The following is a 72,089-nucleotide window of genomic DNA, read 5'->3' as shown; positions in this document are numbered from 1 at the left end:
GGGACTCATCGTCTGTTCAGAATGGCATGCCGACAAAGGTGGAGTTACTACATAAAGGTAAAGCTTGGGAATCGATAGAGTTGCTTAAGGGAAAGAAGACTTAAGGGTATAGATGGGTCTACAAAAAGAAATGGTCAACAGAGAAAGCTGTGTGGCCAAAAGGACTGGCATAGAAGCATGATAGTCTGTTTAAACCAGGTCCTATGCTCAAGTTCAAGTGGTGCTAGGACTTGAGTGTCATTTGTGGATTGTAACAGCCCTTAGGGGTTTGGGCGGATGCATTAGAAGGAGATTCGTTTTGTTGTGACTTGATGGGTTTCAAGTCATGGTGGAGATTGTTGATGGTGTGACTTTCACCCACCTAGTTTGGTGGGCCCTGCTATTTTCTCTTTTTCCTTTTTTAGTTTGGCCTTACGTGACCTACTTGGAGTAGGATAATAAATCTCTTTCTTTGACATGTAAGTAGGGCTGTTAAGTGAGCGAAGCGTCTCGCGAGCAAGCTCGGGCTCTGTTCGCATAAGCTCGGCTCGTGCTCGACTCGAATATTAAATGAAACACTTCATGAACACAAATCCTGGCTCGAATATTAAACGAAGCAAGCTCGGCTCGACTCGGCTAAGCTCGTGAACAGCTCGTATAAGCTCGAGTGTATATATATATATATATATATATATATATATATATATATATATATATATATATATATATATATATATATATATAAACTAAGTAATACATAATTAATTATAAATCTCATAATTATTAAAACCTTAAAATTGCATTTATATTTAAGCGTTAGAGAATGAACAATTCTAGACACTTCGTGATCAAAGAGAGAGAGAGCAATTATTAAAAAGATCTCGATTCAATTAGAGCAGACCCAAACGAAAGGAAGAAGAATCAAGCAGAAACTATTGAGGGAGATTGCGAAAGGCATAAACTATTGAAGAATCAAACAGACCCAAACACTATCACTACCTATCTGGTGAGCGAGAGTGAGAGTGTGGGAAATGAGAGTTCAGGTGGAAGATCTGTTGTGACTGGTGAGGGGGATTGAGAGAGAGATGTTAAAAAAATATTTTTTTGTAGGGAGCGTTGTCCCAATGCAGTCTGAATGCAACCTGTTAACTTGTCCCACATTGTTAAGAAAACATCAATCTCCAAGTTTGCTTATCTATAAAAGGATGCATATTCGCTCTCTTTGAAACCAAATGCCTTGCTGTATTGACTCATGCTCCATACTCGACTAGCCAGGCTAAGCAAATACTCATATGCAAACTAACTTCTTAAGCCGTTTAAGAATACTTGAAGTTAAAAAATAATAATTTAAAACAAAAACATTAAGGGGAGCTGGCTCGGCTCGACTTATTATTAGTTCGAGCTCGATTTTTTTGGCTCGCCCTTGAGCTCGAGCTCGAGCAAAATTTAAACGAGCCAAGCCTGAACAAGGGAAGCTCGCTCAAGCTCGGCTCGTTTACACCCCTACTTGTAAGAGGAGAAAGGAAGCAACCGACTTTGCTTCTTATAAATACATATTTTTAGGGTTCTTCTTATAGGTGCAAACAGAGCAACAAGCTACACAAAGTCTTAGGGAATTGGCAGTGTGCCGCACATCTCAAGGCTTGTAGTGTGGCTGTGCAATCACACCAAACAGAGCATAACAGAAGCAAGTAGAAAATGTGGGTTGTTGTGTATGATAGAAGAAGGCACCGACTGTTTTCTTTTTAGTTTTGGACATCCAAAACAAAGGAGAGAAATAAAGGATGCTACTGTGGGAGAGAAAAAAATAGAGACTAGCCACTAGTATTTTTTCGTTTTTTGCACAACAAACCACTAGTAAGCATTTCTAAAAATTAAGTAAATCTATTTCCATCAGTAGTAGTTAACTTTCTATTTACAATAATTTTTTAATATTTAATCTAGTCCACTTGCTTCAAATATAATATAAAATATTTTGTATTCAAGTTGATATAATCCATCTCTTAGTGTGTAAGGTGTGCAAATAACATAAAAATAATCAGAACAGACCCACCATTGTATAAGAATACTTTTAGAATTTTAATGATATTTTAGCATACAAATTTCCTTAAATTCAAACTATTATATTTAAATCAAATAATTGAGATTTTATCATATCTGTATTTATCATTTCTACTAACTCAACATTTATAACCTATATAATTATCATATTTCATGTATTTAAAAATAATAAAAATATTAATGTAGTACAATCTTGACCATTTAGGTTCCATTTCTTTCGATGTAAAATGGTTTCCAAAAAATTATTTTCATATTTAACGGTGCTTACTGCGACGTAAAATAATGGTCAACGGAAAGTACTTTCTTTCTGACCGAAAATTCTTCTTTAATTTTTGGAAACTGTAAACCATTTTTCAACTTTGAGCATCTCATTCTCAAATCGACGGACCCTGTCAAGACCCGCCCAACACCCTACTGGGACATGACCGAGACCCCGACAGGATCTGCCTGGGACTTGACCAGGACTCGCCCAAGACCTGCTTAGGACCTCGTCGGGACCTACTCGGGATCCGATCGGACCAGAACAGGACCCGACCGGACCTGAGTCGGACCTACCCGAGACCCCATCGGGACTCGACCTAGACCCACCCAGGACCCTGCCGGGACTTGACCGGTACCCGCCCGGACCTACCCAGGACTCGCCCGGCACCTGCTGGGACCCACCTAGGACTAGACCAGGACCCGCCCGGGACCTGACCGGACCTGCCCAAGACCTGCCCGGGACTTGCTCGAGACCCACCCAGGACTTGATTAGGACTCACCCAAGACTCATTAGAAAATATTTTCGTTGAAAAATATTTTCGACTGAAAACATTTTCCAGTATTTGGCATGTACGGAAAATCAAGCGGGTCCCAATCGAGTCCTCGATGTCGGAAAATGTTTTTAGCAAAAAACATTTTTAGTAGAAAACATTTTTCTGTAAAACATTTTCCGGTATTTGGTGTGTATGCAAAATCATGTTAAACACTAAATTACAAAAATGTCCCTATCGGGTCAAGGTAGTTCGAGTGTTATGAGATGTATATTAATATTTTTAATTTTTTATTAAAAAAATGGTAGCTTTTCCTAACAAATGTTAAGACAATCTAGATGGTACCAAAAAAATCCCCAATTCAAATACGCTTTTAGTGGGGCACTTCAGGAAGTCAAAAAGTCTGAACGGTTATACTAATTATAAAAAATAAAAAATAAAAAGGTTTGAACACTTAATGGGTTTGACTTAATTGCACGAATTTGGCTTAAGTGGAAGCTTAACTACTTGGTGGAATCCTGTATTTCATTAGTAGTAATGATACTCTTCGGTCTTCAAGTTCATATTACACGGATTAAAGTTGCGCATTTTCAGTAATTAATATTTCTTAAAAAAATACAAATAAAAAATTAATATATCGAGTTTGTTTGGGATTGCGTTTGCGAAATAGAGTTTTTAAGTCAAAAAAACGCTTTTAGGCAAACACTTCATTTTTAAGCTTTTGCTAAAAGTGCGTTTTGGACATTTTTAGGCTTTTTGGACCCTTTAAAGTACTTTTAATTTTTTTTACCAAACGAGTACAAATTTTCTTCAGACGAACTTTTTAAGTGTTAAACACACTTTTAAGCCCCTCAAACGCAATTTCAAACAGGCCAAAAGTGTTTTAAAACTCATAAGGGTATTTGATATTATTTATAAAAAATTGATATTTGATATGAGAAATGATACGGTTCCTCCTTATGTTCTCCTGATCCTAAATATATATTGTTTTTTAAAAAAGCAAAAAGAGAAAAATTTACCTACTTGAGATCAAAAGAATATCGAGAAAAACTATACCATTCCCCATTTGATAGGGCAACAAAGTTCTTTTTTAACGGAATGGAAATAGCTCTCTGTTATTTTATAACATACACACATAAAACTTTCACAAAAATTATTTCGACCAAGTATTTTTTGTTTCAAATTTCAAATGAATCTATAGAATTATTACTTTGAAAATTTGAGAAGTACGTGTATTTTAATAATATTATTAGAGTTGAAAACACAATTTTATAGACGAAATTCAAGAAGTTTTCTTGAAAAGTACTTCAATTCTTTGACAATAATATTAATGCTTTTGTGTTTTCTCCCTCTCAAGAAAGAATTCGTTAAACAACCATGAGGCCTTTGTATTCAAACAAAGATATGAAAAGTAAAGTCAAGAGTGGTTTCTAGATGTACCCCAACCAAACATGCATGTAGACATGTTGCTGTGTCACCAACCAATTACGATGCCCCCATGGCCACCAATTTCCTTTTTTTGGAAGAATAACCCCCCAACAATTTTCAAGCCATATACAAATAAAGCCTAAGACCATTCCTACAGAAACAAGGAGATCTTGTTTGCTCCATAAATATATATATCCAAAGAAAAAGATTAATAGTGATTATGGCCTCTTGCAATTTCTTCATTTTAGCTTTCCTCGTTGCTTTATCATCTTCAAACATGGAAGGAAGTCTTTCTGCACGTGGTGTAATATTGGACACAGCCCCAGCTGCATCCCCAGTTGCATCCCCAACTGCCCTTCCACCTCAGCCACCTCGGCCGCCTCGGCCACCTTTGGTCAATTCGGCACCAAATCCGAAAACGTCGCAAATCACCCAGCCATCTTTCTTACGAGGCACATTACCTCCACATTCAGGGAGTTTGGCCACCGCCAAATTCCCACCTTTTTCAACCACAACACCAACTTTCTCTTGGGCCACATTACCTTCCATTTCAGGGTTCCCCACCACGCCACCCCCACCAATTAACCACTAGGCCTTGATCGAACATGCATGTCTTGCATGGCATATGGGGAAGATTCTATTATTTCAAGTAAAGACCATGTACTTGTCGTTAGACTATATCTTCTCTATGATTAAGATTTGAGTAAAAATTTTTTTTTTTTTTTTTGTTAATTCTCAAACCTTTGAATCGCCATAATCATTTGTAAAGAACTCTTTCTTGATCAGTATTGCACCAATCTCTTTAATGAGTAGCCGGGGAATAAGGTTAATTGATTTCAGTAATTTTATTACATGTTATATGTATCACAGGAAAAATACTAAAAGGCAGAATCTTATTTCAATCATTTTGTTCTTTATTATTTCATTTATAGAAGGGGCACGAGTAATATTGATACATATTCATCACTTATCTCACTCATGTATCATTAGGATTAGCCATCAGCAATAGAATCATCAACCTTCATTAAAAAATGAAAAAATTCAAAGATTGATGGGAACGTAACCACTTTTCTATTCAAACAAACAGCAACCTCTATCGTGGCAACCTCTATCGGAGTGGCTTAAATCTAACAAATTGATAGTTTGATGAATCTAAGTATCACAACTGTTAGTTCATGGGTGACGCAACACTGTCAGTGAGACTTTATAAAAAATGATTATTAGTTAAGGGGGGCTAAAGCAATTTTATCCCTATATATATGAGATCCACGTTGATGCAGTGCACCTAGCTAGCACTACAAGCAATATGGTCTTTAGCGACCAAACAAATAGCAGCGACATAAAAGTCACCGCTAATAGTGGACGCTTAATACAAAAAAAAAAAATATATATATATATATATATATATATATATATATATATATATATATAGCAGCAACAACAATAGCGGCGACAAATAGTCGCCGCTATTAAATATCAGAAGTCACTGCTAATAAGATCCAATCAGCGGCGACCAAAAAGTCGTCGCTAATGAGGGTTAACAGCGGCGACTCTTGAGAATCGCCGCTGATGAGTGGTCATTAGCGGCGACTTTACTATCGCCACTATTGACATAAGAAAAAATTAAAAAAAAATAATAATAATTAAAAAACTCATTAGCGGCGACCGTCACCACTAATGAGGGTCAATAGCGGTGACATAAGGGTCACCGCTATTGACAGGATTAAAATAATTAAAAACTCATTAGCGGCTACCATAGAGTCGCCGCTAATGAGGGTCAACAATGGCGACTCTTGAGAGTTGCCGCTGAAGAGAGGTCATTAGCGGCGACTTTAGGGTCGCCGCTATTGACACGAGAAAAAATAATTAAAAATTCATTAAGTCACCGCTAATTAGGGTAAATAGTGGGAACTTGTATGGGTTGCTACTGATGATTGGTCAATAGCAGGGACTTTAGGGTCGCCGCTATTTACCCCTGAAAAAAATAATAATAATAATAATAATAAATATTGGGGCGATGCTATTGACCATACATATATAATAGAAAAAATTATTTACCAAAAATTCACCTCCGATAATATGTCATTATTTCTTTTATATTAATTATTGGTGAATTTTTTCTATATTTCTATTTTCTATTCTTATTTTATATAAAAAATCAATAGTTATTTTTTTCTTTTAAAGAAAACAAATTCTCCTATTAAATTAAAACACTTAGAAAAATTAATTTTGTTTCTATATTATTATTGAAGTTTTCTATTTCTTATTCTTATTTAAATGTTTGATCGAACAACTGATCGATCTTGGTGAATTAATTCGATTGATCGTGATAGGATCAAATGATCGATCAAACATCCGATCGATTCAGGTGAATTAGTTCGATTGATCATGATATGATCAAATGATCGATCAAACATCGATCCTAATGAATTAGTTCTATTGATCGTGATAGGATCAAATGTTCAATCAAACATCCGATCGATCCTGGTAAATTAGTTCGATTGATTGTGATAAGAACAAATGATTGATCGAACATCCGATCGATCCTAATGAATTAGTTCGATTGATCGTGATAGGATCAAATGTTCGATCAAACATCTGATCGATCCTAATGAATTAGTTCGATTCGTCGTGATAGGATCAAATGTTCGATCAAACATCTGATCGATCCTAATGAATTAGTTTGATTGATCGTGATAGAATCAAATGTCTGATCGATCCACTGAATTAATTCGATTGATCGTGATAGGATCAAATTATCGATCAAACATCCGATCGATCCTACTGAATTAATTCGATTGATCGTGATAAGATCAAATGATCGAGCAAACATTCGATCGCTCCTAATGAATTAGTTAGATTGATTGTGATAGGATCAAATGATCAGTCAAACACCCGAACGATCCAGGTGAATTAGTTGGATTGATCATGATAGGATCAAACGATCGATCAAACATCTGATCGATCCTAATGAATTGGTTCAATTGATCGTGATAGGATCAAATGATCGGTCATACATTTGATCGATCCTGGTGAATTAGTTCGATTGATCGTGATAGGATCAAATGATCGATTAAACATCTGATCGATCCTAATGAATTAGTTCGATTGATCGTGATTGGATTAAATGTTCGATCAAACATCCGAACGATCATAGTGAATTAGTTCGATTGATCGTGATATGATCAATTGATAGATCAAACTGGATACAATTGAAGGTTCAATCGAATATTCAGTTGAACTGTAAGCTTTTTATATTATCTTAGTGCCTTAGTTATATTGATCTTATATTATCTTTGGATTTTATATTATTTTATAATTAATTATAAGATAAATATCAACTTAATGATCTTTATCATAAAAATTTATTAAACGGAAATTTTTAGTTAATATTATAATAATAAAAACATATGCCAAGAGAAAAATTAATAAATAAATAAATAAAAATTAAAAAATTGTAAGTATAATCTTTTTTTTAAAAAAAAATACCCCTAACAGTGGCGACATATTGGGTCGCTGCTATTTGAGATCATTAGCAGCGACTGTAGTCACCGCTATTGATTGCGCAAAATAAATTAGCGCCATCTATTGGCGCGGTTTCTGAAATTTTCATACCATATTTTTTGACCAAAATCCCTAATCACCAAAATCCCACCTCCCTCATCACTCTCTCACTCTCACTCTCTCTCTCTCACTCACTCCGGGCAACGTTTCTCTCTCTGTGGCAGTTCTCTCTCCGGTGCACTCAACTCTCTCCGGTAGCTCTCTTTCCGGTGTACCTCTCTCTAGTATAAACCCTGATTTGGTTTCTTGTTAATATACTTTCTAGTAGCTAGTTAGTGTTTTTATTTTTCGAAATTTGATTGGAGAGTGTTGAATCCATAAAGCTACGCTCCCTTTGTTATTTGTGGAGATATTGAAAGAAAAGGAATAAAGTGGTGCATTTCTTGCATCGGTATGTTGATTTCTTTACGCTTGGGCTTTTGAGTATATGACGAGTTTTTAGAAAATTTACTTTGTCATGCTTTGTCTCTATTTTGTCATGAGAAAACAAGAAATGGTTTCTATTCAACTGTTGAATGGACTCAATGGGTGTAAGTTTTATTTTTCTTTTCTTTGCCACTGGTGTCTCCACGGCTAAGTGGGGGCATTAGGGTCCTGCCTTGATGGGGTTTCTGATTATCAAAAAAAAAAAAAAAAAAAAAGAAATTATGAGACATAAAAATGCAGAACAACTAGTGCTATGAGTTTCTAATTTGAAATAGATTGCGTACAACCTTTTATTTGTTTTCATTGCTCAACATTTTGAGTGGCCATCGGTTTATGTAGGATTTTATTTATATGAAATTAGGTGATGAATACTTGATGTTGAATATGGGAAACAGCATGTCAAATATGGGCATATGTGGATGGGACATGGAAAATGTAGTTTGGTTGTATAGATAAACAAGTTTTATTTTTATATTTAAATATGATGTGGATTCATGATTTTGTTCCTATTTTATGAAATATTGGGATTGGGGATACTCCAACTGTTTTACACAAGAAATTGTAGTAGACCGTAGACTTTATGATGGAATGTCATTGCATTATAAGAATTTTATTATACATTTTTGTGCTAGCTTCATATGATAATAATATCAGTATTATCTGTAGGTGCTCCCATTTTCAGAAATATTGGGATTGGGGATACTCCAACTGTTTTATGCAAGAAATTGTAGTAGACCGTAGACTTTATGATAGAATGTCATTGCATTATAAGAATTTTATTACACATTTTTGTGCGAGATTTATATGATTATAATATCAATATTATCTGTAGGTGCTCCCATTTTCAGAAAGTAATTTAACTCCACTAAGCTTGTCTTACTAAATTGTTGATGGAAAAATGCTTACACCACGAGTGTGGTTGCAGAAACTAATAAACATGGAGAATGGCAGTAATTGGAGTGGCGACATTTTTGTTGTCAGTAGCGGCGACAAAAATGTCACCGCTACTGACCAGCATCAGCGAGGACACACGGCCCCATTTCAACCTTTTTTGCGGCAACAAAAAAATATCATTTAGTCGCCACTAATGAGGGGTCATTAGCGGCGACCCCGAAGGTCACTGCTATTGAGCATCAGTGTCGGATTAGTACCGGCAACTGAGTAGCGGCCAAGGGTCGTGGCTATTGATAAATAGCGGCGACATTTTGTTCATTAGTGGCAACATGGGTCGCCGCTAATGAGTTAATTTCTTGTAGTATAGGCTCTAATATCAATTGATGCAACATAGCCTGGATCGTAGAATTAACAAACACACAACTAAATTCTTCCACAAAACAAAGGATTTCCAAAAAAATTTAGAAGAAAAATCATTCATAGAGTGTTTCTTATTGAAAAACTAAGAATATCATCATATAGTGATAGTCAAACCATCCTTATGATGCTCAAATAGAATTAGGGTTGTAGCCCTAAGAAAAAAAAAAAAAACAAACAAACAAAATTAACCTACCACAACTCGGCCGACCGAGTATTAAGCTCGGTCGATCAAGCCTTGACATCTTATGACAAAACCTTAGGGAAACATCCTTGGTCAACTGAAGCATCGATCGAGGCTCTCAAGAAGTAATACCAGAAGCAGCGCTATCCTACATCGACTGAACCTGCCAAGTTGTTGTTCATTCAAATCAAATGCTTTTTATTTATTTATTTTTTCTTTTTAGAGGCTTACTAGGGTGGTCAACCCGGTCCCGGTTCCCAATTTTTGGCCAAAACCGGGGACCGGAACCGGGGTACCCCGGTTCTTGGTTTTGGGCAACCGAAATCGGGAACCGAGTCCTAGTTAACTCTGGTCCCGGTTAATGGCCGGTTCCGATTTGTACCCGATCTGATAACTGGTTTTTTAAGAAAACTGTTTTTTTTTTTTTTTTTTTAACCGGTTTAATATATACATATACATATATATACACCCGGTGCCGGTTTCCCGGTTATAACCAGGTGCCAAAAACCGGGACCGGAAGCAGGGTCCCCGGTTTTTGGTTTTTTGCAACCGGAACCGGCTCCCCGGTTTCCTGGTTTAATTGTCATTTTAGTTATGATTGATTTTGACGGAACACTTGTATTACGCATTTCTAAAATCTTACCATCATTTTCTTTGTAGAACAATCCTGTTTTGGACTTCTTTTGGTAGTGCTGGCTTGCCAAATTGTATGTTGTATGCATTTGGCTTGCTTGGAGTATGCTTGAAGCCTTGCATGGCTAAGTTTTTGGCCTTTTGGAGAAGGCTTGTAATTGGAATATCTTTGTAGTTTGGATTGTTTGTTTTTGAATGAAATTCCTTATTCATCCAAAAAAAAAAAAAAAAAATCTTACCATCATGTTAATGATGTTGGCCAAGCTAAACTAAGAGTGATAGACTTGTGCCAATAATGTAAATTATCAAAATGGACCTTTGTGGTATAGGATAGCTGTTAGGAAACAATGACACACCCTACGACCGCTACAAAAATAGGCCCGTTGGGCGTGATATCGATGTTCATAAAAAACTTGAGTTTTTCTTCGTTAACACCAACTGGTTTTAGGTGGAATGGCAGTTCACGGTCCAACAAATGGTATGAGAGTTAGGAAGTCATGGGATCGAGTCGTGGGAGCATCATCGTGAGGGAAGGATTGTAGGGACTTGGGACATAATGGCTTTAGGTGGAATAACAGCTCACGATCTGACAATAGTGAATATTATTTAATGGGAAGAAAAAAAAAAAGACAACATGAGTTTTAATACATATACAATCACAAAAATTTCATTTAGAATTATGAGATTATAACTAGATTGAACTCCCTGAGAGGGCTCCTTCCCTCATAAAAGAATAGTTGGATTTCTTGCTCTTGGGATTTCACTTTTATTATGTACAATGTAGCTCTTTGGGCTCGTGGATATAACTTTCTTCTCCTTTAGTTGGTCAGCATTCTCTATATGTTATTTGTTTTCTTAGTTTGTTGGAATCTGCATGCCCTAGTGTATTTTGTAGTTGTATTTAGTTCTATCTTATTTGCTAAAAAGAAAAAATTTCACTAATTAGTTTTCATCAAATGTTTAAGAGAAATGCTACACACACTCCCACATTTTCACACCCCCAAATGCACACTTCCTAACATGGTACTAAAAATTACTATTAGATCTCATATTTAAAATATAGCATGATTCATGATTTTGTTGAAACCTATGGTTTGTGCACTATGTTGCTCTATCAACTTATTTAGTAATTTATTTTTAACTTTGATAGAAGCCTAAAAGTATGGGGTTTTACATATATGTATGTAAAACCCAACTCCAGTTCTAAGGATATCATAATATTATTCTTACTAATATGGTCTATGGACAATATTAAGATCACAATATCTATATTGTTTTGGTTATTAGATTCTTAAGAGGTTATTTTTTAATTTATCAAGTACAAAGAAAGTAAAAAGTTATGCAGAAAATTGTTACAAATACAGCAATGGCAATGAGCATTTTCTTGATCCCATCAGAATGTACGTGCGCTATTTGGATACTTTAAATAATTGAGAAGACAATAATGGTCTTTTGTATCAAATTTACTTGGTGCATGATTTTCGAAATAAATAAATTTCATACAAACTAGGTTGTATAAAAGTACTTCCACCTCACTTTTTAAAAGTAACATGTGTCCCTTAGTATATGAGAAGCACATGCTCGTAATTTTCTAATTTAAAACTATTTGTGTACCTAAAGAATACTTAATGAAAAGTAATGGTTTGAAATATTGTCATGTGTGTTAAGTTTTTCCTTATTTCTCTGATGTTCTAATTCTTGTTTAGGTGCGTGTGGTGTCTGAAGGTTACATGGAAGTCAACCTAAGTACGATAAGTGTAACGCCCTAGTGAAATTAATTAACTGGTAATTGACTTCATGGTTAGCTTCCCAGTCTTATTCCACAAGGAACAAAACTCAGGGATCTCATCCTCTCCAAAGAGAGTTTGCAATGGAATACCTTTCACTTATAAACAGAGATAGCTATAATTTAAACCCACAATTAACAAATAACCATAGTGAATCTAAAGCATCATAACATAGATAAGTTTCCAAATGTTGCAGTCAAAGACCAATTATTAAAATAGGCTTACTCGATTACAAACCAAATATAATTGTTCTGAAACATAACTGTTAGGTTTATTTTGGCCTTATTTAATGATGTTTGTAATTTGCCATTCTTCCCCAAGTGTCGAGGTAAATATTGGATATTTGTTAGAGGTCTCTACCATTTCCTCGTCAGAAGGCGCATCAGGACGGGCATGTAACGGGAGGCTACTGGTTCCTCATCGAAAGTCGCGTTAGGACGGGCGTGTAATGGGAGTGAAGCTGAAGCTACTAGTTTATCGTCAGAAGCCTCGATAGGACAGGCGTGTAGCGGAACCAAAGTTGGACTCCCTAGTTTCTCGTCAGATGGGGCATTAAGACGGGACACGTGATGGGGATGAGTCATTTGGCCTTCCGTCATGACGACACTCGTTTCTCGTTAAGACGTGAAGAAGGATTTCGACAAGAGGTAGAGTTTCCGTGGTATCTTGGTTTTCTTCCTTGATTTTCCTTCCCATTGCTCTTGGAAAAGCATTAGATGTGTTTACGGAAGTGTTCTACAATGCACCGGGACCTGGACATCTCTTGGGCATCACTTGGATGTGATTAGGTCATTTGGGAAAGAAATTCCCGTAACTTGGGTGTCATAACGGGATACGTGACGAGAAAACAGGGAGCTACTGCCTAATTCCCATCATAACAGAGCTGAATCCCGTTAGGACACGGCTGGTTTCTACAGAAAGTTCAGAGCCGTTTTGGACCTAGCAAATGTCCAAATTTGAAGATGCTCATTGGAAGTAAAGTTGTATAGCTGGGAAAGAGATTTCCAAAGCCGTTGAGTTGGCATCATTTGGAGCTCGGATGAAGAAGTTATGGCCAAAATACCCGGACAGGTTTTGGCTCTCCAAATGACTTTTCACCTTTATGACAGGTTTGCCATTTCTCTTTGTATATAGAGAAAAGTATGCTCATTTGGGAAGGTTAGACCTCCAAGCATGAAAATAAGAAGGGGAGTCTCTAGAGAAGGTGGATTACCTCTCTATGTTGATCCAAGAGGGATTGGGTTGGAAGCCATTGTTGCTTTCCCCCTCTTGATGGTTGTGAAGCTTTCTTTCATACTTCATCATTATTGCATCAAGTGGAGTTCCTAAAAGGCTTGAAGCCTTCCATCACTTGGGGTCGTTGACTGGCGTGCTGCCTTGGCGTGTTGCCTTGTTCGTTCATCCACACAAAGATCATTGATTTGTTTGCTTGAAGAAGGAAGTCTACCGAATGGTCGTTAAGGAGATGCACTTCTTGAAGATGGTCACGATGGAGACAAGCTGTGAAGCTTGTTGTTCTTACTAAGTCTAGAGGTCCTCCAGGGAATGAGTATCGTCTAGTCTGTAACTGTGAATCTTCATTTAGTGATTTCATGGGTTTGACTGTCCGTAGTGGTTTTTCCCTTTGATGTGTTCAAAGGGTTTTCCACTTAGTCAATAAATCTTTGTGTTGTGGTGGTGTGGATGTTCGTTCTTGTTGTGTTGGTTTATTATTAAGCATAGCTATTTATTTTCTTTATATAAATTGGGTATGCGTTTGATTTGGTTGTGATGTTGCTTTAATTTCGTTGTGCATGTTATATGTTTGATGAATAACTTAGTTCCATCTTTTGATTATTTGGCAATTTGGAGGTAGAACACGATCCTCGTTGTTCTATCAATTGGTATTAGAGTGGGTTCGCTCGGTCTTGACTCACATCTTGAGTGTGTTCAATGAACCCATTGTTTTGGGACAATCTACCTCAAATCCAGGGTTCTCCTTCGAAGATCATTGGAAGGTTCGATTTAAGAGTCATGTTTAAGAGGTTCATTTGTCCATTTTTGATTAGCATGGCTAGAGGTTTTGTTAATTCACACTTGTTAATTTCTTAGTTTTGTTATTTTCTACTATTTTATTTCTTTTTTGTGTTTTCTATGTTTTTGTAGGTCATGGAAGAAAATGAAGCATTTATGGAAGTCTCGAGCTTAAATGGGCAATTTGGAAAAAAGCTAGAAGTTTGTGGATCAAGCTCAAGAATCCAGGTGCAGTGTGATCGAGCGCACTACACCTAGGCTCGAGCGCATCAGCGCTTGAGCACCCAACACCAAAAATCTATCGCAGGTGTGCGATCGAGCGCACCACCCCTGTGATCGAGCACACTCTGGCACTGGAGAAAATTCAGATGCGGCCAAGACTCCCTTTCCTTCCCAAACTAGGTTTCTCAAAGTCCTAGTTGAACTAGGACTTTAAACCTACGAGTTTACTATGGTTTCTAAGACTTCTAGGGTTTTTCTAAACCTATAAATAGACTTCTAAGTCTCACAATTTTAGGGAAGCTTTGGGGAGAAGAATTGGAGGCTATTTCCATAGTTGTTTTCGGTTCTTTCTTTTCTCTTTATTTTAATTATGTGTAACTAACTCTTAGTTACGGGCTAGATTTATGCCCTAATTATGTCTTTTTAGGATTTCAATATTGGCGCCTTTGCTATAATCATATTTTGGTGTATTTAACTTGAATATTTCCTGCTTAATTGAATTCCTCATATGAATGTACATGATCAACATATGCATGTGATATAGATTAGTTATTTAAGTCAATTTGGATGACCGAGTCTTGGGCTTAATAGAATGACAAAATATATACTTGCGGGTTCTTGGGATAATCAACATGGGGAATCGGGAGTATACACCCATGTCCTAGCCTCACGTATTTGTCGATTTTCATAGATTTATGTTTTTTTAAAGAACAACTTAGTATGTATTCATGCTAAATCCTTTGAGAAAGAAAAGAGTTAGAGTATACACACATGCATAATTCGTTGCTTAGGAAGATCAATAGCTTAAAGAGTATACACTCATGCCCCTAGGTTGGCAAACATTAAATATACCGGTATGATTGGCGTATTGGCATATTGTTATCTTAATTAGTCTGATTAGTGGTGGATGTCGAATCCCTAACGCTTTCATTTATCTTTATCTTTTTATAATATCAATTTTGTGACAATTTTGATATTTTAATTTAGAAAATCAATTCTAAACAAAATCAACAATCTTCATGGGAATGATTTCGTATTTGCCACACTATACTATAGTTTGATCTTGTGCACTTGCGAGTTAAAACGTACCAAATATTCGCCCATTAATTTAGGTGTGTATTTAGCCGGGACTTGACCGAGACCTGCCCAGACCTGCCCAGTAGGGGTGGCAAAATGGGTACTTGACACGACCCGATTATGACCCGCAGGTACCCGTTACACGATTAGCCTATATCCAGACACGACTCGTTTAGCTAAACGGGTAATTGGGTTTGACACGATTATGACACGAAAATAACCGGGTAACCCGACACGACCCGTTTTACCCGTTTAAAATAACCGGGTTTAAACGGGTAGACACGACCCGACACGACCTGATTACCCTAAACTATAAAATTTTTTTTTAAAAAATTAAAATTCAAAATTGTAATAATAATACTAATACATCAATATAGTCAATGCAAAAAATTGAGTTCTAAGAGATTAAAGGCTTTAATAAAGGATAAGAAAAAAAAAAAAATTGGAAAGTGACCGTAAGTGACAAATTGTACTCCAAAATAAATTACTAAACTCATAATTTCACCTAAACTTAAAAGTTAAAAGTTAAAACAAGTAAGTTCATTTATTAAAATAGTGCACTTATAATTTAGTCTCACATGTAACAAAAGTGTTAAAAAATTAATTTGAACAAAGATACAAATTCTCAGACATTTTTTTTAGCATCCAACCCTGGGCCAAGACTCAATATTTTAGAATTCCATGAGAGCCATAGAAGACCAAGACCCTTATTTAATTGTGCAAATACATTTATCAAAATGTGTAATATAATAGAATAGTTATAATTTAAGTGATTTTCATTTTAGCAACGACAAGGTAAAGTACAGTAAAGTTTTTCTAAAGATCACAAATTTGCTATCCGAAACAAACAATGGCATCAATGCTTAGGGAGTTCTTCATTAGTAGACATTAGAATTTCATCTGTAGTGTTTTACATGCATGGGGAAGCCATGGAAGCAACATCATATACTGATTCAACAAGAAACACTGCCAAACATCCGTAAGGATGCAAATTACAAGAAACTCATCTAAGAGATCAAGCCTCAGTCCACAAGATGATACACAAAAACAATTTGAGAGTGTGGGAACTCCATAACCATATATTATATTAAAGATTCATAACACAAGATGAACAAACACATAAGGGTATGACCTCACACCATGAAGGTGGCATGGGGCTCAAGTGGATCGACACAGGATTCTAACTACAATTATAAATAATCATAAGAATAATTCATCAATGAAACAATACAAGACATAGGAAAATATTCTAAAACTACAAAAGAGGGGGCCAATTCGGAAGCTAACAAGTCGGAAGAAAATCTAATTTCTCACCATAGCACAGCAAATACCAGCAACATAACAAATACTTGCTACATGGTAACATGGGCACTCGACCTATTTCTTCTTCATTTTTTTGTTTTTTTTTTTTTGAATGAAAAAGGGCATTCAGTTTTAACCAACAAAAAAGTGAAAGACATAAAATTTAAACAAATTAGTTCAACCCAAAAGCAAGTATTAATGGGTTAAATTGTGTCCATAAACTAAAATGTGTCAACATTTCCATCATAGCAATAAAGAAAAAGATAATAATAATAATAATAAAAAAGCTAACAAAAACAAAATAATAAATACAAAAAGAAACAAAACTCAAAACTACATCAACATTAGATTCATAATTCCTTGCAAAATACAAATTAGGTTCCCATGGGCCAATGTCTATTATGCCACTCCACTTAAGGATCCATGAAGGCATCCATGATCCACCCATATAATCAAAGTCCAAAGATCTAAATTATAAAACACTACAAATATGATCAGTTTAAGAAATATTAATAAATTGTGCTCCAGATGAATCTGGAATGTCACAGGAAATTGTCAAACATCATCTTCTTTGCCATCCAAGTCCAACTTCATTTGTGTGAGTTCTATATCAAAAAATAAGAAGAATTAGTATTATTTTATTATAGTGTAATAAAAAAATAATACACGTAAACGAAGAAATTAAATATAGAAATAACTAATATTACCTTCATCTCCATATAACCAATCTTTAGTGCAAACTAATGCCTCAGCAATGTCAGGCTTGAGTGAGCTCCTATATTGATCAATCGCACGTCCACCAATGCTAAAAGTGGATTCCGAAGCAACAGTAGAAACAGGAATACTCAAAACATCACGAGCCATAGCAGCTACTTCAGGATAGCGAAATTGATTTCCTTTCCAAAATGAAAGGATGTGAAATGTATCATCCAAATCCACAGATCTAGGCTCCTCTAAATAAATATCCAATTGATTCTTTTGAAAATTAATATCATCTCCAGCAAATGCTAAATAGTCCTACATGAAACAAAGAGAATATAAACATAAATAATTGAGTATATATATATACTAAGTTACAAAAAAGATAAGAAATTAATGATATTATTCACCTTTTGCCAAGATAGTTTTGCTTTAGGTACTTGGGGGCGCCGAGCAGTTATGGAGCTTGAACTTGAAGTATTAGAAGAAGCACTATACTCCATAAAAAGGTTCTTAATTTTCTCGCGAACATTCTCAAATTGTATCGAATCCATAACTCCATAGATCTTCGTATAGTAATAATTTACAAGATGAAGCTTATAACGAGGATTTAATATAACTGCTATGGCCAAAACTGCACTGAATTCTAACCAATATTTCTCAAATTTAGAGATCATTTGAGTTGCCATTAATCTTTTATGCTCATCTTCACTCACAAGGTCTTCCTTCAAGGATAAATAAATCATGGCAACTACGGGAAAGTATAAGTTGGCAGTAGGATACTTAGTACCAGAAAAAACACATGTAGCTTCGTAAAAACAAGCTAAGAAACTACTGATATCACCCACCTTTTCCCACTCAAGTGCACTAGGACAATGCGGCTTATAGTTTGAATTAGTCATCGCCAAATAACTAAAAGCACTACGATAATGAATAGCACTCTCAAGCATAAGATAAGTAGAATTCCATCTGGTTGGCACATCTTGTTTTAACCCCTTATGACTGTCCAATGACATTTGATTTACCGCATGAAGAAATTTTTGTTTTCGCCCTTGTGATCCCTTAACATACTTTATGCTATCTCGAACCTTTTCGATAGCATCATCAATTTCTTTTAATCCATCTTGCACAATCAAGTTAAGAATCTGGACACAACAACGCATATGAAAGAACTCACCTTCACAAAGAAGGGCTTTCTTAATGTTCAGTGTTTGCTTTAAAAAGTCAACACAACGATCATTAGCAGAAGCATTGTCCAATGTTATAGTAAAAATCTTATTCTCAATCCCCCACTCTTGTAGCAAATCATATATCTTTTCTTTCAAACAAACAACATCATGTGGTGGGGGTATAAAAGAAAAGTTTAACACCCTTTTAGTTAATACTCAATCTTTGTTAATAAAATGTGCAGTAAGGCACATATATCCATCGGTTGTCAAAGACGTCCACATATCAGATGTTAAACAAATCCTCCCCGGACAAGCATGCAACATAGATTTAATCTTTTCTTTCTCCCTCATATGCATCTTAACCAAATCTGCCTTAGCAGTATTTCTAGATATAGAGGGTACATCACCACGCAAATACTGATGTAATTGTCTTAAACCATCATATTCAACAAATGAAAAGGGCAAATCATGCTTAATAATCAAAGCAACCAACAATTCTCTATATATTTTGGGATCAAATTTAGAGCCACTTACTGACAGAGATCCTGCTTTCCCAGCTAAGAGCATCTGCCCAACATCAAGAATGTTTGCCCCCCCCCCCCCCCCCCCCCACAAACTTGAATGTGCTTTCTCAAATTCCCAGTTCCATATGAACTTCGAGCCTTGTATTTATTACCACATGTCTTGCATTTTGCCCACACCTCCGGGTCATTTGGATCAGTATTTGGAACGACATCATAATATTGCCAAACAGTTGAGGTCCTCCTCCGCTTCTTTCCCTTTTTATTACTCCCAGTCCCCACAGAAACAGAGTCACCTTCTAGTGACGGTAATTCGACCACATCGTCATCAATGTCGAATGCATCTTCAACAACTTCTTCAATATTCATCTACACACATAAATTACATAATCATTAGTTAAACTATTAAAGTATATGACTAATGACTATATGCTATATAACTATAAATTGAATATTTAAGAATAAATTAAAAGCTATATAGCTAAGTGAAATAAAATAATCCAACCCAAATCTTGCAATAAGCAACTATGTGATATTATACCTTAATTACAAAATAGAGTCTAGAATATATATAAAAAATTCAAACAATCAAAATCAGAGTCTAGAATATATATCAAATGGAGGCTTTTTACTATTGCGTTTGTTTGCTACAGCCTACAGAGCACTCACACCGCGGGCATTATCCAACAACACCCATTCTATTTTGCTGTCATTTTACTGTCGGTTAATCTAAATATCTTTTTTATTTTCCTCTCTCTCTCTTTATGAAGTTCCATTCTACTTTTAATCCCCCAATTTTATTTTCAGTTTTAAGTTTTTAAAATTTTTATTTTTAATTAAAAAAAATCATTGCTTAGGCCATATTTGCCATAAATTGTTCAACAATTTAAATTCAATCAATGATTTAGCAAAATTATGTACACTAATATATAGTAAAAAAATGTAATTAAGCCATTAAGGTATAAACCCTAAACCGTATAATATCTGATATCACATATTTGCCTGAAATACAAATATATATATCAAAAATTCAAACAATCAAAGATTCAAAATCAGAGTCTAGAATATATATAAAAAATTCAAAAAATCAAAATCAGAGTCTAGACTTACAAAAAAAAAAAATCAGAGTCAGAGACTAGAGAGAGTAAGAGACATACCGCCATACGAAAGACAGAGAGCTGCGGCTGACGGCGACGGTGACTCGGTGAGGACGGCGAGTCGGCGACGGTGAGGTCCGTGAGGATGCCTTGGCGGCTTGGCTCTTGCTAACGCCTAAGTTCCTAACGGCGAGGAGCGGAGGAGGCCCACGAGGAGGAGGGAGAGTGGAGACCCAAGAGAGAGAGGGAGAATCGGGAGTCTGGAGAGTGGCCACTGGCCGAGTGGGAGACGGTGAGTCGGTGACAGAGGGAGAGTGAGAGACCGAGTGACGGAGTGAGAGGGAGTCAGGGAGAGGGTTAGCCGGTTAGGTTACAGAGAGTCAGAGACTGATTTTTTGTTCAAAAATCAAAATGGTAAAGAGTAAAGTAAGTTAAGGCTGTGAGTGTGAGCTGTGGTCTGACTCTCTTCACGCGAAAAAAAAAAAAAAAAAAAAAAAAAAAAAACAGGCCGGCGCCTACGCCTCGGTGGGTCCAGAATAAAATAAAATAAAAAACCGGGTCTTGCGGGTTGACCTGCCAGACACGAAATTTTCGGGTCTTAATTGGGTAGACCCGATTACGACCCGAACCCGATTAACCCAAACCCAATACCTGTTTTTTCGTGTTGTGTTCGTGTCGGGTTCGCGGGTCGTGTCAAAATTTCCCGCCCTACTGCCCAGGACCTGCCCGGGACTTGACCGGGACTTGCCGAGACCCACCTAGAACTAGACCGAGACTCACCCGGGACCTGACCGGGACCCACCTTGGACTTGCCCGGACCTACCCAAGACTCGCTCGTGACCCACCCAGGACTTGATTAAGACTTACTCAGGACTCGTCGGAAAATATTTTTGTTGAAAAATATTTTCGGCGGAAAACATTTTCCTTGAAAATGATTTCTTTGAAAACATTTTCCGGTATTTGGCATGTGTGGAAAATCCGGCAGGTCCCGATCGGGTCCCCGATGTCGGAAAATGTTTTCAGCAGAAAACATTTTCCGGTATTTGGTGTGTACGCATAATCATATTAAAGACTAAATTACAAAAATGTCAATGTCGGGTCTTGGGCGGGTCTAGCCAAGGTTTCAAGCTGATCCCGACAAGTTTCTAATAGGGTTTAGGCGAGGTCCGGGCAGGTCCAGGGTGAGTCTCAATGGGGTCCTTGCGGGACTCAATTTGAACACCTCTAAGACTTGATCGGGACATTTTCGTAATTTAGAGTTTAATATGATTTAATGAAAAAAATATATATAAAAAAATATTTTAAAAAAAATTTTGATTTTCCGTGTGCACGGTAAACACTGTAAAATGTTTTCGGCAGAAACCATTTTCAGGAAAAATGACTTCTCTGAAAATATTTTCCGGCGGAAACCATTTTACGTCAAAAGAAACGGAGCCTAATTTGACTACGTACAAGATTTTGATTTTGATAAAATAGCCTACAAATAAAAGATCTCCAGTTTATTAATGCTTTTTAAGGGGTTTTTTATTTTATTTTTTAACAAGTATTATGATCTAAAATAAAGGAAGTTCGAGTGTTATGAGATGTATATTAATATTTTTAATTTTTTATTAAAAAAAATGTTGCTTTTTCTAACAAATATAAGACAATCTAGATGGCTTCACTCAGTCTTGCCCTAAAAGAATAAATGTAAAAACACTCCCGTGGTACCTAAAAATCCCCAATTCAAATACGCTTTTAGTGGGGCACTTCAGGAAGTCAAAAAGTCTGAACGCTTACACTAATTATAAAAAATAAAAAATAAAAAGGTTTGAACACTTAATGGGTTTGGCTTAATTGCACAAATTTGGCTTAAGTGGGAGCTTAATTAATTGGTGGAATCCTGTATTTCATGAGTAGGAATGATACTTTTCGGTCTTCACACTATATTTTACGTCAAGTTCATGTTACACGGATTAAAGTGACGCATTTTAAGTAGTTAATATTAAATAAAATAAAATAAAATAAAAAACTGATATATCAAGTCTGTTTGGGATTGCGTTTGCAAAAGCTTTATTTTTAAGTTTTTGCTAAAAGTGCGTTTTGGCCATTTTTAAGCTTTTTAGGCTTTAAAAGTGCTTTTAATTTTTTTTACGAAAAGAGTACAAATTTTCTTCAGACGGATTTTTTGAATGTTAAACGCATTTTAACCCATCAAACGCAATTCCAAATAGGCCCAAAGTATTTTAAAACTCATAAGGGTATTTGATATTATTTATAAAAAATTGATATTTGATATGAGAAATGATACGATTCCTCCTTATGTTCTCCTGATCCTAAATGGATATTGTTTCTTAAAAAAACCAAAAAAAAAAAAGAAAAATTCACCTACATGAGATCAAAAGAATACCAAGAAAAACTGTAACATTCCCCATTTGATAGGGCAACAAAGTTTCTTTTTTAACGGAATGGAAATAGCTCTCTGTTATCTTATAACGTACACACATAAAACTTTCACAAAAATTATTTTGACCAAGTATTTTTTGTTTCAAATTTCAACTGAATCAATAGAATTATTACTTTGAAAATTTGAGAAGTACGTGTATTTTTAATAATATTATTAGAGTTGAAAAAACAATTTTATAGACGAAATTCAAGAAGTTTTATTAGAAAGTACTTCAATTCTTTGACAATAATATTAATGCTTTTGTGTTTTCTCCCTCTCAATAAAGAATTCGTTAAAAAACCATGAGGCCTTTGTATTCAAACAAAGATATGAAAAGTAAAGTCAAGAGTGGTTTCAAGATGTACCCCAACCAAACATGCATGTAGACATGTAGCTGAGTCACCAACCAATTACGATACCCCAATGGCCACCATTTCCTTTTTTTGGAAGAATAACCCCCCAACAATTTTCAAGCCATGTACAAATAAAGCCTAAGACCATGCCTACAGAAACAAATTAAAGAGATCTTGTTTGCTCCATACATATATATCCAAAGAGAAGGATTAATAGTGATTATGGCCTCTTGCAATTTCTTCATTTTAGCTTTCCTCGTTGCTTTATCATCTTCAAACATGGTAGGAAGTGTTTCTGCACGTGGTGTAATATTGGACACAGCCCCAGCTGCATCCCCAACCGCCCTTCCGCCTCGGCCGCCTTTGGCCAATTCAGCACCAAATCCGAAAACGTCTCAAACCACCCCACCATCTTTCTTACGAGGCACATTACCTCCACATTCAGGGAGTTTAGCCACCGCCAAATTCCCACCTTTTTCAACCACAACACCAACTTTCTCTTGGGCCACATTACCTTCCATTTCAGGGTTCCCCACCACGCCACCCCCACCAATTAACCACTAGGCCTTGATCGAACATGCATGTCTTGCGTGGCATATGGGGAAGATTCTATTATTTCAAGTAAAGATCATGTACTTGTCGTTAGACTATATCTCCTCTATGATTAAGATTTGAGTAAATTTTTTTTTTTTTTTCTCAAACCTTTGAATCGCCATAATCATTTGTAAAGAACTTTTTCTTGATCAGTATTGCACCAATCTCTTTAATGAGTAGCCGGGGAATAAGGTTAATTGATTTCAGTAATTTTACTACATGTTATATATATCAGAGGAAAAATACTAAAAGGCAGAATCTTATTTCAATCATTTTGTTCTTTATTATTTCATTTAGATAAGGGGCACAAGTAATATTGATACATATTCATCACTTATCTCACTCATGTATCATTAGGATCAGCCATCAGCAATTGGATCATCAACCTTTATTAAAAAATGAAAAAAGTCAAAGATTGATGGGAACGTAACCACTTTTCTATTCAAACAAACGGCAACCTCTATTGGAGTGGTTTAAATCTAACAAATTGGTAGTTTAATGAATCTAAGTATCACAGCGGTCAGTTCATGGATGACGCAGCACGATCAGTGGGACTTTATCAAAAATGATTATTAGTTAAGGTGGGCTAAAGCAAATTTAACCCTATATATATATAGATATGAGAGTCATGTTAATGCACTGCACCTAGCTAGGCTTTAATATCAATTGATGCAGCATAGCCTCGATCGTAGAATTAACAAACACACAACTAAATTCTTCCACAAAACAAAGGATTTCCAAAAAATATAGAAGAAAAATCATTCATAGAGTGTTTCTTATTGAAAAACTAAGAATATCATCATCTAATGACAGTCAAATCGTCCTTATGATGCTCAAATAGAATTAGGGTCGTAGCCCTAAAAAAAAAAAAAAAAAAACACAAACAAACAAAATTAACCTACCACAGCTCAGCCAACCGAGTATTAAGCTCAGTCGATCAAGCCTTGACATCGCACCACAAAACCTTAGGGAAACATCCTTGGTCAACCGAAGCATCGATCGAGGCTCTCGAAAAGTAATACCGGAAGTAGCGCTACACTACATCGACTAAACCCGCCAAATTGTTATTCATTCAAATCAAATGCTTTTTATTTTTATTTTTTATGTTTAGAGGCTTACTAGGGATGTCAACCTGGTCCTGGTTCTCGGTTTTTGGTCAAAACTGGGGACCGTAACCGGGATACCCCGGTTCTTGGTTTTGGGCAACCGGAACCGGGAACTAAGTCCCGGTTAACCGAGGTCCCGATTAATGGTCAGTTCCAGTTTGTACCCAGTCTGGTAACCAGTTTTTTAAGAATTTTTTTTTTTCAACCGGTTTGTTTAATATATACATATACTCCCGGTTCCAGTTTCTCGATTATAACCCGGTGCCGAAAAGGGAACCGAGGTCCCTAGTTTTTGGTTTTTTGCATTCAGAACCGGAACCGGCTCCCCGGTTTCCCTGTTTTCCGGTTTCAGTTCCGGTTTCCTAGTAATTTTTGACACCCCTAAGGCTTACGATGAAAGACAACTTAGAACAGAGCAAATGGTCAGCCTTTTTTTTTTTTTTTTTGATAATTTCTCTTTCTTGAAAATTTTAGGTATATAATCAAATTTTTACATTGATTTATTATTAAATAAAATGTCTATGAAAGCTTTTATATTTAGATTTCAAAATATGAAAACTCATCAATGACAATTGAATAAATTAATGTTAGACATGACAAAATAAATTGTAAGTTACATTTATATGTTTTAAACAATAACTAATTTTTTGTTGAATTGTTTATTTACTTCGTTAGTTTTTTAATATTTTTAATCAATTCTTGTTCAATTTTATTTTTAAATATTGTCCTCTCTAAACTAAAATCCTAATTCCACCACTGCTAAATAGCATAACTGGTCTTATCTTTAGGCCTGTCATTCTACCAACAATCTCACAACCTCCACACAAACTTTTTAGAACTTTTTCGGTATTTTTCTCAACTTGACTAGGAAATTTAAAAAAAAAAAAAAAAAAAAAAAAAAAGAAAAAAAGAAGCAAACCTTGGCGATGATTGATTTATTCTTTTTAAGCCAACTAGGAAAATATTACAACGATGGTCTTTTCTATTCTAATCTCGATGAAATAGAGAATGAAAGACCGATTGAAAATACTATTAAACATAAGGTTAAAAGCGACCCATTTAGGCACGATAATTTACTCTTCTAGGAACCTTACAAGCTTTCTAGTTACGCAAAGAGAGCAAAATAAAATTACTATCAGAAATAATAAAAGAAAAATTAGAGTCTTTGAAGAGATTTGGCTGTTGAATGGTAAGGATGATGTTAATGGGATCTCCTTCCGGTAAAAAAGAGTGAATTCCAAAGAAAGGAGCTGGTGTAAATCATTGAAGGCATAATCTACCAACCCAAAGACGCCACCTGTCCCTATCTTTAACTGCCACATTATACTATAACAACAAAAACTCAAGTGGTACCGTGAACTACAAGCCATCGGGAGAGGTTCTAAGAAAAAGCCGCCTGCCGTGGGAATGGTTGGCTTATAAATGCCATCATGAGATTGGTCCCTGTTTATAAAGTTCTTTTCTTTTTCTTTTTCTTTTTCTTTTTTTTTTTATTTTTTATTTTTTAAATGAAAATCTATCTTATCAAGGTATATGTGATAGCTAGTCCCACCGAAGGATGGGACCAGAAATTTTTATAAGGGCGACAAAATTATTTAAAAAAAAAAAAAAAGAACTTTTTGTTTGGAGGAAAATAATTAATTTGCTAAAATATTCATTGTCCGGCATTTCTCTCTGTTAGTTTGCCAAAATATTACGAACTTTTAAAGAAAAGATACTCTAAAAATCCATAATGCTTTTGCTGGACAGATTTTTTTTTTTTAAATAAACTCTTGGTCTTGGCGAGTGGATTAACCAACTATATTGTTTATCATTTCTTCAATAAATAAAGTTAAGGAAAGGGGAAAAAATAAATAAATAAATAAGATCAGGATAAGGTGGTAAGCATTACTTAAAGGCAGTGAGTATATGCTATTGCCTTTGATTTCATTCTTTTATAATGACAAACCCAGAACAACTGGTACTTTCACTACTTTGAGCAGTCACTCCTACTTTGAGTTCTGTGTGGGGTTGTGCCTTTTCCAATGCCACATCTATTAGCCTCTTTGTTAAGTTATTTTAGAATATGTTTTTATTTTTTAGTTTGAAAAATTATTTTAATGTGAAATAAATGTAAAAATTATTTTTGTGTTTTTTTATAAGTGTTTTCTATTTTAGTTGTTTTTTTTAAAAAAAATATTTTTTTAAGAAAAGTAAACAAAAGACAAAAAAACAAAATTTTAACAAATGGAGAATCCTTTTGTCCTAAATATTATTTAGGCTCCATTTGTTTCGACGTAAAATTATTTCTAAAAAATGTTTTCCGTATATTTTTGGTTTTGGTGCAACAGAAAATATTTTTGGTTTGGATGAAAAAACTCCTTTAATTTCCTTAAAATGGTTTCCATTTTTTGAATTTGAGCTTCTCATTCTCAAATTGATGGACCCAGCTAGGACGTCATTGGGACCTCGTCGGGACTTTACCAGGCCACCATTAGGACTCATTGGGATCCATTCGGGACTCGCCACAACACGGTCGGGACTCACTGACACTCGTCTTGACTCGGTTGAGACCCCACCGAGACTTGGTTGGGACCTTGCTAGGACCCAGTCAAAACTCGCTGTGACCCCATCGGGACTCACCAACACCCAATCGAGACCCTGTCAAGATATTATTGTAATTTAAACTTTAATATGGGTGAATGAAAATATATATAAACTAGGAAAAGTAGTAACAAACAAGGAATGGTGTGTGAACTTTGGTGCAATCAAGGTTGTGGTGATGGCAACTAGAAATTATGATCACAAACTAATATTTGTATCTTATAATAGAGGAATGGGGTTGGACCATTGAAGAATGATGTATTTCAAATTTGAAGCTAGTTAGACAACCTATGACTGATGACAAGAGGTGATAAGAGAGTTTGGAGGAAAGAGATGAACGGGGAAAATAAGTTGATTGTCATTCAAACAAAGTTAGAGGTGTTAACATGTGCTTACAAGATGGAGTAAGGTAACTATTGGGCGATTGGATTTGTTGATCAAGCAGAAGACTTAGCAGTTAGAGGCTATACAATTGGTTAAAGGTCGTAACTCCATGAAAAAGATAACCCAACTTAAAAGACTTAAAGAAAAATAAAACAGAAACATGTTTCACAAGCAATAAATAGTATGGTTGGGCCCGAGGGTGTGATAAGTACCAATTGATAGGGTTGGGATGTTGGATTGATGGATTGTGGATGATAATTGAAATGGAATGGGAAATATTATTGATAATTCTCCACTTGAGGTAGGAGACACCGATTACACATACGTGTTTGATAAAATACTTCAATGAATCTCTCTTCCCTACTACCTTCCAATAAATAGCCAACTCCTACTAATGATAACTACTATTTAAAATAACGATAACTAATTATATCTCCACAAGAGATATCTCCTAATAACTTAAATGATACTGACTAACAGATAAGATAACAAGATAAGATAATAAGATAACCTAGATAAGATAACAACTCCTAGATAAATGAGATAACTCTTATCCCTTATTCTTCCTCCGATAGGATTACCCTCGGTACTTTGAATTAGGATTCCTAGTGATCACACGGGTAGATCCCCTATCAATTTCCCCTCCTTGGACATGATCCTTGTCCTCAAGGTCGTGGTTCGGAAACTGCTGCCGGAGGCAATCAACATTTGCCCAAGTGGCATCTTCGAGTTCTTCTCCAGCCATTGACTAGGCCCTAAAAATGAGCAATTGTTTTGCAGCACATCGATGGCCTGGGGTGAATCGTTCATTGCAGTTGAAACATAGCCCTTGTTCTCGCTTTCATTGCATTTCCTCCCATGAGAGCTTCTTCACTTGGGTTGGAGAACCATTGGGTTGCAGGGTGGATTTCAGTGGATCGGTTGGCGGTGGAGTCGTTTTTGTGCGTTGCAGCTCATCCTCTCTCATACGCGCAAATTTCACGGCCTCTCTCAATGTCCGAGGTTTGAACTTCCTCACATCCATGGAAATGTCCGCCCTTAAACCTCCCAAAAAGGTGCCGATCAAGGCCTTCTGCGGCCATCCAACCACCCGGTTGGCGAGTCTCTCAAACTCCTCCAAATAATCCCTCAAGGTGCCCCGTTGTTGCACGCGTGAAAGGGATTCATCATAATCTTCAAATTCTGTTGGGCTAAACCGAGCCAACAACTCCTTCTCAAAGATGATCCAGGTAACAACTGCATTGTCGACGTGGTAACCCTTTTTCAACCATTGCCACCACTGATTTGCCTCCCCTTCCAGGTAAAAGGCAGCAAGCGTGACCTTCTTGTCGTCCTCCGTGTTTTGATACTCAAAGAATTGAGTAGCCCGATCAAGCCACACGATGGGATCGTCCCCCAAGAACCTAGGAAAATCCATCTTCATAGGTTTGGTATAATGACCATCCTCGCGATTGTCATGGTGGTGATTATGTCTGCCAGTATTGTTGGACTCCTTGGTTTCCTTCTCAGGTTGATGTAAAGAGTAAACATGGACTTGGACATGGACTCCAATGCCTCCTTCAACGACTGGCTGATGCTGTCCTTCATTGTACGTTCAAGGTTCTGCACGGAGGTCTTGATCTCCTGGACATTTACCTCCAGTTTCTCAATGCGTTCCTTCTGGGTCGTCATTGCTCTGATACCAACTCATAAGTTCAGGATGTTGGATTGATGAATTGTGGATGATAATTGAAATGAAATGGAAAATGTTATTGATAATTCTCCACTTGAGGTAGGAGACACTGATTACACATACGTGTTTGATAAAATACTTCAATGAATCTCTCTTCCCTACTACATTCCAATAAATAGCCAACTCCTACTAATGATAACTACTATTTAAAATAACGATAACTAATCTTATCTCCACAAGAGATATCTCCTAATAACTTAAATGATACTAACTAACAGATAAGATAACAAGATAAGATAATAAGATAACCTATATAAGATAACAACTCCTAGATAAATGAGATAACCCTTATCCCTTATTCTTCCTCCGATAGGATTACCCTCGGTACTTTGAATTAGGATTCCTAGTGATCACACAGGTAGATTCCCTATCAATTTCCCCTCCTTGTACACGATCCTTGTCCTCAAGGTCGTGGTTCGGAAACTGCTACCGGAGGCAATCAACATCTGCCCAAGTGGCATCTTCGAGTTCTTCTCCAGCCATTGACTCGGCCCCAAAAATGAGCAATTGTTTTGCAGCACATCGATGGCCCGGGGTGAATCGTTCATTGCAGTTGAAACATAGCCCTTGTTCTCGCCTTCATTGCATTTCCTCCCATAAGAGCTTCTTCACTTGGGTTGGGGAACCATTGGGTTGCAGGGTGGATTTCAGTGGATCAATTGGCGGTGGAGTCATTTTTGTGCGTTGCAGCTCATCCTCCCTTATGCGTGCAAATTCCACGGCCTCTCGCAATGTCCGAGGTTTGAACTTCCTCACATCCGTGGAAATGTTCGCCCTTAAACCTCCCAAAAAGGTGCCGATCAAGGCCTTCTGCGGCCATCCAACCACCCGATTCGCGAATCTCTCAAACTCCTCCAAATAATCCCTCAAGGTGACCCGTTGTTGCACGCGTGAAAGGGATTCATCATAATCTTCAAATTCTGTTGGGCCAAACCGAGCCAACAACTCCTTCTCAAAGATGATCCAGGTAACAACTACATTGTCGACGTGGTAACCCTTTTTCAACCATTGCCACCACTGATTTGCCTCCCATTCCAGGTAAAAGGCAGCAAGTGTGACCTTCTTGTCGTCCTCGGTGTTTTGATACTCAAAGAATTAAATAGCCCGATCAAGCCACACGATGGGATCGTCCCCCGAGAACCTAGGAAAATCCATCTTCATAGGTTTGGTATAATGACCATCCTCGCGATTGTCATGGTGGTGATTATGTCTGCCAGTATTGTTGGACTCCTTGGTTTCCTTCTCAGGTTGACGTAAATAGTCACCATGGGACTTGGACATGGACTCCAATGCCTCCTTCAACAACTGGCTGATGCTGTCCTTCATTGTACGTTCAAGGTTCTGCACGGAGGCCTTGATCTCCTGGACATTTACCTCTAGTTTCTCAATGCGTCCCTTCTGGGTCGTCATTGCTCTGATGCCAACTGATAGGTTCGGGATGTTGGATTGATGCATTGTGGATGATAATTGAAATGGAATGGGAAATGTTATTGATAATTCTTCACTTGAGGTAGGAGACACCGATTACACATACGTGTTTGATAAAATACCTCAATGACTCTCTCTTCCCTACTACATTCCAATAAATAGCCAACTCCTACTAATGATAACTACTATTTAAAATAACGATAACTAATCATATCTCCACAAGAGATATCTCCTAATAACTTAAATGATATTGACTAACAGATAAGATAACAAGATAAGATAATATGATAACCTAGATAAGATAAAAACTACTAGATAAATGAGATAACCCTTATCCCTTATTCTTCCTCCGACAGGATTACCCTCGGTACTTTGAAGTAGGATTCCTAGTGATCGCACGGGTAGATTCCCTATCAATTTCCCCTCCTTGGACACGATCCTTGTCCTCAAGGTCGTGGTTCGGAAACTGTTGCCGGAGGCAATCAACATCTGCCCGAGTGGCATCTTCGAGTTCTTCTACAGCCATTGACTCGACCCCAAAAATGAGCAATTGTTTTGCAGCACATCGATGGCCAGGGGTGAATCGTTCATTGCAGTTGAAACATAGCCCTTGTTCTCGCCTTCATTGCATTTCCTCCCATGAGAGCTTCTTCACTTGGGTTGGGGAACCATTGGGTTGCAGGGTGGATTTCGGTGGATTGGTTGCCGGTGGAGTCGTTTTTGTGCGTTGCAGCTCATCCTCCCTCATGCGCGCAAATTCCACGGCCTCTCGCAATGTCCGAGGTTTGAACTTCCTCACATCCGTGGAAATGTTCGCCCTTAAACCTCCCAAAAAGGTGCCGATCAAGGCCTTCTGCGGCCATCCAACCACCCGATTGGCGAGTCTCTCAAACTCCTCCAAATAATCCCTCAAGGTGCCTCGTTGTTGCACGCGTGAAAGGGATTCATCATAATCTTCAAATTCTGTTGGGCCAAACCGAGCCAACAACTCCTTCTCAAAGATGATCCAGGTAACAACTACATTGTCGACGTGGTAACCCTTTTTCAACCATTGCCACTACTGATTTGCCTCCCATTCCAGGTAAAAGGCAGCAAGCGTGACCTTCTTATCGTCCTCGGTGTTTTGATACTCAAAGAATTGAGTAGCCCGATCAAGCCACACGATGGGATCGTCCCCCAAGAACCTAGGAAAATCCATCTTCATAGGTTTGGTATAATGACCATCCTCGCGATTGTCATGGTGGTGATTATGTCTGCCAGTATTGTTGGACTCCTTGGTTTCCTTCTCAGGTTGATGTAAAGAGTAAACATGGACTTGGACATGGACTCCAATGCCTCCTTCAACGACTGGCTGATGTTGTCCTTCATTGTACGTTCAAGGTTCTGCACGGAGGTCTTGATCTCCTGGACATTTACCTCCAGTTTCTCAATGCGTTCCTTCTGGGTCGTCATTGCTCTGATACCAACTCATAAGTTCAGGATGTTGGATCGATGAATTGTGGATGATAATTGAAATGGAATGGAAAATGTTATTGATAATTCTCCACTTGAGGTAGGAGACACTGATTACACATACGTGTTTGATAAAATACTTCAATGAATCTCTCTTCCCTACTACATTCCAATAAATAACCAACTCCTACTAATGATAACTACTATTTAAAATAACGATAACTAATCTTATCTCCACAAGAGATATCTCCTAATAACTTAAATGATACTAACTAACAGATAAGATAACAAGATAAGATAATAAGATAACCTATATAAGATAACAACTCCTAGATAAATGAGATAACCCTTATCCCTTATTCTTCCTCCGATAGGATTACCCTCGGTACTTTGAATTAGGATTCCTAGTGATCACACAGGTAGATTCCCTATCAATTTCCCCTCCTTGTACACGATCCTTGTCCTCAAGGTCGTGGTTCGGAAACTGCTACCGGAGGCAATCAACATCTGCCCAAGTGGCATCTTCGAGTTCTTCTCCAGCCATTGACTCGGCCCCAAAAATGAGCAATTGTTTTGCAGCACATCGATGGCCCGGGGTGAATCGTTCATTGCAGTTGAAACATAGCCCTTGTTCTCGCCTTCATTGCATTTCCTCCCATGAGAGCTTCTTCACTTGGGTTGGGGAACCATTGGGTTGCAGGGTGGATTTCGGTGGATCGGTTGCCGGTGGAGTCGTTTTTGTGCGTTGCAGCTCATCCTCCCTCATGCGCGCAAATTCCACAGCCTCTCGCAATGTCCGAGGTTTGAACTTCCTCACATCCGTGGAAATGTTCGCCCTTAAACCTCCCAAAAAGGTGCCGATCAAGGCCTTCTGCGGCCATCCAACCACCCGATTGGCGAGTCTCTCAAACTCCTCCAAATAATCCCTCAAGGTGCCTCGTTGTTGCACGCGTGAAAGGGATTCATCATAATCTTCAAATTCTGTTGGGCCAAACCGAGCCAACAACTCCTTCTCAAAGATGATCCAGGTAACAACTACATTGTCGACGTGGTAACCCTTTTTCAACCATTGCCACTACTGATTTGCCTCCCATTCCAGGTAAAAGGCAGCAAGCGTGACCTTCTTATCGTCCTCGGTGTTTTGATACTCAAAGAATTGAGTAGCCCGATCAAGCCACACGATGGGATCGTCCCCCAAGAACCTAGGAAAATCCATCTTCATAGGTTTGGTATAATGACCATCCTCGCGATTGTCATGGTGGTGATTATGTCTGCCAGTATTGTTGGACTCCTTGGTTTCCTTCTCAGGTTGATGTAAAGAGTAAACATGGACTTGGACATGGACTCCAATGCCTCCTTCAACGACTGGCTGATGTTGTCCTTCATTGTACGTTCAAGGTTCTGCACGGAGGTCTTGATCTCCTGGACATTTACCTCCAGTTTCTCAATGCGTTCCTTCTGGGTCGTCATTGCTCTGATACCAACTCATAAGTTCAGGATGTTGGATCGATGAATTGTGGATGATAATTGAAATGGAATGGAAAATGTTATTGATAATTCTCCACTTGAGGTAGGAGACACTGATTACACATACGTGTTTGATAAAATACTTCAATGAATCTCTCTTCCCTACTACATTCCAATAAATAGCCAACTCCTACTAATGATAACTACTATTTAAAATAACGATAACTAATCTTATCTCCACAAGAGATATCTCCTAATAACTTAAATGATACTAACTAACAGATAAGATAACAAGATAAGATAATAAGATAACCTATATAAGATAACAACTCCTAGATAAATGAGATAACCCTTATCCCTTATTCTTCCTCCGATAGGATTACCCTCGGTACTTTGAATTAGGATTCCTAGTGATCACACAGGTAGATTCCCTATCAATTTCCCCTCCTTGTACACGATCCTTGTCCTCAAGGTCGTGGTTCGGAAACTGCTACCGGAGGCAATCAACATCTGCCCAAGTGGCATCTTCGAGTTCTTCTCCAGCCATTGACTCGGCCCCAAAAATGAGCAATTGTTTTGCAGCACATCGATGGCCCGGGGTGAATCGTTCATTGCAGTTGAAACATAGCCCTTGTTCTCGCCTTCATTGCATTTCCTCCCATGAGAGCTTCTTCACTTGGGTTGGGGAACCATTGGGTTGCAGGGTGGATTTCGGTGGATCGGTTGCCGGTGGAGTCGTTTTTGTGCGTTGCAGCTCATCCTCCCTCATGCGCGCAAATTCCACGGCCTCTCGCAATGTCCGAGGTTTGAACTTCCTTACATCTGTGGAAATGTCCGCCCTTAAACCTCCCAAAAAGGTGCCAATTATGGCCTTCTGCGGCCATCCAACCACCCGATTGGCGAGTCTCTCAAACTCCTCCAAATAATCCCTCAAGGTGCCTCGTTGTTGCACGCGTGAAAGGGATTCATCATAATCTTCAAATTCTGTTGGGCCAAACCGAGCCAACAACTCCTTCTCAAAGATGATCCAGGTAACAACTACATTGTCGACGTGATAACCCTTTTTCAACCATTGCCACCACTGATTTGCCTCCCATTCCAGGTAAAAGGCAGCAAGCGTGACCTTCTTGTCGTCCTCGGTGTTTTGACACTCAAAGAATTGAGTAGCCCGATGAAGCCACACGATGGGATCGTCCCCCGAGAACCTAGGAAAATCCATCTTCATTGGTTTGGTATAATGACCATCCTCGCGATTGTCATGGTGGTGATTATGTCTGCCAGTATTGTTGGACTCCTTGGTTTCCTTCTCAGGTTGATGTAAAGAGTAAACATGGACTTGGACATGGACTCCAATGCCTCCTTCAACGACTGGCTGATGCTGTCCTTCATTGTACGTTCAAGGTTCTGCACGGAGGTCTTGATCTCCTGGACATTTACCTCCAGTTTCTCAATGCGTTCCTTCTGGGTCGTCATTGCTCTGATACCAACTCATAAGTTCAGGATGTTGGATCGATGAATTGTGGATGATAATTGAAATGGAATGGAAAATGTTATTGATAATTCTCCACTTGAGGTAGGAGACACTGATTACACATACGTGTTTGATAAAATACTTCAATGAATCTCTCTTCCCTACTACATTCCAATAAATAGCCAACTCCTACTAATGATAACTACTATTTAAAATAACGATAACTAATCTTATCTCCACAAGAGATATCTCCTAATAACTTAAATGATACTAACTAACAGATAAGATAACAAGATAAGATAATAAGATAACCTATATAAGATAACAACTCCTAGATAAATGAGATAACCCTTATCCCTTATTCTTCCTCCGATAGGATTACCCTCGGTACTTTGAATTAGGATTCCTAGTGATCACACAGGTAGATTCCCTATCAATTTCTCCTCCTTGTACACGATCCTTGTCCTCAAGGTCGTGGTTCGGAAACTGCTACCGGAGGCAATCAACATCTGCCCAAGTGGCATCTTCGAGTTCTTCTCCAGCCATTGACTCGGCCCCAAAAATGAGCAATTGTTTTGCAGCACATCGATGGCCCGGGGTGAATCGTTTATTGCAGTTGAAACATAGCCCTTGTTCTCGCCTTCATTGCATTTCCTCCCATGAGAGCTTCTTCACTTGGGTTGGGGAACCATTGGGTTGCAGGGTGGATTTCGGTGGATCGGTTGCCGGTGGAGTCGTTTTTGTGCGTTGCAGCTCATCCTCCCTCATGCGCGCAAATTCCACGGCCTCTCGCAATGTCCGAGGTTTGAACTTCCTTACATCTGTGGAAATGTCCGCCCTTAAACCTCCCAAAAAGGTGCCAATTATGGCCTTCTGCGGCCATCCAACCACCCGATTGGCGAGTCTCTCAAACTCCTCCAAATAATCCCTCAAGGTGCCTCGTTGTTGCACGCGTGAAAGGGATTCATCATAATCTTCAAATTCTGTTGGGCCAAACCGAGCCAACAACTCCTTCTCAAAGATGATCCAGGTAACAACTACATTGTCGACGTGATAACCCTTTTTCAACCATTGCCACCACTGATTTGCCTCCCATTCCAGGTAAAAGACAGCAAGCGTGACCTTCTTGTCGTCCTCGGTGTTTTGACACTCAAAGAATTGAGTAGCCCGATGAAGCCACACGATGGGATCGTCCCCCGAGAACCTAGGAAAATCCATCTTCATTGGTTTGGTATAATGACCATCCTCGCGATTGTCATGGTGGTGATTATGTCTGCCAGTATTGTTGGACTCCTTGCTTTCCTTTTCAGGTTGACGTAAAGAGTCACCATGGGACTTGGACATGGACTCCAATGCCTCCTTCAACAACTGGCTGATGTTGTCCTTCATTGTACGTGCAAGGTTCTGCACGGAGGTCTTGATCTCCTGGACATTTACCTCTAGTTTCTCAATGCATTCCTTCTGGGTCGTCATTGCTCTGATACCAATTGATAGGTTCAGGATGTTGGATTGATGGATTGTGGATGATAATTGAAATAGAATGGGAAATGTTATTGATAATTCTCCACTTGAGGTAGGAGAAACCAATTATACATACTTGTTTTATAAAATACTTCAATGAATCTCTCTTCCCTACTACATTCCAATAAATAGCCAACTCCTACTAATGATAACTACTTTTTAAAATAACGATAACTAATTTTATCTCCACAAGAGATATCTCCTAATAACTTAAATGATACTGACTAACATATAAGATAACAAGATAAGATAATAAGATAACCTAGATCAGATAACAACTCCTAGATAAATGAGATAACCCTTATCCCTTATTCTTCCTCCGATAGGATTACCCTCGGTACTTTGAATTAGGATTCCTAGTGATCACACGGGTAGATTCCCTATCAGGGTGTCAGGTCAATTACAAGTCAAATTTAGGAAATTATGGGGCAAAACGCCTGACGGGAAGCTTGTAGAACACGGAGTTCTTAAACTGTATTCAAATGGGGAGATGTTTCATCTAGGCGAGGACAACATCGACTCAGATTAATTCATGTGCAGATTTAATGGATGAGATGGGCGTTTTAATACAACTTGTCAGAGGCTCATCTAAATGAATAGAGATCTTCGTCCAAACGAGCAAGTATTTCCATGTGTTGCAAAAGCGATGGAATGATGTGGTTGAGGAGATGGAAATTTAATGGATCTAACTCGAGCTCGTCGAAACATGTGAAATAACTTAAGTGGATGAGTGCGAACAGTACCCAAATATTTGTCTATTTGAAGGACTAGATCGTTGAAGTAAAACTCACATCTTCATTTCCTTTGTTCATCCAAAGGCTGAAAGACCGAGTTTTGTGAGTAGAAGCTTGGTTTTTAGAGTGGGAATAAGAGATTCTAGTGTGGGGAATGAGGAACTACAAAAGGTATGATCTCTAAATTTCGTCCCATCTCATTTTGGCTTATGGAACTTGTAGTTGATATAACATGAGTATCGTATTCTACCCCCAACAACAACTAAATCAAACGATAACGCAATAACGATTAAAACATACACAACGGAAATTAAATTATCACAACCATAACACAAGAACTTGTTTATGAAGTGAAAAACCTCTTGAATGAATCAAAAGTAAAAACTACTCCGGAGCAGCCAAACTAGGAAAATCACTATACGAAGAACCAGATTACAAACATTAAAAAATACGCGCAAACTCTTGCAAGTCTCTATATTCTATAAGACAACAAGCTCCCTTGCCCGCCTCCTAGCTGACCATCTTCGTAGAGTGAATCTCATCACCGACCATCCGGTAGGCTTCTTCAAGGATGTAGAATGAATGGTTGTAGATGATTTAACGATCAACACATCAAGAGAGGGATAGCACCAAACTTTCACCACTTCCTCCCTTGGATTCCAATGTCAGAGAACTATTTACTCAAAGAAAAACACCTTGAGACTCTAGAGAAAATCTCCCAAAAAATCTGCTGTGAACAATGACATGAAATAGAACTTATAATTGAGAAATTTTATTCATCACGTCTTAATGGGATTCATTTTGCGTTAAGACGTAATGAACAAAAGATGTATATATGAGATATAGAATTTATCACGTTTTAACAAGAAATGAGTCACGTCATGAAGTGAAAAGTAAACTCTTTGTAATCCCCTCATGTCCATGTTCTGACGTGCCATCCCACACATAGGCCAAGAGCTTTTCCCTAGGTCCTGTCACATGCCTTTTCTGACCTGCCATCCAACGCGCAGGCCAAGAGTAATTCTATAAGTCCTGTCATAGACCTATTTTGACGTGCTATCCAACGCATAGGGCCGAGAGAAATTCATTGAGTCCCATTACAAGCTTGTTTTGACACCCATCCAACGGGAAACTTGTTTCGCACAAATAGACTTGCAAACTTAACAACATGTTTTAAAAATCAAAAAACAACTCAAGACCATTTACACTGAATACGGCCAATTTAAAACTTAACAATAATGATTATTGTTATGAGTAATTTTTATGGATCTGTGTAGGTTAGATTGTGGCTATTGGCGGTGATTAATTATTTAGTATAGTTATAACAATGCTTTGATGAAGTTGTGTCATTGGGAAGGTTGTTGTGGTTAAAAATGAGGAAGCTAAAGTTTTTGTAAAAAATGGTGGATCTTTACATAAAAATGGAAGTGATAGGAGTGCATGTTTAACTTATGAAGGTTGTGTAGTATAAAAGAAGCATTAAGATAACCATTATAAATTGAATGGAAGAGGAAATTCGAAGCAAAATAAGGTTTCTACGAGAATTTGTTTGAACGACTTGAAATGTTCGTCTGGATGAGACCAAGACCCGAAGGCTTTGGTCGGTGTCCCATTCGGATAATGACTGGACGAGGTAAAGATGTAGATCACTAACCGAAGATCTCAAATTGTGTAGTTGTTAGGATCTTGTCTGAGCAAGGTGTTGGTGTAAACTAGCTAGTACACAAGGAGTTTGATTGGTGTTCTGTTTGGACCACGTCCGAATGAGGAGAGTCAACGAGCTCGGTTGGAGTTCCATTCGGACCTCGTCCAAACAAGGTGAGTATAAACTAAGGACCAAAGAGCTTTGATAGGGCTGTTAGGGTTAGGTTCAAATGAGCTGCTTAGATTTTGAGTGAAAATGACTTTTCTAGGGAAAGATGGCTATTGGATATCTAGTAAAGTCCTATAATAATACAAATAGTCATAATATAATGTAGACGGTTACAAACTATGAATTGATAAAGTGACGATGAAAGGGGATAGCAAGTTGTAAGTAAAACACTTCTAACAAATATTGAAATGTGCTTTTTACATGCCATGATATACCTGCATATTTTACTCGTGACTACAGATCATGTTATTTATACATGTTAATTTATACTACAGAATGTTTCATTGTGTTCTACACATTTTACAAAAAAAGAAAAAAGAAATAACTAAATGAAAATGTTTTTGAAAAATAGAAAGATCGGTCTTGAAGAATAACATTTTTTGAGAAACAAAACGTACGAATAAGATTTACTAGGATTAAAATTACGTGGAAAATGTTTTGTCATGACCCATTAATGTTGAGCAAGGGTAGCACAATCAATGGCCTAGTACTTAGCAAACTCAGTACTAAAAGTGAGAATACACTAACAAACTCTTTGAAAAACAAAACGTACTGATAAGATTTACGAGGATTAAAGTTACGTAGAAAATGTTTTGTCGTCTCCAAGAGGTAGTTCAATTGGCTGGGGCCACACTTATTGAAATGGAGGTCACTAGTTCGAATCCCCCTCCCTTCTCTTGTACGAACATGTCAAAAAAAAAAAAAAAGTTTTGTGACAACCCAATGTGGAGCAAGTAGGGCTGAGCAAATTACCGACTAACCGACTTCCGACCGATTTTGACCGACACGGACCGTTACCGACTAGATGTCGGACAATAGGCGGTATGATTTTTTTTTTTTTTCCGAATTTTTCGGTTCGGTAGGCGGAAGAAGTTTTTTAATTGAACCGACTTTACCGACCGACTTTACCAACAAATTTGCCACATTTCCACATACCGACATTACCAAAACTGACTTTACCGACTTCTGACCGACACCGACTTTACCGACCGCAATTCGGTTCGAAATGCGAAATAAAATAAAATTTTGCGGAATAAGTCGGTGAAATAATTGACTTTACCGACATTGTCGATTCGAAAGGTGAAAATAAAAATTTTCTACCGAAACAGACATTACCGACCGACGCTCAGCCCTTTGAGCAAGGGTAATACAATTAATGACCCAATATTTGAAGAAGGAATACGACTAGCAAACCCAGCATTAAGTGGAGAATACACTTAGCAAACTCAATACTAAAAGTGCGAATACACTAATAAACTCATCATTATATCATACATATTTTTATGTTGATGATCCACTCATTTATCAAAGAAGTGAGGTGGAATCAAATTTATGATAGTCGAGTTTTGAGTGTTATCTCGTAAGCCGCCTTGTCTTGAAGACAAAACCATGAAAAAGGAGAATAATTAGATGTGGCTAAAGAAGACAAAAGTTGGCTTCCCCCTTGCCTTTGTTAAAAAATGGAAAAAGAAAGTCAAAAGGTGAATAGTTGAGGGACATATCTGTCAAGCAATCAGAAAAGCACTCGCCCTTAAATCTCGGGACCGTTGGGGGGCTTTTGGCACTAACAGGTGCTGCCCCAACAACTGGACATCTAGTTGTCATATTCTGGTTGGGGCACAGTAAACTCACAGCCACCTTTCCGAACCATTAATCACAGCCCTAATCTCCACCGTGCACTTAAATAAAATGGTTGGATCATCTGTGGACCCAAAGTGACCATGATGACGGGTCTGCAAGACAGCGACAAAATTCACTAGAGGGCCTGTCAGTGCTGTCACCCGTATTATTACACATTCCCGTGACTTTAGCATGAAGTTTTTATCTTACAAATCGAAATTCAATGGAAAATTTCTCCTATTGATGTAGAGAGAGAGAGAGAGAGAGCAAGAGGAAAAACGCCGAGGGGATATTCCAAGCCTCTCCCCCTATTGGCAATTTCCTGAGGTAAATTCACTTAATCAAATTCAATTAAATGTCTGAGAATTTGTTTGTTTATTTATCTATGCAATATAATTCTTAAGAGTTTTTATAGAATTGTTCTAGTAATCTTTTGAACCGCTTTTTGTATCATTTATGGCTTTCAGGCAAGCCCAGATCGCGGTCTCGGGCCTTGGTTGTGCCTGAAAGTTGAATTTCCATAACTTGAATTTGTGGGTATGTCTTTGAATTTGAAAGTTTTGATTCAATTCGGTGAATTTAATTTTTGTCTCATTTCTGTAGAGTTCATATACTGTAAAATCTGCTAATTTAATCTGGGTTCTTGGGACTTTACTGTTTTTGATTCTTGAAAACTTTGGTACACATTTGCACTGTTGGAATCTGCCAAATTCAAGTTGGGTTTTTGAACTTTTCCGGTACCCAATTCTGTAAAGCACCAAAAGAACAGAATTCTAGGATAGTTTTGAGCATTTAAGTTGTTTTGATCAGGTGGGTCTGTGAGTTATGAGAAATGGTTAATCTGAATTTTGATATTGACTTTCGGAGCCAGGGGTTTGTGTTTCCTCAGAAAATGGGGGTTATGTCGAGGCGGGTTGTGCCTGCCTGCGGTAACCTCTGTTTCTTCTGTCCTTCGATGCGAGCAAGGTCAAGACAGCCCGTGAAACGGTACAAGAAGTTGCTCTCTGATATATTAAAGGTGAATTTTCCGCTAATTTAGTACCATTTCCTTCAATTCATATCCTTTCTATGCTTGTCATTGATATTTGCTCATATGATAAACTTTTGAGTTTGCGTAGCTATTCAATGACTCTTTATGTATTCAACTATTCTCATCAAGTAAGATCTTTTTGCTTGCTTGGAAGAAGGGTTGACTTAGCAAATCTAAGGTTGTATTTAGTGCTGGTGCAATTATTTCAGTAATGATAAGTTAGATCTGTACTTTAAAATTAAGTTTTATTGTTTATTTTGCTATGATTTATCATATATGTCAGTGATGCCTGTTCCCCATCCATGAAAGTGTGGAAGCCATTGTAACATTAATTACTGTTGCTATTGCTGAGTTCTTATACTATTATTAGGAGAAACATTACAAAAGCCCCCCTGAACTTTCACTTGTGCAATTGTTAGGAGAAACATTACAAAAGCCCCCCTGAACAAAAGCCCCCCTGGTGCAATTATTTCAGTAATGATAAGTTAGATCTGTACTTTAAAATTAAGTTTTATTGTTTATTTTGCTATGATTTATCATATATGTCAGTGATGCCTGTTCCCCATCCATGAAAGTGTGGAAGCCATTGTAACATTAATTACTGTTGCTATTGCTGAGTTCTTATACTATTATTAGGAGAAACATTACAAAAGCCCCCCTGAACTTTCACTTGTTTTGACACTACTCCAAAGTTTAAAAACTCCAAATTAAGGGTATCAAACTTTCAATTTCTTTTATTACTCCATTTTGTTAAATCTTGTCAAAATTCTCAAAATACCTCAGTTTTTTTCTTTTATTAAAAAATAAAAAATATTGTAATATATATTTTTATAAAAAATTTAAACTCATGAATCTTTAGGATTTTTTATAATTAAAAAAAAAAAAGGATATTTTGACCAGATTTAATAGAAAATCCTAACAGAAGGGGGTAATTGAAAGAAATTAAAAGTTTGATACCCTTAATTGAGAGTTTTTTGAACTTCGGGTGGGGGTGGGGGTGTAATTTCAAAACGCGTGGAATTTCAAGAAAAGCTAAAGAAAGAAAAAAAGAGCCTCAGGATATGCTTATTGTTCTCTAATTATACATGGCAGGATGCTGAACCAAACGAGAGGAAAATTGGGAAACTTTGTGAATATGCTTCAAAGAACCCGTTGCGAATCCCCAAGGTAGACTTTCTTCTCTTCTTCCTTTTTTTCTTCTTTTGAGAAGCTTTAATTTTGCATGTTGTTCAATTTTTTTCTTTTCTTTTTTATATGTAATTCAATCTTATTAGAAAGTGGAAAGGGATGGAATTCAAGTAAACATGGAGTATAGAGATGCCCAATTGGGGTGAAGAAGAAGAACGCAAATCCAGAAATTCTAGAAAATTAGAAAAGTGAAACTGTTGAAGGCAACATCCACCCCTAAAGAAATTTGGGCAATATTATAGCTTTCAATTGTATATTTTTAGTTTTTGATATTCTCTTTCATTAGTTTTGATGAAAAGAAACTGTTTAATCTCATCTTCATCAACCCATACATTTTTACAAAGATTCAGTTAGGCTTGCTATATGCTGGTGCTATCATTAGTTACACTTTTATATTGTTTTTCAATTAGTGGATTAGTTTTTAATCAAGAATTTACATTTTGCTTTCTTTTCCATTTGTGGCCGAACTTGTTATAAGAAGAGTTATGATATCATGCCAGAATATTTACAATTTTTTTTTACAGCAATTGTTTGAAGTAATTGATAAGCTATAATGGAAAATATGTCTGCCTCAAAATTGAAGAAGATTGCCGGAGAAAATGAACTTTTGAAATTTCCACCAGGCCTGTCAAGTTGTAGTTTTGGTTTAAATGCCTACCTATCTGGGAAAAAAGGGGCATCTTTTAGCTTCATTCTCATGGCGGTCAGTGTTCTGTCTCCACAGATTACCAATCAGCTAGAGCAGAGATGTTACAAGGATTTGCGGAATGAGAACTTTGGATCATTGAAAGTTGTGTTGCGCATTTATGGGAAATTGCTATCGTCGTGTAAGGAGCAGATGTAAGTTTGATCTATTTTAATCCTATAATTTGTTTGGGATCTCAACGAAATGTGTTATTTTACACGCAATCTTTTCAACAACTGAGGGGCAGGGGCAGAAGATTTTGGAAATGTGACGCACTAGATGAAGAAAATTCTACACTAGGCAAACCATAATATGTAGCAGACTTTTGGGACATAGACTATTCTTCCTGGGCTCCAATGCCTCCCTATTGTTCCCATCGACGTTTTACATAAGAGATGACTCAATCAAATAGTACATAACTTTTGCAGCTTTTATGTTCTGATTGTTTCTCTAATTGTCTAAGTGATGTTACATAAATATGTTAACAGACATGTGACAGACACCTTATAAGTTGGTAGTTATTAGTGCCCTAATGCAAAAAGATCATACTGAAGTCATCAATGGACTAGATTATAACATGTTGACGTTTCAACATTTGAACTTCTCATTTTTAAGTATTTTGTCATTATGAAGTCGATAAAGATATTTTCTGCATCTGCTTTAGAGGATCTATATTATGACTGGACGAAGAGAAAATGTGCTGAATCTTGACGTTTTATACATGTCTACAAATGCTGCTTTATAATACTCATTGATCCTTGTTATATTTGCGAAGATTTTATTTCTATAATAATCTTCTAGAGAAGCATGTTTGGACATACGTCCAGACACAGATTGGGCCACTTTGTGGTAACTAATTTTTGTAATGCCCCATTTTTTAACGTAATTTTTGGAAAGTATTATTGGAGACTCCATAGAAATGATACATATCAGCCTTGGTCAGATGGGGTTCTTCATCTGATCTTAGAAGTATGACAACTTCTTAAGGGAGAAAATGATGGAAACAAGGATATATAAGATTCGGTCTGAAGAAAAAAGATAGGGAGATGGAGAAGTCCCAGGAAATGTTGTTGTTATCCATGTGACTTCAAAGGGAACTAGTCTTGGGAAATGTATAAAGAAGTCTTCTAGTAAGAAAATTCATTTTTTGTATATTTTGTTTGTTTGATAGCTGCTGTTTGGTTTCTAACTTGTTTCTTTAAGAAATATTACTTTTCCATTTTAATATGAGACTACGGAAAATATGACAAAACCCCCTTGTGCTTTACCTGGTTTTAAATTTTAGACCCAAATTTTCAATCTTGTAAATTTAAGGCCTGAGTTTATGATTATTTTATATCTAAGACCTTCATCCATTTTTTCCGTCAAATAAATAACAAAAATGAAATGAAAATACAATTATGTTTCTCTTATAAAATATTAGGAAAAAGTACATATACGACCCTATTGTTAATGTTTCCTCTAAAATACCAATTATGTTAATGTCCCCTTTAAACTACCAAAAAAAATGTCAATGTCCCTCCTAAGGCCAGTAAATAAACAAAAATGACCATAATTTTTTTAATAAGACCAAATATCCCTATAAATTTGAAAAAAAAGGAGTGGTTTGGAAACCACCCCAAAAAACTCTCGGTGGCGGCTTGGCTATCCCCATTAGTTTCAGGGGTGGTCTAGCCACCACCACCAAGTGTTGGGGGTGGTTAAGCCACCCCTGGGTCATTTTTTTTTTTAAAACAAAAAATTAAGAATTTTTTTTATTAAAATTTTATGAAGGGTATTTTGGTACTTAAGAGGGATATTGACATTTTGTTGGTAGTTTAGGAGAAACATTGACACAATTTGGTAGTTTGAAGGGATGGTAGGGGGTATGTGTACTTTTCCCAAAATTATGACATAGAAAGAGAGATAGACTGGTCTCTCACCCCGTGCCTAGGCACAAAGGTGGCTAGGTAACCAATCATGGGCACGATTGGGTGTGGCAGCTGGATGACCAGCCATGGTGGCTGAGTCATGACCCTACCTTCTTTTTTTATTTTTTTTATTTTTTTATATTTTTTATAAAGAGAGGAGCATAGTTGTATTTTCATATATTTTTTGCTATTTATTTGAAAGAAACTTGGATGACAGTACGGATTTCAAATGATCGTAAACTTGGGTCTTAAATTTGCAAAATTGGAATCTGGGGTCTAAAAGTCAAAATCGAGTAAAGCACAAGAGGGTTCCATCATATTTTCCCATGAAATTTTTAATATTTGTGATGATGTTCACCGGATGCTTTCAATGCATGCAGGCCACTATTTGCTAGTAGTTTATTAGGGATTGTTCGGATTCTTTTAGAACAAACTCGGCAAGACGAAATGCAGATTTCAGGCTGCAGTATTCTTGTCGACTTTATAAATAGACAGGTACATAACGGATAGAAAGATGAAGTTTTGATATGTTCTGAGTCATTTTGACATAAATGATGAATCTATTAATAACATGGCTATCTGCACGGTATTAGTGCATATGGGGAACTTGTTCGATTGGCCTCTAATGAAATTAACCACCCCATCAATGACTATTTAGTAATTTTTTTTAGTAAGTAATTTCATTATCATTAATTAAGCACAATGGGGCACAACCCTAGTAAACAAGGAGTATGCAAAGAGAACCCATAAAAAAAATCTTTAAAACTAGAAACTAGCAAACTATGATGGCTAGATGTCCAAGTATGTAAAGTGTTGATCACAAACTTCTGCAACTGGGTCACCGAAATCTCTACATCTTCAAATCTCCAAGCATTCCTCTCTCACTAAAGGCACCACATTAAGCACAATGGAGCCAACCTCCATACTTCCAAAACTGTACCACACCCAACATGTTCTCCCCAACTACTCTACAAATCAATTACTCATCTAGGCATAACCTACTCCACACCAAACAAATTAAGAATGGAGCTCCACAATTCTCTTGCAACTTCACAGTGAATTACTAAACGATCAATGGACTCCTCACTCTTCTTACACATACAATACTACTCCACCACAACATTCCTCTTTCACAAATTATCGCAACATCAATATTTTCCCTAATGCTTCTGTCCACGCAAAAAATGCCACCTGCAAAGGAGCCTTGACTCTCCATATACTCTTTCATGGAAAAGAGGATCCATTTTGGCTAGTTAATACATGATTATACAACTTCACTTCAAACTTGCGCCTTTTGGAAGGACTCCATCCTATTCTATCCTCCTCTCGTTGTCTTAGTTGGAAAGAATACAACCTTTCAAAGAAAGACACTACCACATCTACCTCCCAATCCTGAACTGATCTAGTAAAAATTACAATCCACTAAATAATCCGCCACCCACACATCCTTTCTCTGAGCAATATTAAACAAATCCAGATAATATATCTTCAACAAACTATCATCCCCACTCAAAATATCATGCCAAAAATTAACCCTGGACCCAACCCCCACTTCAAATCTAACAAAATTGGAATACTTATCCCACCCCCTTTTAATATGTTTCCACCAAAAGTTCCTTTTATGTAATGCCCCACCCCAACGACATAATATTGTCTGTTTTTAGCTTCTTCGAATTAGAGTTCCCAAGAGGTCACCCATCCTAGTATTACTCTTATATAAGCACACTTAATTGCAGACTGATAGATTTATGACTATCACGGCTTTAAAATGCGTTGTCAAGAAGGGTGTGAGAATACATATAAGCACATCTCCATCCCCAGGCAATGTGGGACGTCACATGTTACCTCCTGAGAATACCAACCCCAGCTTTTACTATCATATTTAGCCTCTATCACCAATCTCCATAATGCCTCCCTATCCATAGCATATTGCCCCAACGACTTCCCCAAAAGGGATCGATTGAATTGAATAAGTTTTCTAACTCCCAACCCACTTGATTTTATCAAAGTGCAAATCCTTGCCCAATTCACTAAGTAGAATTTAATCTCATTCCCAATACCACCCCATAAAAATTCATTCTGAAGTCTCTCAAGCCTGTTGGCCACTCCCACGGAATAGGGAAAAGAGACAAATAATACAACCTGATTTGAATTGATAGATGCTACAGAGGGATCTGTTGAATGCTCCCCATATTGCTTGAGATCATACATATGCCAAGTTAATTTTGTCTAAGTTAGGCCATAGATCATATATGCTCTAATTATCTAGTTTGTCATTAGTTAATTGATACTGACATCCTGAAATATAAGTAGATTGATAGTACGTACATGTTCAACTTAGAGGGCCTCATTCCCAAACTTTGTAATTTGGCTCAAGAAGTTGGAGACAATGAAAGAGCTCTACGTTTGCGTTCAGCAGGACTACAAGCTTTGGCTTTTATGGTACAACTCTTTTTCCTAGATTAAATGTGACCTACAAAAATTGCTTTTGTTAATACATCTATGCACTGCTCTTTCTTTTTTTGTCCTTCACCTTTTCTTAGTTAAGATAGCCCAACCTATTTGTATACATGTATATATGGACTTATTTTATTTTATTACTTGGTTTTATGGTGTATGCCTGACCTTTTTATTTTTTTATTTTTTTTTTCTCGTGGAAAACAAAAGATCATTTTACTTCTATATTTTAGATTTGTTTGTACTATAATCCACATGTTAGGAGAATTTAAACACAGTAGTGATGATCGAGTTATGGAAGACAAAAGATCATTTTTTTCCTATATTTTTGATTTGTTCTTACTATAATCCACATGGTAGGAGAATTTAAATACAGTAGTGATATTCAAGTTATTTTTGGCGTGATACATGTGAGGTACACCTCATTAGTTAGCAAGAATTAATTCTATATGTCTAGGTGTGGAGACATATAGGGATAAATATGATTAGATTATATTGTACCCTCATATTAGACACGATCTGCTAGCGTTTTTAACTCGTTTTACCTTTGTATTCAATTCCAGTTTTTTGTCAAATTGTGTTAATTGTTTGATCTCGCTATTTATTTGGATCTGAGCTTTTATGCAACTTTTGTATGATTTTTGTCTTAGCCTCTGGTTGCAAGGTGGTCTGACCACCTCAAGCGAAGGGGGTGCCAGAGGAGCCTTTGTAGTGGCACACCAGAAAGTTTGACCCTCTAGGCACGCATAGAGTGCAGTAGCACAACTGTCTAGTGTTATCATCGTTGATGTCCCTCCCAATACTTGAAAATTGCCAAAATAAGACGAGAGGGGCAGTAAGGTGGGTACATTGTTCTTCCCTATGTGGAAGCTACCAAAATCTAAGAGAGTACTTTTTCAGTACTCCTCAAGGCAATCGGGTATTAGAAATGGGCCTCGATTGAGCGTCTACGTGGACGAGAAACGAAAGAGCTTGGCTGGTTCCCATGTGGATTCCACACAAATAATACCCACAAGGCCCAATTGCAGGTTGGGCTTGGGGGTATACAATCCAACAACTCTATTAGTGCTTTGAGCGTAGTGGAGTTCGTAGGCCATGTCAGTTAAGGCCATTCTAATGAGATTGTAGTAACAAAGGACCCATCTACAAGCTTTCGCAGCCCAGTTATTCTCTCTTGTAACTAACCGGCTTCACTCTAGGATTTTGTGTTTGAATTGGCTTCATACATGTATGTGCTACCCGAAGGCCTAAATATGGGCAACATCCTGCGATTGGTAATAGGTGTGTGGCACGAGTTGTGATTCTCAGGTCACCTCTCTTTCTCGGGTGAGAGATCCTTTTGGTCATTCATGGGTCGACGTTGTTCTCCCTTTCTTCAAACTTCTACTTGCTGGATACACACCGATGGTGAATCCCGCTTCCAGGTTGACAATAGAGTGTCAAATAGTGATGGTGAGTATGGCTACAGTCACGTCAATGGCGGGGTCTTCTCCACCGGCAATGGACTTCAAGGTTTGTCTTCTTTGCCGTAGCTCATCCTTGTCATCTTGCTCAGATTCACTCTCTCCCAGATGTTGATAGTAGGCTTCTCCTTGTGGTGTCTTTTACTATAGGGGTCCCCTATTAATTGGAGATGAGTGAAAGAATGTCTTTCTCAGAGGATTCGGATGGCTCTAAGCATGCTTCCGGTAGGGATGAGCCCAATTTTTTTGAGGGAACCAACATAGCTGATCCTGAGCCCTCTACTATCGAAACCTCTTGTAAAGAGGGCGCCCTTTGTATCGCCCCCATGAATTCTCCTCTCAACTCCTCAACTCCCTGTGCGAGTTAGATTGAGAACTCAAACTGGGTTAAGAGACGCATGCATCGGTTAGAAAAATACCAAGGGATTTCATATGAAGGATTTGAACATGTGGTTTTAGAATTGTTCTCTACTATTAAATCTAGTCGTAAGGTCACAAAGGAATGTTGGGTTCCCTAAAAGAAGAGACAAGGAGCAAGGTTAAAGGAGTTAGGGAACTTCTCAATTTGACATGCTTAGTGAACTATGATTCCACGCCCAAACCCCACCCTTCTTGGTATCGTGCTAAGGCTTCTATCTCGTTATGAAATTGAAAATAATTTGTTATGTTAGAGGACTTCACGACGTATGGAAAATATTCACCGTTAGCAATTTATTGAAAACTTGGAAGCCTAGAGTAGTGTGTTTTCAAGAAACAAAAATAGAGAGGATTTCTACTGTTATTGTTTGGGGTTCGTGGGGTGGTTATTTCACATGGTGTACAGTTTTGCCAAACTCGGGAACGTCGGGTGGTATTTTCTCAATGTGGGATAAACATGTAGTGGAATGCATTGAAGAGGCGGTGGGCACTTTCTCTATCTTCCGCAAATTCAAATTTGCTCTGGACTAGTTCATTTGGGGCTTCCTCAAGAGTTTGTGGTCTCAATGTTGATTTTGAAAGGCATTATTTGTGGGAGGAGTTGTCAAGGGTTTTTAGTAGGTGGGAAGTTCCTTTGTGTATTGGGGGAGACTTCATTGTTACTTGCTTATTATTACGACTCAGAGAAAAACACTAACCACATCTATACTATCACTCCAAAAGGATTAGTCAATTTGGAGCTTCCCTAAAATTTATTATAAAGTACAATTTCACCTATTAACTAGGCAATGTGAGACTTAATACTGATAACTATCTTTATAAACCACCCACTTGGCTTCCTCCTCATCTTCACAATATGGGATCAGGGTGTTAAAAACTCCCCCTCTTAAACTCTTGATGTCCTTGTCATGGCTACGTCATGCAGTGCTCTAGTACTGCCTGACCTGGTGTTACTAGGTAGCTCTGATACCATTTGTAATGACCCTGTGAAAAGTGCTAGCCACAATTGTGCTATCACTCCAAAAGGACTAGTTAATTTGAAGTTTTTCTAGAATTCATTATAAAGCCCAGTTTTACTTAGTAACTAGGTAATGTGGGACTTAGCACTCATGACTATCTTTATAAACCATCCACTCTATGTGGCCTACTCCTCATATTCCCAATATGGGACCGGGATGCTACACTTACCGAACAAAAGGGTTGGGGTGTCTTGGTTGATATCTGCTATATGAGAATTTTCAGAATTCATTTTAGAGTAAGGGTTGATGGATATTCTGTAGGCTGGAGTTTCCTTCACTTGATCTAATAACCAAGACCCCCTCTATGTCCAGGATTGATAGATTTCTAGTTTTTTCGGATTGGCAAGACAATTTCTCAAACTTGATTTAGCACCGTCTTCCGTGACCCTTGTCAAATCATTTTTTTCATATTGCTTGATAGTGGAGGTATGTTTGGAGGATCATGCTCATTTAAATTTGAGAACATGTGGCTAAAAGCAAAACGTTTGGTAGACATAGTGAGACAATAGTGGAATTATATCAATTTCTTGGTACTCCTTGTTTTGTTTTTTCTATTGAGCTAAAATGGTTGAAACTTGACTTAGAACACTAGAACATGAGGTTTTCGGAAATGTAGAGGGAGAGGAAGAAATCCTTACTGAAGGAGATCCATTCTCTTGATCATTTAGATGAGGGGAGAGTCAGGAGGGCTAAGATGAAAGAAGAATGGAGAATGTTGCTCTTATGCAAGAAGTTAGTTGGAGGCATAAGTATAAGGCAACTTGGTTAAAAGAAGGGGATCACAAGACAACATTTTTTTTTCACCGCTTTACCAACTCTCATAGGAAAAAAAACTTTATCTACAGTCTTTGTATTAATGGTATGCTCTCCGACTAAGAGACGATCAATGATACAATCATTATTATTACAAGAATCTCTTTAATGAAATAGCTCCTTGGCGCCCCAAATTAGATGGTTTGGAGTTTCCTTGTTTAGACTCTGCAAAAGCATATTGGTTGGAGAGACCATTTCAAGAGGAGGAAGTTCATCAGGCATTGCTTAGTATGGATGGTAACAAAGTGTTGGCCTTGACGACTTTACTATTGGTTTTTTTTTCTTTGGTTCGGTCTTGTTGGACAACAATGAAGGATGATCTTATGTGCATCTTCCATAATGCTCATGAGCATGAGGTGTTTGAGAAGAGCCTCAATGCTACTTTTATTGCTCTCATCCCTAAAAATATTGGGCAGTTGGAAGAAAATGAGTTTAGACCTAACAACCTGACGTCAAGTGTTAATAAAATTTTGGCATAGCTGTCAGAATGAAACAGATGTTAGGAATGTTTATATTGAATGGTTAGAATGTCTTTATAGGGAGGAGACAAATTCTAGACTCAGTTCTTATAACTAATGAGTGTTTGGACAACAGGTCAAAATCAGGAATTCTTGGCATTATTTGCAAGCTAGACTTGTAAAAAGCCTACGACCATATTAATTGGGTTCCTCTTCCATCTCTTGGGGCGTCTTGGTTTTGGTGCTAAATAGGGGAAATGGATGTCTGCTTGTACCTCCACAACTTGCTTCTCTATCTCCTTTTCGTCATTGTCATGGAGGCGCTCAGTAGGATGCTCTCTAGAGCTATGATTGGGGGTCATTTATCAAGAATCGGGTAGACATCCAAAATGTTGCCCCCTGGAAATATCCAACCTTTGTTTTGTAGATGATACACTTATTATGTGTGATGTATATTCCTGCTATCTCTAAGGCCATTTTGGGCTTGGAGGTAAATCTTTGGAAATTTGAATTACTTGTGGTAAGGGAGGTTCGCATTAGGAAGTGTTGGTCGATATCCTCAATTGTAGCATCTCTTCTCTACCCTTGAAATATTTGAGACTTCTTTTGGGTGCTTCTTTTAATTCAAAAGCTATTTGGGATGGGTCGTTAAGAAAATGGGAAAAAAAGAAAAGAAAAAGAATTGGTTAGTTGGAAGAAGATCTACTTTTCTCGAGGTGCTCACCTAACTCTAATCAAGAATATGTTATCCAATTTACCTACATATTTTTTGTCCATTTTTCCTTTAACAGCCAACGTAGCTAGGAGATTGGAGTGTCTTCAAAGAGTCTTTCTTTGGGATGGACAAGACTATAAGTCTAAATTTCATATGTTGAACTGGAAGGCTATCTGCTCCTCAGTTGCAAAAGGAGGATTGGGAGTCAAAAATATCATGTTGTTCAATAAATCTCTTCTTAGTAATGGCTTTGGAGATTTGTGCAAGAGGAGATAGGTAAGTGTTGAGAAGTAATGGTGTCTAGAGAAAGGGTTGGTGTTCAGAGGAAGTTCAAGGGCCTTATGGGTTGTGCCTTTGGAGGAATATTAGGAATGGCTGGGAAATTTCTTCAACCTCATTTCCGTCAAGGTTGGGGATGGATCACGCATTTTGGTATAATGTGTGGCGCGCAAAAGCTGCTATGAAGTCTTCATTCCTAGAACTTTATTCGATAGCATGTGACGAAGAGGCCTTGGTGTCAGATTACTTGGATTCCTCCGGATCTTCTATCAATTGTAATCCAAGTTTCACTTGGGCAATTCAGAATTGGGTGTTGGAATCTCTTGACTCTTTCCTTGATCTATTTTACTTGTCAAAAACCCATCCAGGGGAAGCAGATAGAATGTTGTGGACCCCAGCTAGCAATAACGGCTTTGAAGTGAAGAGCTATTATAATACTCTACTGATTGCAAACCCTAATTTGTTCCCTTGGAGAAGTGTTTGGAAGGTTAAGGCCTCACCCCACATTTCTTTCTTTATTGGACAACGACTTTGGATAGAATCCTCACGGTTGATAATCTTATAAGGCAAGGGTTCATTCTTGTAAATTGGTGATGGCTATGCAAAAAAAAATGAGGAGACCGTAAATCACCTCCTCATTTATTGTGAGTACACAAGTGAACTTTGGCGCTTGGTTCTTAGCTTATTCGAAGTTTTGTGGCTTATGCCTAGCAACATCTTAGAGTCGTTACATTGTTGTAAGACTCCTTGGGTGGGGACATCCCAAAGAGGCTGTCTAGAAAGTTATTCCCGCATTCTTAATGTGGAGCATTTGGATAGAAAAGAATCGGCGTCTCTTTGAGGACTATGAGTCCAACATGCTCTGTTTAAAATCCTATTTTATGAGATCTCTCTTTGATTGGGCTGTAGCTTATGTTCCTAATTTCTTCTCTTTGAATCTTTTAGACCTTGTTAATATTTTAGACTGTAGACGCCTTTAGGGTGGTTGTCTTTGTCGTATACTTTTCGTGTATGATGGCTTTGCCTTTTTCTTTCCATAAATTATTATTCATTCAAAAAAAATATTTGGTATTTGATATTACCTTTTTTTCACTTGTAACTTTCTTTACCAAGGTCAATTGGCTAATACATTCTAATGTAAGCTTTTTCCATACTGTTTGATTTCTGTTTTGTCTCCACAATATTGTGCCTAGGTGTGGTTCATGGGTGAGCACTCCCATATCTCAATGGACTTCGACAATGTGAGTATTCTTTTTCTGGGTGAAGCAAAACAGCACGTTGGCGTGCTTGCCATGCTAGTGTAAATTTTTTTTTAAAAAAAAATAAATAAATTTTTTTTTACACGAGCGTGCCACGCACGCTGCGTGCTGTGTATCACGGCCCTTTTTTTCTTCTTGCTTTTATTATCAATGCCTTTGACATAATAAGCAAAGGCCTTAACCAATTAAAATAATAAATAATAAATTTTGTGAATCTTTTGTAAAAAAATCGGAAGTTTTATTTTGAAGTACAGTGCAAGTGTGTGGCATTTGGCTTTCTGTATCAATATGAAATCATTTTTACTTTTTATCCGTTCTGAAATAGATTATATCAGTCACCTTGGATAACTACATGGATCTCCAAATTAACTCCAAGAATGCAAAGAAAGATGGACTATATTCTGAGTCTCAGGACCCGTGGGTTCAAGAAGAACATGGTTCATATTTCCCCAATATCAGTAAGATGGTTTCTTCGGTGCCGAATATCATGACTAATCCTCATTTGGACTCCACAAAGTAAAGCTTTTCATTTTTTGTTTTCAAAAACTCATTTGTTTGTGTTAATTTTATTAAGAAATAAATAATATGCCTAACTTCACTGCATTCATTTGTCAATTTCACAGGGATAATTCCAAAAGTCCTGCTTACTGGTCAAGGGTTTGCTTGCATAATATGGCCAGATTGGCGAAGGAAGCCACAACAGTGCGTCGTGTACTTGAACCCCTTTTCCATAGTTTTGATGTTGATAACCATTGGTCCCCAGAAAAAGGAGTTGCCTTTTCTGTTTTGACGTATTTCCAGTCACTTTTGGAGGAATCAGGTTACACTTGGATCCTTAATGCTCTATCTTTCCTTCAAAAATTATTTTTCTAATAAATCATTTGTGCAGACTTGATATTTTTCATATTTTTTGTAAAACTCCAGGAGATAACTCCCATCTCTTATTGTCTATCCTGGTCAAGCATTTGGATCATAAGAACGTTGTCAAACAACCTCTCGTACAGATAAACATTGTTAATGTCACCACACAACTTGCAAAAAATGCAAAGCAGCAGGCCTCAGTCGCAATCATTGGTGCAATATCTGACCTGATCAAACACTTACGGAAGTGCCTGCAAAATTTATCAGAAGCATCCAGTCCTAGAGGTGCTACAGATAAATGGAACACTGATCTTCATTTGGCTCTAGCAGAATGCCTTTCACAGCTGTCAATTAAGGTTTGTAATTGTTTTGCCATTGTATTCCAAATAAATGGAAATCCCAAGGGCTACACTCAATTAGCTGGGCACCATTTCTTATGAAGCGGAGGTTATTAGTTCGAATTTCCCATTTTCCCCCCTCTTGGGGCCAATCACTTATAAAAAAAACATCCAGATAAATGTGAATTATTTTGTAAAAATTTCAAGAATACTGAAACAAAAACACTAAGAAAGTCATGACATGTTTTAATTCAGATCATTTTGAATTTGATATGTGGAAGTTTTTCTAGATCTGGACCATGTTCTTTTTATTTGAGCTTTTATTAATTTGAATGACTGGGTGGTCGGTTCCATAACACATTGTTGGTCTGATAGTTGTGAACTCCTGAAATTGATAAGCAAGTCGTAGTTCTTTACACTTTTATTCATCTCATCCAATTAAGCAGCATCCCAGTATAAGCAAACCGTTTCTAATCTAAGTTTGAATGTAATCTTACTCATCATGACTCTCAATTACCTTTCTCAACACTATAGCCTTTTTTTTGTTTATTCACACAAGCAAATACTAGTGAATTAAATAGATACAGTTCAGTAATAGTTCTCCTTCTCTCTCTCTCTCTCTCTCTCTCTCTCTCTCCTGAGCCCTCACCTTTTTTCTTTTTTCTTTTTTCTTTTTTTTGGGGGGGGGGCAGGCTTGGTTAGGTGTGAGAATCATTCTTGTTGTATCATAGTTAGTCTAAAGCCTATTTTTGATTAACACAGGTTGGAGACGCGGGACCCATTCTTGATATGATGGCTGTGGTGCTTGAGAATATCCCAGCAACTACTCTTGTGGCTAGAACAACAATCTCTGCTGTACTGCAAACTGCGAAGATTATCTCTTCCATACCTAATGTCTCGTATCAGAAGAAGGCAAGTGCCCTTAGATGTGCTGTACTCTGCTATTTTGAGATGTTGTAAAGAATTATTCAAGTTTCTGAGGTGACTCTTATGACCTGTTTCAGGCTTTCCCTGAAGCTCTGTTTCATCAATTGCTCCTAGCAATGTCCCATCCAGACCCTCAAACACGAGTTGGGGCACACAGTGTTTTCTCCATGGTGCTGATGCCATCCCTTCTTTGCCCTTGTTTAGACCAGAATCTCGAAACTTCTCAAGCTGTTTCTAGGTTTTCATCAATTGGTACAACACAGACGGTAAGGAGTGGAAGTTTTTCCATTCAGGATGAAGGTAAAGATGCCACAGAACCCCCAAATGTTGGACTGAGGGATGAAGTAATTCAAATATCGGATGTGGGTTTTAAACAGTCTGGAATTGATCCACCATGTGATCAGTCCTACAACTTCAAGTATGCTTTGACTGATGGAAAAACAGTATGAAACTGCAACTCATATCTTACTGAAGTTCCTGGTTAATAATTCATGATTTAGCATTTTAGTTTACTTGTCATACTGAGTACTTATTTAATCTTATTGAAATATTTTATCCATCTGAAATGCCCAGGAGCTAACTTGCCTTCGGTTGAGCAGTCACCAAATCAGTCTTTTGCTTTCATCAATTTGGGTTCAGGCAACATCTGCAGAAAACACCCCTGCAAATTTTGTGGCAATGGCCCATGCTTATAACATTGCTTTGCTTTTTACCCGATCCAAGGTCAGATTTTGCACATTGAGCATGCTGTTATGGTTTGTTATTTCTTATTTTGCCCTTGTTATGCTTTTAGTGTTATACTTCTCAATTTTCCGTAACTCCCTCACCTCTCCAGTTTTTAGATTATTGTGGAGAATAAATTTCTGATTTTATATGTAAATTTTTAAATCTTCCTTGTCACTTGGTGGAGAATACAAGTTTTGTGTAAATATATTGCATCCATACAATCTGCTTACCCTGCACTCAATACTTTAGCCAACTTGGTGGTTGGACAGCATATAACTTCCAATTGATTTCCAGCGCACAATGGTCTTTTGAACACTTTGGTACCCTATTGTTGATGGTTGTCGGTCCTGCATCATGAATTAACCTGATGAGATTCTCTTCCTGTCATGTCAGTACATTTTTCTGTTTTTCTAGGCCTACAACTTTAAGTAGACAATTTCGCATGTGGTTGGTCATCTTGATGATAAAGACCACCAAAACTCTCGTGAAATGGGAATCCATGTTGAGCTGGTAGATAGTAGTGATTTGAGAAGTAGATTGGTTCTTGACTTGGATTATGGAACGAAGAGCTCTGGAGAGGAGTTTCCCTAGAAACAGAACATGTCAAGTTTATTTCACCATCTAATACTAATTATAGTGGCATGTTACTATCAGAAATGTATTTTTGAAGTTTTGTACTCAAAGGCTTTCTCTCAAATTGTGTGATGATTTATTTTGCTCTTGACAGACCTCCAGTCACCCAGCTCTAGTAAGATGTTTCCAGCTGGCATTCTCCCTTAGAAGCATCTCTCTGGATCAAGAAGGTAAGCTGAATGTATGATTAAAAGATATTTTGTCACACCCCCTAACCCTACGAAGGTAAAGTACTGGAATAAGTGTTCTCAGATTAGCAAAGGAAGAAGGTAAAGAGTACCAACAATAAACCAGAGCAAAACTTAAAAGTAATACTAATGTTGAAAAGTATCAAAAAGTATAAATTAACTGTATGAGAAACAAAAATAAATAAAACAATAGCTTTCTAGCATGCCAGCATGGCACTTATTCCCTATATTGCGTACACTCTAATGATGATCCCGGCCAGCTACTTCGTCTATAACCTTTGTGAAATACAAAAATAGAAAATGGTGAGTTGGAAATCTCAGTAAGAAAACACAAATTAAAGAAATAGTTTTCTACAAAACTCTGATACGATTTCTTTTTTTTTTTTTTTTTTTTTTTTTAAAAAAGGAACTTTCTGAAATATCTCTAATAAAATATCTAATAAGTTCTCTTTCAGTCTTGCATACTCTTACGCCCCCGTATGCTAGGTTGTGCAATCCAGAAGGACTTTGACTCTACCTGTGGCCACAGGAGGAGTCACTTTGGGGATTAGTTCTTCCTGGTTAGCTCTGGATGCACTTAAGGTGAAAACATCATGGTGATGGACTGCAAAAGGCGGTTGCACCGCATCTTTTGAGCTCTGGTACCATGTTGTCTCTGATATCTGAGGTCGTCTTAAATCAAACTCTATTCTAAAAACTCTTTCTCTAAGTACTTACACCCTTTCTCTATTCTTTCATTGATAGGAGTGATGGGACCTTCTTACTTTGAGAGTGACTATTCCTTCTCTTTTCCCTCTCTATGGTGCGTGTAGGTGCATGCTGATTTTCATCTTTTGTGTCTCCCCTGGGGTCGGAGTGCTTGTTTTATTTGGTGGAGTTTGTTGCCGATGGGCTACATGAGTTGGTTTTACGTAGGGGCTAGAGCGTTTGAGCTTTCGGTGGTTGAAGGGGGGTTAGTGCTTTAGTTGGTTAAGAGAAGACGAGGGACTTCCTGTGTCGTGCTTTTGGGAAAAATTAATGTTGTCTTGCTTAAAAACAAAATGGAGACACTAGTTTCTAAGTTAGAGGTTATGAAATTCATCAAATCATCTAGGGAGGGGAATAAGGCCTTCATTGTCCAGAGAAGTTCTAACAGATCAAGCCGATATCTGGAGGTGGCGGAGTATGTGGTGGGTGGCCGTAGAGGTCTCATCATAATCCTGGAGAGGCGAGAACGGCAGGGATGGAAAATGTTTGCCGCTGAGTTGGGAAAGGTGGTGGGTTTTTTTGGTTCTTCTCTAGGCATGGGGAGTGACACCACTTCAGTGGCTCTCTGTCAGTTTCCATGGTCAAGGAGTTGGTGTTAAGAGGGAGTAGAAAATTGTTTCCGGAGGTAGTGGGCAAGGTAGGGCAGCTAGAAGGAAGTACTTTAGTGACAGTGAAGGCGGTGCGAATGCCTCAACTGTCTGTATCATTGGGTAGTGCAAATACCATGCTCCGTGCAAGGACCGGCGCCTTTGATACTCTAGGTCAGAAGATCACTACTTGAGGTTCGGCTAGTACCTCCTTTCGTGCTGCAGCTGGTGACAAGGAGGAAAGAAAGGGTGGCATGGTGATTAACTATGGAAAGATTCGAATTTGGAGAGGTTAGTTGGAAAAAATTAAAGAGGAGGTAGACCGGGCTCTTTTGTGTGTTATTGAGGGCCTGAATATTTGCTAGAAGGTTCTAAGGCCCATCCCAAGTTTAAAAGCCCAATCTCGAAGGTTAAAGGCCAAGTTGTGGTTAAGAAGTTTATAAAAAAACCACTCTTGTGCCCCTTTTGAAAGTGGGCTATGAATGAAATTGGTTGGGGAGGACCATGTTTCAAGTAAAGAGTCGGGTTTTGGATCGGGTCTTGAGAGCTTCTCCTCCGCTCAGGCTAGTGGCTCTCTGGAGGCCTAGACGGCAATCGTTGTCGCAAGCTGGTTGTAGAGCGAGTTTCAGACTCCTTTGGTGGACTCACTGGTTGTTGGAACCCTTCAGTTTGCTAATGGCTCTTTGGTGGACTCGCCTGTGGTTGTTTACAAGTTGGTTGCAGAGCGTGTATTACAGACTCCTTTGGCAGACTCCTCGGCAGCTGGAACCCCTCAGTTCACATTGGTTTCTCCAATTTTGTGGTCAATGAACATTGTTCTTCCTCCTCTCCCATCAGATATCGCTGATGAGGTGGTTGAGTTATTACCCATTTTTTCTAGGCTTTCGTTGTGAAATTTAGTGGCATTGATCGTAGGCTGGGAGATGCCTCTCATCGGGTCTGGCAAGAAAGCAGTTTTGATGGTTTTGCTTCTCTATCTTCAAAGGTGAAAGAGGTCTCCAATTTTTTTGTGGGCTTTCCTTTTGAGGGGGTGCTCTCTTCCAAGTCAAGCACTTTGCTGGCTAACCTGGAGTGGGCATTTGTTGCCAAGGGGGGTGAGCGGGGGCCCTTGCCAGACTTATTTTCTTCCAAAGAGGCTGTGCAAGGATGTTGTGCTTGCAAAAAAAGTAAAGGATAAAGGTTTGGGGGTTTACTGAGTTGGTTGGGGTGTTGTGGGGGCAGTGGGTAGGAGTGACGCCCTTGTAACCTGTCCTTGTCTGGAGGTGGATATATTCTCTAAGGAGGTGAATTTTTGTCCAATAGTTACAAAGAAGAAAAAAGTAGGGAATTTGCCTTGAGCATGGGTGTTCCAAAAAGTAAAGGAAATCAACCATTATGTGTGGCTTTCACGCGAGGGATTTGAAGAGGAGCTCTTGGCCTTGTTTACGGTCATTGAAGCGAGTCATTATGAGCAGCCCTTTGGCTATTGTTCGAATTTGGGAAAAAAAAAGTAAAAGAGAATTAAGGAGGTTATCCTATTCCATTAATTATGATGCGAACAATGGTAGCGCTTGCCGTGGTTGGGGAAAGGGGAGGGTTGCAAATGGTTTTTAATGAAGCCCAAGTTGCTATCTTGGAATGTGAGAGGGTTGAATAAGGGTGACAAGCGATTGATAGTTAGAAATCTCCTTAGACGGTGGAAGGTGGACATTATTTGTTTGCTGGAATCTAAACTGGAGCTCATTTCCAGCAGTGTTGTGCGAAGCTTGTGGAGATGTCAACATATGAATTGATGTTACCTAGCTTCTAGAGGACCTCCTGTGGAATCTTGCTTTTGTGGGATAGGATGGTAGTGCAGAAGATTGAAGAGTGTGTCGGGGAGTTTTCCATTTCCTGTTCATTTAGAAATGTAGGAGATGGCTTTGTTTGGGCTTTCGTGGGGGTTTATGGGACTACTAATTTTGATAGCGAAAGAATGTTTTTATGGGAGGAGTTGGCTGGCCTGATTAGTTGGTGGAATATGTCATGATGCATTGGAGGTGATTTTAACGTCGCTTGTTTTCCTAGTGAAAGATCAGGTGAAGCTCGTTTTTGTCCTAGATTTTATTTTTGAGCATGCCTCATGGATCTTCGTCTTGTAAGGGGGTCTTTTATATGGTCCAATAATAGGGACGCCCCCTCTTGGTCAAGAATTGAAGGTTTCTTGTTTCTCCGAAATGGGAAGCTAAGTATCCTGATTTGTTCGAATAATGGCTGCATAGATTGTGCTTAGATCATTTTCCCATTCTCCTTGATTGTGGTGGTATTTAAGAAAGAGAGGAAGGGAGGGGGGGTTGGGGAGTATGTGGTTAAAGGATAAGGTGAGGTAGTGGTGGCCGTCATATTGCTTAAGGCTCTCCTAGCTTCATTTTAGCTCAAAAGCTTAAGGCCTTGAAAGTAGATTTAAAAATTTGGGATGAGCAGGTGTTTGGTAATGTGGTGTTCCATATAAAAACTCTCTCGGAAGAATTGTGTGTTCTTGATGGGTTGGAGGAAGAGAGAGCTTTAGGTAAATTTTATATTCATGTGCTCAACAAATGAATGTTTGGATAGTAGGATTAGATGTGATGAACTAGGGGTCCTTTGCAAGCTAGATATTGAGAAGGCCTATGATCATTTCAACGGGGAGTTCTTACTGCATTTTTTGAGGTGTGGATTTGGGGAGAAATGGCATATCTCTTTTTCCTCTTCCTGTTGGTGTTGCAAGCCGCATAGAGAAGCTCCATCGAGCTTTCTTATGAGGTGGGATAGGTGAAGAGTCCAAATTTCACCTGGTTAGCTGGTCCAAGGTTTGCTCTTTCATCTTTGAGTGAGGGTTGGGGGTTTAGAACTTGAGAATGTTCAATCATGCTCTTTTAAGGAACTGGTTGTGGCACTATGTGCATGAGAGAGAAGCATGGTAGAGAGTTGTAGTGGATTATAAATTTGACAGTTTGTGGGTGGGTGGTGTTCTATTGAACCTTCTAGGCCGTATGGGGTAGGGTTATGGAAGAATATTAAGTGGGGTTGGATGATTTTTTTAGTCATACTAGATTTGAGCTGGGGGATGGCTCCAAGATTAGATTCTAGCATGATATGTGATTTGGGGAGAATGCCCTTAAAGAAGCTTTTTTAGATTATATAGTATTGCTTGTGTGAATGATACTTCCACAGCAGTTCATTTGGAGCTTTCTAGTGGTTCCCCTCAATGGAACTTAAGATTTATTAAAGCAGCTTATGATTGTGAGGTGGATGTCTTTGCTTCGTTCATCGATTTGTTGTAGTCCTGTAGAGTGAAATGGGAAGGTGAAGACGAGCTTTGGTTGCTCCCTTTCAAAAAAGGTGTGTTCGTTGGTAGTGCCTTTTACAATGTCCTTGCATATAATTATGACTATTTTTCTTTGGAAGAGTACTTGGCGAACCAAGGTTCCTTTAAGAGGTTTTTTTGATTGGCCGACGGCCTTAGGAAAAATCTTTACTATGGACAACCTTAGGAAGCAGCATCTCATTGTGGTCGATTGGTGTTGTATGTGCAAGAAAAATGATGGGTCCGTAAACCATCTTCTTCTCCATTGTTAGGTTGCTCATGTGGGTTGTCCTGGGTTTTGCCCTGTCTTGTAGTTGATTTGTTTGCTTGCTAGTGGACTGGTGGTAGCATTCAAAGTGTTGTCGTGAGGAAGATGATGCCTTCTTGTCTCTTGGATTGCCTTTAGAGGGAAATAAATGATTGAAATTTTGAGGACAATGAGAGGACATTTGATGAGCTTGTCCTTTTTCTTTTACACTCGACTGTGTTTGTAGCCTCTTTGATGCTTAATTTTCAATATTTTCTTCTTTTTTTTTTTTTTTTTTTTTTTTCCTCGTAGCTAGGTATCTCTCTTGTATACTTCTTGTGTATTTGGATTGCGTTTTTCGCTTTTAATGCTATTTCGATTACTTATAAGAAAAAACTAAACAAATTAAAAAGTACCATCTAGTCATATTTACTTACCTTGGAATGCTGATAGGAAAATAGCGAGTCTCTCTCACACAAGTCTAGGAACCTGAATCGTAACATAACAACTTGTAGAAAACAATCTAACTCTATTAGTCTCTTTTCAATGAGTCTCGGCCTAAAACTCTCGACTGATCATCTTTTCTATCTTTAAATGCCCTAAAATCGTTTAGGTTAAACTTAGGGCCTTCTTTCTAAGGTTCTAACCTCTCTAGATTTTTTTTTATTTTGGCAGCCCACAACCCTCCCAAAAAAATAATTTTCTTTGGGTTTTGGTCTGATTTGGACCCAATGAACAAGCTCCAAACTTAAGGCCCTAACCTAGGGTTGTTGGGTTGACGAGACTCACTCTGCCAGGACTGACTATGGTCTGAAGTAGGTTCATGTTGGACCTCCTCCTATTGAAGGTCCAACACAATGCACACCTTGCTGGACTTCCAAAAAAAACCAGCAAGTGTCAATTGGGTTTGGGCCTACTAGCTAGGATTCATGGTTAGGTCTAAGTTAATGGGTTGAGTAAATCTTTAAATCATCCTCCCATCCCCTTCCATCCTCTCCAATCCTATGTGGTTGTGGTCCCTACAACATTAAACCAATTCCCATGCATCTAATGTTGTGGGGACCATAGCCACATAGGATACGAGAGGATGGGAGGGGGATGGAAGGATGATGTGTAGACTTACTCTAATGGATTAGAGTTAGGTCTAAGCTAGGATCCATAGCTAGGATTCATAGTTTGGGCCAAAAGATTTTGTTGTCTTTTAATTTCAAAAGGCCACCTAAAAGACAAGATTTAAATGATTATTTTCTAAAAAGGAAAATGAAATTTTTTTTGAAGGAAACCCTAGTAGCAACTGCAGCCTGTCTTTTGAAAAAAGGTGGGTGGGGATTGGAAAAACCAAAACGCTCTTTTGTCATTAAAAGACCTAATTAATGAAAACCCTAAAGACCTAGCATATAAAAGAAAATGTTTTTCACATCGCAGGCCACCTTATTGTCCAAAAAACTTGTCAATTTTCAAACAAAAGAGAATACACCTTCACACCCTAGTGGCCGCCCAAACAATATCCAAAAATTTCAAGAAGAAAGTTTGCTTTTTCTAGAGAAAAATCAAATAAAATTATAGCCGCCTCCCTAGGTAAGAGCTTTCCTATTTTCTTCAAGCAAATTCCTTAAAGTTCATTTTATTTTGTTGTAAATGGGGTTATGCTAACTCTTCACAAGAACTTTTAAATTTTCTTTCAACATTTTGGTAGTTTTTTTTCAAATTATAGAATCAAAACTAGGTTGGTTTAGAAAAGAATTTTGTTTTTATTGTGACATCCCATAATGTTAGTCCCACATTGGGTGGGTGGATTATAAAAGTATTCATGGGTGCTAAGTTGCACACTAGTTCTTCACTAAGTGAGACTAGTTTATAAGTGATTTTAGAGAGCTCTCTAACTTGACCACTCATTTTGGAGTGATAGTGCGGATATGGCTAGCACTTTCTTAGGTCGTTATTAATGGTATCAGAGCAACCTAAGAACACCATGAGGCACTAGGGCATTGCATGACATGGGCCTTGACGAGGATATTAGGGATTTTAGTGGAGATTGTAATACCCTAGAATGTTATTCCTAAATTGGGTGGGTGGATTTTAAAGGTACTCATAAGTGTTAAGTCTCACATTAGTTCCTTATTAGGTGAGATTGAGTTTTAGAAGTGATTCTTAGGAGATTGGTTAGTGCTTTTGGAGTGACAGTGGAGAGGTGGTTAGCACTTCCTTGAGTTACATTTTTCACTCTCAAGTGTTTTAAAAAGTCCAGTCAAATATGTACTTACTAGTGAATAGACAGAAATTTGGTCCACGGCACAAAGGTTGACCACGTACAAACAGCAGGCTTGTCATGAAACTCTAATATTCTTGAATGATGTGTTATCTTCTTTCATGAGCTCAGTTATTGTATAGATTTTGTGTTCTTCTTAGCATATCTCTGCTGTTATGAAAGATATAGTACTAGGATTCTTTAAAATGAAAAACATTGTTTACTTATCAAAAAAAATATAGTACTAGGATTCTGTGGGTTGCCTTTTTCGAAGCACCGATGCACCTTAAGTTTCTTGCTTTTGTAAACATCCGGTGTACTTGGCTTGAGACCTTTTTGACAAATGTTCGTCTTATTAAAAAAAAAAAACAAGAGAAAACAGGCCACCTATTGGTTTTCTAACAATATTTCCTTGTTGTATCTTCATATATGAAAACAATGTGTAAATTGCTTTGCTTTTAAGAAGTGGAACTTTTTCATTGAACTCAATAAAGCTTTTCAGTGGTGAAAATTTCTAATGTGTTTCTTGCACGCTTATGAAGGAGGTTTACAACCATCTCGCAGAAGGTCTCTCTTTACCTTAGCATCATCAATGCTTATATTTTCAGCCAGAGCAGGCAGTCTCGTGGAGCTAATTCCTCTTGTTAAAGAATCTTTGACAGATAAAACAGTTAATACCTACCCCTACCCTTCAGATTATTACACACACGTGCACACACTCATATAACTTTTGGAACATTCATATTTTGCTGTGCTTCTCTTCATACTCCTAGATCATTTTATTAAATATATGCATTTGACTATGCATTTGACAGGTTGATCCTTACCTTGAGTTGGTCGACAATATCCGACTACAGGCTGTCTCTATAGAATCTGATAAGGAGATGTTATACGGGTCACAGGAAGATGAAGTTGCTGCATTGAAATCTCTCTCAGCAATAGAATTAGATGACCAACAGTTGAAAGAAACCGTTATATCGCACTTCATGTCTAAATCTGCAAAATTGTCAGAGGTGATATACCGGTTCTGTCTGTTGCAGTCTCTTAAGAATATGTTCTTTTAGGTGGGCAATTTGTTTTTTTTTTTTTTTTTATCAAAATATGAAAAATATGTTCACCAAGCATATGATAGCTATCAAATACTGAGCCTCTGATTTATTTTGCAACAGTCAGTAGTTGTATTTTGTGGGTTTAGAAAATTTCAAATTACACTGCAAGGACCATTAATAATAAGTGTTGTTCACTACTAGTCAACCAGAGAGAAAAAAATATTTCAAAAAGTGAGTAGCATAGGAAGATCAAGTGGGAATAAAGAAATGAAGGAATGGTCAATTAACAAGAAGTCATATTAAGATAAAACTGGAATCTTCTATTGTTTGTCATCATGGTTTCCTCCACCATCGAAGCATGCACACAGACGCATGTATGCACATGCACACCCTTCACACACACATATAATGACACATACAGACACATACATAAGGGTGACAATCTTGGGACACACTGGGAGGTGGGGGGGGGGGGGGAGGATTTTTAATTTTACTTGGAAGAAGAGTTTTCAACTTCTAATTCTGAATACGTATAATCTAATTCAGTTCTGGCTGATTTTTCATTGAGTTAATATGCCAGACCACTTACATTGATTTCTTCTTGGTTTCACTTACCATGCTTGATTCCTTTGGGAGTTTTTGAAAGATAAGAAATTGATTGCCTAATTACATGGTCTACAATTGAACTACAGGTGTAAATTTGTCAACTGTTTTGTCAAAGCTCCATCAAATATGTTATTGCTTTCTAATCCTCTTAGCTGTATATGTTTGTCTGTCCACGTATTTTTTCTGGATTTTATTTTGTATTAATCATTTTTTTTCTCCCTAGGATGAGTTGTCAAGCATAAAGAAGCAGCTCTCAGAGGGATTTTCTCCTGATGATGCATATCCCTTAGGACCTCCATTATTTATGGAGACACCACGGCCATCTTCTCCTCTTGCCCAGATGGAGTTTCCAGATTTTGATGAGGTAAAATTTCGGGTGATTGTATCTCCATTTTCATGGTTCTAGCAACCATTTTATATCAAACAGTTTTACTGACATAATGGGCTTATTTTCAGGTCACTGGAGCCTTGACAGATGAGGAAGCCTTCCCCGAACCAAGTGGAAGTCAGTCGGGTCGCAGAACATCGCTTTCCATCAATTCCCTTGACATTATAAGTGTTAATCAGCTTTTAGAATCAGTAAGACAAACTTTTTTATTTTTAGTTGTCATTGTGTACTAATTATTTTAGGGTACTATTTTCAATAACTTTGCAAATTAGCTAAATTAATGTGGCTGATGCAGGAGAAAAGCAGTCTCATGGTTTGTGATGCAAGTCACTTAGTTAATGATATTGCAACTTCTAGGTTTCTACAACGTAGCCCTAGGAAGACATGATGATTTCTGAATTTGGGAAAATTGAAAGAGAAATGATGCTGGGAATTTTGTAAAGTTGTGCAGACTAGGCAAATAGCTTAATGACCTCTTTCCCAAATTATCAGTTTCAGTTTCTTGATTAAAACAAAATTTTGGAGATACTATCTTTCGCTTAAATAATCATTATAGTTGAACTACATTACAGAACAAAGCCAACTATAAAAGTAGCCTAGTCTTCAAATATTATTTATTATGTTTTGTCAGTTTGTGTGCTTGCATGTTTTGTAACACTATCAAGATTGCTTGTGATTAATTTTCCTGTATTTTGCCTTTCTGTTGCCTACTTTTTTTTTTCTTTTCTGAGAAATCGTGCTGCCAACTAGGAAGAGAAAATAGATTTGATTTTTCTCAAATCTGCATATTCCAATCTTTAATTTTTCTGATTCCAATTCTTTTCACAGTCCTTGGTTTTCTCATTTTAAATCAGGGGGAAGAGAGAGAGTGTGTTAGTGAACTTAGAGTGTGCTGTGGCTGTTGATGGCTGAACCTCAAAGACATACAAATGCTTTTGTATTGTCATTTTAAACCTGATATATTTCATACTTTCCTAAGGAGTAATGCTAGAAGGAGTACTAGAGTCTTGCTTATGTCATCCTAAGTGTGATGTGGGTTTTAAAATTACCAATAGATTAAAATTTAATAACTGATTATCTCAAATTTAATAATGATTTTAGAAGCCACATTACATTTGAGAGGACACAAGGAAGATTCTAGCATTACTCTTCCCTAAGATACTTCTACAAGATCCAACAATTTTGGTATGCCGAGTTATGACTTTGCACCACATTGACTAATGCAACTATGAACTAGTACACGAAAGCTAGAATTGCATTATATACTCTACTCACATATTTGTAAAAATAAAATAAAAAAGTAGGTGCACACCCACCCTGTAGAGCTGCTCTTGGTCATAGTGAATTTAGATATTGCTGCCATTTATCTGACTCAATACTTTATTAAGTATAATGATGATTTTGTGTCAAGACGTTGTATGGCATTTTAATGTGGTAAAAGATAGTATAAGAAAGAACTGATATCATCCCTTCATAGCACTATGATTAGTGTGAGTGACCTTGGTTGGTTGTTTAATTGAGGGCTGTGTTTTCTGTTCATACTTCTGTAAGTCAAATAACATTTAATGGCTTTTGTAGTCAGCCAATATCACTCTTCCTTTACTAAGGGGAAGGTCCTGAATTCAACACATGGAAGGATGAGGACTAACCTACCTTTCTATTCAACAGGTCCTGGAGACAGCTCGACAAGTTGCTAGCGTCCCAGTTTCCTCAACGCCCATACCTTATGACCAAATGAAGAGCCAGTGTGAAGCCCTTGTAACGGGAAAACAGCGGAAGATGTCAGTGCTTCATAGTTTCAAGCATCAAAATGAGTCCAAGGCAATAGTTATCTGTGATGAAAATGAAAAGAAATGCAACGTTTTACCAGCTAAGGTGAGTAAATTGGTCATGGAAAGAGAATTAATTGTTATGTTTGTTGGTGTACTCGGGTAAGTGTTTTTTGTTTTTAATTTGAAAAAGTGTTTTGTTGTAAGATAAAGGTGAGAAGTGTTTCCTGATGGGGCCTACATTAGCAAAAATGTTTTTTTTTTTTTTTTTTGGTTACACTTGCTTATTTTGAGAAAAAATTAACATATCTAGAGCTGATTTCTTACTTAAAATAAAAATAAAAATTAAGAAAAAAAAGGTCATGTGGCCACCTTCAATGGAGGAGAGTGGTGGCTATAGGGCCACCCTTGGCCTATTGTGGTGGCCCCCGGACCACCCATTTCCTTCATTGAGGGTGGTCACATGGCCACTCTAAATTTTTTTATATAAAGTGTTCTATGTTTCTTCTTCAGCTTATTAGGGGTTCTCTTATATACTTTTTGTATACTAGGATTGCGCCCCTCTACTCTTTATTAATGATATAAAATTACTTATAATAAAAAAGTGTTCTATGTTTTGAAAAACTGTTTTGTGTTTTTGAGTTTGTTTGTTAATGTGTTTGAGAAAAGTGTATTTTTAAACTGAAAACAGAAAACACTTGGAGAATATGTTAGCAAACATAACCTTTTGTTTTTTTTAATCCTTTATTTCTTCTTTTTTGGTTGCAAAATTTAATGGACAATTTTGATTGATACCCAAATGTGGTATACAATGGTTTTGGTGGGATACTGAAAGTGGCCAAGTTCTTCATGTAAGCCTGCTCTGTCGCGCTGAAATCAAAATTCTTGGAGAACGCTAGATAATGTTTCATATCTAGAGGTAACACAGGTCACCATTTTAAGTATCACCATCATCTTTTTGATACTGTATGATAATGTTTTAAATAACAGGTCGCAGATTCCCCCTTTTTCTCTCTTCTTCTAAAGGTGAAAAAAAAGGGCCAGACCTAATTCCCATAATGAGACAAATATCTTCCTTGATTTTTGTCTCATTATGGGAATTAGGTCTGGCCCTTTTTTTTCACCTTTAGAAGAAGAGAGAAAAAGGGGGAATCTGCGACCTGTTATTTAAAACATTATCATACAGTATCAAAGATGATGGTGATACTTAAAATGGTGACCTGTGTTACCTCTAGATATGAAACATTATCTAGTGTTCTCCGAGAATTTTGATTTCAGCGCGACAGAGCAGGCTTACATGAAGAACTTGGCCACTTTCAGTATCCCACCAAAACCATTGTATACCACATTTGAGTATCAATCAAAATTGTCCATTAAATTTTGCAACCAAAAAAGAAGAAATAAAGGATTAAAAAAAACAAAAAGGTCTCAGTTTAAATTGTTCTTTGTGTTCAAATCGAAAGGAAATTTTAGTATTCTGCCGGAAGAACTTTATTTTGTTGTAAGTTGGCAAAACTGACTTCACATAAGTAATGCAGCCTGACTAGTGAGGTCTTTGCCACTTGCCAGTTCTTAAACTTTAAGGTGTTTGTACTCATTCAGAGGCTTCAAAGGAAAAAGTAAAAAGTTGCTCATAGTTCATAATGTTATTGACACCTTTATTTTCAAATTATTTTGTGTTATATTAGAGAGGAAGTTGATATAAGCTTGGAAAGGTGGGTAATTTTTATTTATAAAAGCATATATGAAGAGCATAGCATCTTGAATGCTGGGTGGTTGTGTTATCATATAATATACATGATGTGCAAAATGTTACTGAATCATTATTTCTTGGCCATTGTTTCAGACTTTGGAGTTGTCAAACGGGGATATGAAGTTGATAAATCAGGAGCCAATTCAAGGGCATGATCAGCTTCTCCTCTGTTCACTTGAGTATCAACAACATTCTTTCAGATTACCTCCTTCAAGCCCCTATGACAAATTCTTGAAAGCAGCAGGATGCTAATAGAATCAGCTGCATATATAATATATATATATATATATATATATATACACATTACTTTCTCTAGTTCTTTTTTTTTCTTTTTCTCTCTACCAAGCAGTTGGCTATTTTTTCATTCTTTAGCATTAATTATAAACCAATTTCGAGTTTTCTTAGATGCCTTGTACCATTCATGGGAGAATGATATGATGAAATGAGGAGGACAAAGAGTGTGGTGAAGAAAATAGATTGTCTTTTGCATAAAATCATATTTGGATATTTGGCCAGAGTTGTTAATATATGAATAGAGATATTATACATTGTAAATTATATGTGAGACCTTTTAAAAGTACATTATAAAGGTATTCTTCTTGTTATATGCAGGCTTTTTGGTTTCCCCCTTTCTTTCTTTTTTGTTCTTTTTTTTTTTTTTTTTTTTTTTTGGTTCTTTTTCCACTCTGTAGAAGTAGAAAAATAGAAACACAGAGCCAGCTGGGGATTGATCCCTGGATACATGGCTATAACTCTTCATGAAAAGCGGGTTAAGAGAACCAGGGAAAAAGAAAAAAACGGAAGGTAAATATTTTTTTTTTTTGATCCGTAATAAAATGTTTTATTAAAAGCGTAAAGGCGCTCCAAAGTACACTAGGAGTATACAACGGAGTCACCTAACGAGAAGAGGAAAAGCGAAAAAGAAAATCATCATAAGTAATTGACACCGGAAAGACATGCGCCACAGTCCAGAGATACAAAGTATGAAAACAAGAGGCTAAGATGTCTTTCAAAGTCCCCTCTAAATCCTGAAAACACCTCCTATTTCTCTCTCCAT

General features: G+C 37.6%; 3 protein-coding genes across 6 annotated transcripts; 1 reads left to right on the top strand and 2 right to left on the bottom strand.

The window, feature by feature from the left end:
• Window positions 1–28,511: 28,511 nt before the first annotated feature.
• LOC148587606 (uncharacterized) lies at window positions 28,512–29,087 on the bottom strand. Its single transcript, XM_088512719.1, has one exon. The coding sequence runs from the start codon at window positions 29,085–29,087 to the stop codon at window positions 28,512–28,514; it is 576 nt and encodes a 191-aa protein (XP_088368845.1).
• A 5,305-nt stretch (window positions 29,088–34,392) lies between these two features.
• On the bottom strand, window positions 34,393–34,968 carry LOC148587605 (uncharacterized). The gene has a single exon (XM_088512718.1). It carries the CDS (start codon window positions 34,966–34,968, stop codon window positions 34,393–34,395), a length of 576 nt encoding a protein of 191 aa, XP_088368844.1.
• Window positions 34,969–41,221: 6,253 nt separating this feature from the next.
• Window positions 41,222–71,637, top strand: LOC132177896 (ARM repeat superfamily protein). 4 transcript variants are annotated; one of them, XM_059590375.2, is made up of 21 exons: window positions 41,225–41,295; window positions 41,436–41,505; window positions 41,840–41,986; window positions 43,091–43,165; window positions 43,911–44,026; window positions 46,162–46,276; window positions 48,095–48,223; window positions 54,596–54,643; window positions 54,987–55,177; window positions 55,285–55,481; window positions 55,586–55,878; window positions 56,623–56,772; window positions 56,865–57,230; window positions 57,361–57,510; window positions 58,241–58,316; window positions 66,010–66,137; window positions 66,283–66,480; window positions 67,346–67,486; window positions 67,579–67,701; window positions 69,179–69,385; window positions 71,126–71,637. In XM_059590375.2, the coding sequence occupies exons 3-21, from the start codon at window positions 41,861–41,863 to the stop codon at window positions 71,282–71,284; spliced, it is 2,988 nt and encodes a 995-aa protein (XP_059446358.2). In that variant the 5' UTR covers window positions 41,225–41,295; window positions 41,436–41,505; window positions 41,840–41,860; the 3' UTR covers window positions 71,285–71,637. The 4 variants fall into 4 exon arrangements, with proteins under 4 accessions (XP_059446363.2, XP_088369092.1, XP_059446358.2 ...); XM_059590380.2 differs by lacking the exon at window positions 41,436–41,505 and having other exon boundaries at window positions 41,222–41,295; XM_088512966.1 differs by lacking the exons at window positions 41,436–41,505; window positions 67,579–67,701; window positions 69,179–69,385; window positions 71,126–71,637 and having other exon boundaries at window positions 41,222–41,295; window positions 66,283–66,531; window positions 67,346–67,432.
• The last annotated feature ends 452 nt before the right edge of the window (window positions 71,638–72,089 follow it).

The sequence above is a fragment of the Corylus avellana genome, chromosome 2 (genome assembly GCF_965113065.1).
Source record: "Corylus avellana chromosome 2, dhCorAvel1.hap1.2, whole genome shotgun sequence".
Taxonomy (NCBI): domain Eukaryota; kingdom Viridiplantae; phylum Streptophyta; class Magnoliopsida; order Fagales; family Betulaceae; genus Corylus; species Corylus avellana.
This window is presented reverse-complemented; position numbering and strand designations above follow the sequence as displayed.

Bases quoted from the DNA above. Each gene is read 5' to 3' on its own strand.
- LOC148587606 (XM_088512719.1), bottom strand. From the start codon at position 29,087: ATGGATTTTCCTAGGTTCTTGGGGGACGATCCCATCGTGTGGCTTGAT.
- LOC148587605 (XM_088512718.1), bottom strand. From the start codon at position 34,968: ATGGATTTTCCTAGGTTCTCGGGGGACGATCCCATCGTGTGGCTTCAT.
- LOC132177896 (XM_059590380.2), top strand. From the start codon at position 41,861: ATGGGGGTTATGTCGAGGCGGGTTGTGCCTGCCTGCGGTAACCTCTGT. The intron at 57,511-58,240 runs GTCAGATTTTGC...TGCTCTTGACAG, and splicing joins TGCTTTTTACCCGATCCAAG to ACCTCCAGTCACCCAGCTCT. The intron at 66,138-66,282 runs GTTAATACCTAC...TGCATTTGACAG, and splicing joins AATCTTTGACAGATAAAACA to GTTGATCCTTACCTTGAGTT.